Consider the following 72,089-nt stretch of genomic DNA (forward strand, 5'->3'; position numbering starts at 1 on the left):
AAGCCTGTTATCTAAATGGAGAGAAACTGCAGAGCTCTGAGATTCAGGGGGATCTGGGTCTCCTCACCCATGAAAGCAGCAAGCAATTAGGAACGCTGAAAGAATGTTCTCATTTATTATTGTCAGAAGTCACACAACACCTTCATTGAAGGAGCAGTGCTACTAAAGCTTGTGATTTCAAGTGAACCTGTTGGTGTCATCTGACTTCTAACTTTGTCCACCCCAGTCCAACACTGGCACCTCCACATCATCATTTATCATGAGGGGAATTGATGACAAAAGTAAGGAGGTTACACCTTAATCGTATGGGGTGCTGGGAAGAATGCATAAAACATAGAACATACAGCACAGTACAGGCCATTCAGCCCTCTGTTATACTGACCTTTTATCCTAATCTAAGGTCAAACTAATCTAAATACCTTCATTTTACTATCATCCATGTGAGTATCTAAGAGTCATTTAAACGTCCCGAATGTCTCTGACTCTACCACCACCATTGGCAGTGCATTCCATGTCCCCACCACTCTCTGTGTAACGAACCTACCTCTGACATCTCCCCTAAACCTTCCTCCAATCACCTTAAAGTTATGCCGCCTCATTTCCACCATGAGAGAAAGTCTGACTATTCACTCTATGCCTCATCATCTTGTACACATCTATTAAGTTACTTCTTACCTTTCTTCACTCCAATGAGAAAAGCCTTAGCTCCCTCAACCTTTCTACATAAGACATCCCCTCCAGTCCAGGCAGCATCCTGGTAAATCTCCTCGGCACCCTCTCTAAAGCTTCCACATCCTTCCTATAATGAGGTGACCAGAACTGAACACAATATTCCAAGTGCGGTCTAATCAGGGCTCTGTAGAGCTGCAGCATAACCTCACGGCTCTTAAACTCAATCCCCCTTGCTCATGAAAGCCAACACAGCATATGATTTCTTAACAACCCCCTCAACTTGGGTGGCGACTTTGAGGGATCTCTGGATGTGGACCCCAACATCCCAATGTTCCTCCACACTGCCAAGAATCCTGCCTTTAACCCTGTATTCTGTATTCAAATTCAACCTTCTAAAGTGAATCACTTCACGCTTTTCCAGGTTAAACTCCATCTGCCCCTTCTCAGCCCAGCTCTGCATCCTGTCAATGTCTCATTGCAACCTACACCAGCCCCCCACACTATCCACAACTCCACTAAACTTACCATCAGCAAACTTACTAACCCACCCTTCCACTTCCTCATCCAAGTCATTTATAAAACTCACAAAGCGCAGAGGTCCCAGAACAGATCCCTGTGGAACACCATTGTTCACTGAGCTCCAGGCTGAATACTTTCCACCTACCACCACCCTCTGTCTTCTATAGGCCAGCCAATTCTGTATCCAGACAGACAGGTTTCCCTGTATCCCATGCCTCCTTACTTTCTGAATGAGTTTACCATGGGGAACCTTATCAAGCGCCTTGCTAAAATCCATGTACACCACACCCACTGCTCTGCCTTAATCAATGTGTTTAGTCACATCCTCAAAGAATTCAATAAGGTTTGTGAGGCATGACCTGCCCCTCACAAAGCCATGCTGACTGTCTCTAATCAAACTATGGTTTTCTAAGTAATCATAAATCCTGTCTCTCAGAATCCTCTCCAATAAGTTACCCACCACAGATGACTGACTGGTCTGTAATTCCCAGGGTTATCCCTGTTCCCTTTCATGAACAAGGGAATAACACTTGCTGCCCTCCAATCATCTGGCACTGCACCAGTTGATAGTAAGTATCTGGAGTACTGTGCACCAACGTTCCTGCTTTGGGGTATCTCTCTCACACACACACACACACACACACACACACACAGATCTGTGCCGACCCCCCCGCCCCCCAAAATAAGAAAATTAGGTAAAATGTAGCTCTGTACTGTCTTGGTCTCCTTCTTTATGGAAGGACATAAATGCACTAGTGGCAGCAGTTCAGAAAAGGTTTACTTGAACAAAGAACAAAGAACATTACAGCACAGGAACAGTCCTTCGGCTCTCCAAGCCTGCGCAGATCCAGATCCTCTATCTAAATCTGTCGCCTGTTTTCTAAGGGTCTGTATCCCTCTGCTCCCTGCCCATTCATGTATCTGTCTAGATGCATCTGAAATGACGCTATCATTCCTGCCCCTACCACCTCCTCTGACAATGCGTTCCAGGCACCCACCACCCTCTGTGCAAAGAACTTTCCCCATGTATGTACCCTAAACTTTTCCCCTCTCATCTTGAACTCGTGACCCCTAGTAATTGAGTTCCCCACTTGGGGTAAAAGCTTCTTGCTATCCACCCTGTCTATACCTCTCATGATTTTGTAGGCCTCAACCTGGTCCCCCCTCAACCTCCTTCCTTCTAATGAAAATAATCCTAATCTACGCTACCTCTCCTCATAGCTAGTGCCCTCCATACCAGGCAACATCCTGGTGAACCTCCTCTGCACCCTCTCCAAATCATCCACATCCTTTTGGTAATGTGGCGACCAGAACAGTACACAGTATTCCAAATATTGCTGAACCAAAGTCTTATACAACTATAAGATGACCTGCCAACTCTGCTGCTCAATACCCCATCCGATGAAGGAAGGCATGCCATATGCCTCCTTGACCACTCTATGGCCTGCGTTGCCACCTTCAGGGAACAATGGACCTGAACACCCAGATCTCTCTGTACATTAATTTTCCCCAGGGCCTTTCCATTTACTGTATAGTTCACTCTTGAATTGCATCTTCCAAAATGCATCACCTTGCATTTTCCCATATTGAACTCCATCTGCCATTTCTGTGCCCAACTCTCCAATATATCTATATTCTGCTGTATTCTCTGACAGTCCCCTTCACTATCTGCTACTCCACCAATCTCAGTGTCAGCTGCAAACTTGCTAATCAGACCACCTATACTTTCCTCCAGATCATTTATGTTTATCACAACCAACAGTGGTCCCAGCACGGATCCCTGTGGGACACCACTGGTCACAGGTCTCCATTTTGAGAAACTCCCTTCCACTCTCTGTCTCCTGTTGCCCAGCCAGTTCTTTATCCATCTAGCTAGTACACCCTGGACCCCATGCGACTTCACTTTCTCCGTCAGCCTACCATGGGGAACCTTATCAAAGGCCTTACTGAAATCTGTGTACATGACATCTACAACATTTCCCTCAAAAATCAACTTTGTCACTTCCTCAGAGAATTCTATTAAGTTGGTAAGACATGACTTTCCCTGCACAAAACATGACCTTCCCTGCTTATCACTAATAGCCCATTTTCTTCCAAAAGGGAATAGATCCTATCCCTCAGTGTCTTCTTCAGTGGCCTCCCTATCACTGATCTCAGGCTCACCGGTATATAATTATCTGGATTATCCCTGCTACCCTTTTTAAACAAAAGGACAACACTAGAAATTCTCCAGTCGTCCGGGACCTCACCCGTTTTCAAGGATGCTCCAAAGATATTTGTTAAGCCCTCAACTATTTTCTCTCTTGCTTCCCTCAGTAACCTGGGATAGATCCCATCTGGACCTGGTGACTTGTCCACTTTAATGCCTTCTAGAATACCCAACACTTCCTCCCTCCTTATGCTTATCATAACATCTATCCCTAACCTTAACATCCATCATGCCCCTCTCCTCGGTGAATGCCAATGCAAAGTATTCACTAAGAATCTCACTCATTTTCTGTGACTCCATGCATAACTTTCCTCTTTTGTCCTTGAGTGGGCCAACCCTTTCTCTAGTTACCCTCTTGCTCCTTATATTTGAGTAAAAGGCTTTGGGATTTTCCTTAACCCTGTTTGCTAAAGATATCTCATGACCCCTTTTAGCCGTCTTAATTCCTCATTTCAGATTGGTCTGACATTCCCAATATTCCTTCAAAGCTTTGGTTGTTTTCAGTCACCTGGACCTTAAGTATGCTTCCTGTTTTCTCTTAGCTAGTCTCATAATTTCACCTGTCAACCATGGTTCCTTAATCTTGCCATTTCTATCTCTCATTTCACAGGAACATGTCTCTCCTGCACTTGAATCAACCTCTCTTTAAAAGCATCCCACATATCAAATGGGGATTTACCTTCACCAGCTGCTCCCAATCCACATTCCCCAGCTCCTGCTGAATTTTGCTATAGTTGGCCTTCCTCCAATTTAGCTCCCTTCCTTTAGGACCACTCTCGTCTTTGTCCATGAGTATTCTAAAACATACGGAATTGTGATCACTATTCCCAAAGTAATCCCCTACTGAAGCTTCACCTACCTGGCAGGGCTCATTCTCCAATACCAGATCCAGTTTGGCTCTTTCCCGAGTTGGATTATTTACATACTGCCTCCTGAATGCTCCTTACAAATTCTGCTCTATCTGGACCCCTAACACTAAGAGAATCTCAGTCAATGTTGGGAAAATTAAAATCTCCTATCACCATCACCCTGTTGCTCCTATATCTTTCCATTATTTTTACATATTTGTACTTCTATGTCATGCGCGCTGTTGAGAGGCCTCTCGTACAGACCCAGCATTGTTACTGAACCCTTCCTATTTCTGAACTCCGCCCATGTTGCCTCACTGTTCGAGTCCTCCATAGTGCCCTTCTGATTTGATTGATTCCTGGAGTCGGAGGGTTGTCTTCTGAGGAAAGAGTAGACTGGTTGGGCTTTGTATTCCCTAGCATTTAGAAATGGTAACTTGATTGAAACATGGACAATCCTGAGGGGTCTTGACTGGCTGGATGTGGATGGGACATTTACATTTAGTGAAAAAAAATTCTCACAGGATTGTGAGTCCTTGGAATTACTTGTAACGGCGGTGGAAGAATATCTGGTCAGGATTCATACCTTAACATACCAATAAACCGATTACACTAGTCATTAATACCTCTGCAGGTGATGTGCAAGTCAACATGTGTGTACTTTAACCCATGATAGTGACTCCACTCCTCTAACACTGAATTGATTGTAATGAGCTTGGAAAAAAGTAAACAAAAAATTCGATTCTATTCTCTATTACAGAAATCAGAAACAAAAACAGAAATTGCTGGAAAAACTCAGCAGGTCTGGCAGTATCTGGAGAGAAATGAGAGCTAACATTTTTGGTCCAATGACTCTTAGAACATAGAACAGTACAGCTCAGAACAGGCTCTTCAGCCCACGATGTTGTGCCGACCATTGATCCTCATGTAAGGTAAACCTAATGTACGAACCCTCAAATTTCTGTGACCATATGCATGTCCAGTAGTCTCTTAAATATCCCCAATGACCTTGCTTCCACAACTGCTGCTGGCAACACATTCCAAGCTCTCACAACTCTCTGCGTAAAGAACCCGCCTCTGACATCCCCTCTATACTTTCCTCCAAACAGCTTAAAACTATGACCCCTCGTGTTAACAATTTCTGCCCTGGGAAAAAGTTTCTGGCTATCAACTCTATCTATGCCTCTCATTATCTTGTACACCTCAATTAGTTCCCCTCTCTTCCTTTTTTCCAATGAAAAAAGTCCAAGCTCAGTCAACCTCCCTTCGTAAGAAAAGCCCTCCATTCCAGGCAGCATCCTGGTAAACCTCCTCTGAACCCTCTCCAAAGCATCCACATCTTTCCTATAATAGGGCGACCAGAACTGGGCCCAGTATTCCAAGTGCGGTCTAACCAAAGTTTTATAGAGCTGCAGCAAGAATTCACGGCTCTTAAACTCAATCCCCCTGTTAATGAAAGCCAAAACACCATATGCTTTCTTAACAACCCTGTCCACTTGGGTGGCCATTTTAAGGGATCTATGCACCTACCCACCAAGATCCCTCTGTTCCTCCACACTGCCAAGAATCCTGTCTTTAATCCTGTACTCAACTTTCAAATTCGACCTTCCAAAATGCATCACCTCGCATTTATCCAGGTTGAACTCCATCTGCCACCTCTCAGCCCATCTCTGCATCCTGTCAATGTCCCGCTGCAGCCTACAACAGTCCTCTATACTGTCAACGACATCTCCAACCTTTGTGTCGTCTGCAAACTTGCTGACCCAACCTTCAATCTCCTCATCCAAGTCATTAATAAAAATTACAAAGAGTAGAGGCCCAAGAACAGAGCCCCGTGGAACACCACTCACCACTGACTTCCAGACAGAATATTTTCCTTCCACTACCACACTACCTTCTTCAGAATTCAGCACTAATATGCTCAGAGTCATTGAGTCATAGAAACGTAAAGCACGGAAACGGACCCTTTGGTCCAACTCGTCCATGCCAACTAGATATCCTAAATTAATCTAGTCCCATTTGCCAGCACTTGGTCCATGTCCCTCTAATCTTTTCCTATTCATATACTCATCCAGATGCCTCTTAAAGTTTGCAATTGTACCAGTCTCCTCCACTTTCTCTGGCAGCTTACACACATCACCTTCTGTGTGAATAAGTTGCCCCTTAGGTCCCTTTTATATCTTTCCCCTCTCACCCTACAACTATGCTCTCTAGCTCTGGACTCCCTGACCCAAGGCTAAAGACTTTGTTTATTTATCCTATCCATTCCCCTCATGATTTTATAAACCTCTATAAGGTCACTCCTCAGCCTCCGATGCCCCAGGGAAAACAGCCCCAGCCTGTTCAGCCTCTCCCTGTAACTTAAGTTCCCCAACCCTGGCAATATCCTTGTAAATCCCTGCTGAACCCTTTCAAGTTCCACAACATCCTTCCTACAGGAGGGAGACCAGAATTGCACACAATATTCCAAAAATAGTCAATGTCCTGTATAGCCGCAGCATGACATCCCAACTCCTATACTCATTGCTCTGACCAATAAAGGAAAGCATTGGTCCTTCTTCACTATCCCATCTGCCTATGGCTCTGCTTTCTAAATTCTTGGAAGTGCAGGGTCAGATTAGAACAAGTCAGCATGGATTTATTAAGGGGAGGTTGTGCCTGACAAACATATTAGAATTCTTTGAAGAAGTAACAAGTAGGTTAGACCAGGGAAACACAGTGGATGTTATCTACCTAGATTTCCAAAAGGCCTTTGATAAGGTGCCTTACTGGGGGCTGCTGAGTAAGGTGAGGGGCCATGGCATTCAAGGTGAGCTACTGGCATGGATTGAGGTTTGGGTGTCTGACAGAAGGCCGAGAATTGGGATAAAAGATTCATTTTTGGAATGGCAACTAGTGACAAGTGGTGTCCCGCAGGGTTCAGTGTTGGGCTGCAGCTGTTCATTTTATATATAAATGATCTGGATGAGGGGACTGGGGCATTCTGGTGAAGTTCACTGATGATACGAAGTTAGCCAGACAGGTATGTAGTTCTGAGGAGGTGGGGAGGCTGCAGAAAGATTTAGACTGAAAATGTGTTGCTGGAAAAGCGCAGCAGGTCAGGCAGCATCCAGGGAACAGGAGAATCGACGTTTCGGGCATAAGCCCTTCTTCAGAAAGATTTAGACAGTTTAGGAGAGTGGTCCAAGAAATGCTGATGAAATTCAATGTGAACAAATGCGAGGTCTTGCACTTTGAAAAAAGGAATACAGGGTCGGACTATTTTCTACACAGTGAGAAAATTCATAAAGCCAAAGTACAAAGGGATCTGAGAGCGCTAAAACAGGATTCTCTAAAGGTTGACTTGCAGGTTGAGTCTGTGGTTAAGAAAGCAAATGTAATGTTGTCACTTATCTCAAGAGCGTTGGAATGTAAAAGTAGTGATGTGCTACTGGGACTTTATAAAGCTCTGGTTAGACCCCATTTGGAGTACTGTGTCCAGTTTTGGGCCCCACACCTCAGGAAGGACATACTGGCACTGGAGCGTGTCCAGCGGAGATTCACACGGATGATCCCTGGAATGGTAGGTCTAACAAATGATGAATAGCTGAGGATCCTGGGATTGTATTCATTAGAGTTTAGAAGGTTGAGGGGAGATCTAATAGAAACTTACAAGATAATGCATGGCTTAGAAAGGGTGGATGCTGGGAATTTGTTTCCGTTAGGCAGGGAGACTATGACCCGTGGGCACAGCCTTAGAATTAGAGGGGGTCAATTTAGCATAGAAATGAGGAGACATTTCTTCAGAGAGTGGAGGGCCTGTGGAATTCATTGCCACGGAGCGCAGTGGAGGCCGGGACATTAAATGTCTTCAAGGCAGAATTTGATAAATTCTTGATCTTGCAAGGAATTAAGGGCTACAGGGAGAGTTCGGGTAAGTGGCGTTGAAATGCCCATCGACCATGATTGAATGGTGGAGTGGACTTGATGGGCCAAACGGCCTTACTTACACTCCTATGTCTTATAGTCTTACCTTCAAGGAGCTATGAACCTGCATTCCAAGGTCTCTTTGTTCAGCAACACTCCCTAGGATCCTACCATTAAGTGTATAAGTCCTGCTAAAATTTGCTTTCCCAAAATGCAGCACTTCACATTTATCTGAATTAAACTCCATCTGCCACTTCTCAGCCCATTGGCCCATCTGGTCCAGATCCTGTTGGAGGTGTCATCTGCAAACGTACTAACTCTACCTCTTATGCTCACATCCAAATCATTTATATAAATGACGAGAAGTAGTGGACCCAGCACCGATCCTTGTGATCCACTGGTCACAGGCCTCCAGTCTGAAAAACAACCCTCCACCACCACTGTCTGTCTTCTGGGAATTTCAGTAGGCACTATGTAAATGCAAGTCCTCATTTATCATTTTGCCAGCGTGACAACCAGAAATCCTACTCCAACAATTCTTGCCTGTACATGGAGCTTTGAGATGACCCGGGGATATGAACAGCCAAATAGAAGCACTTAATTCACAGCTTGATCGAATGGGGAGCAGGCTGCTGACTGAGTCAGTGGTTATCAAAGCAATGGAGTATCTGTTCCAATAAATAGTGTAGATATGGCAGGTTTCTAATATTCTTTACAACCCGAAAGATATGATGCATTGTATTAAAATGGAATTTAAATGGAGAGGCAAATTAAATGAAATAATTTAGTTTCCATCTCATTTTTCACTGGACACTCATGAGAGCTTTCAGAAGCTTAAAGAAGGAGACTGTGAAGTGTCTCTGATTATTTGGCTCTCAGTCTGTTGCCATTAAAGTTTAACATGGCCTGGAGCAGTCAGTCTATAGATTGACTCCAAAACCAGAAGGCAATGAAGGAAGTGAATTAATAGCCCCACCGTGTGGCACTGAGCAATACCTCAAGGCAGATTGCTGCATAGATTAGCAGTCACATCAGTAAAGCTCAGGTCCAATACAAAGAGCAGAGTAAGTACTGTTCATGGGCTTTCATGCACACTGTGGGTTTTGTAATAATATTTTAATGTTATCCAAATGTAACATACACAATGTACATAGATTCTGTTAACCCAAAGATCAAATATAATGTATATAATGTAACACCTGAAATCATTCCTGTAAACCCACAGTGTACTCTTTCCAAGGCCAGTCTCTCCTTCCGAAGGGGTGGGGCCCAGGTCTGCTCACAGTGCTCCGAGTGAGGTCTAACCAGGTTTCTGTATAACTTCAGCATAACCCCTGTATGCTTGTACTCCAGTCATAGAGTCATGGAGATGTACAGCACAGAAACAGACCCTTCGGTCCAACTCGTCAATGCCGACCAAATATCCTAACCTAATTAAATCCCACCTGCCAGCACCCAGCCCATATCCGTCCAAACCTTTCCTATTCATATACCCATCCAGATGCCTTTTAAATATTGCAATTGTACCAGCCTCCACCACATCCTCTGGCAGCTCATTCCATATACTTACCACCCTCTGTGTGAAAACGTTGCCCCTTAGGTCTCTTTTATATCTTTCCCCTCTCACCCTAAATCTATGCCCTCTAGTTCTGAACTCACCCACCCCAGGGAAAAGACTTTGTCTATTTATCCTATCCATGTCCCTCATGATTTTATAAACTTCTATAAGGTCACCCCTCAGCCTCCGACACTCCAGGGAAAACAGCCCCAGCCTGTTCAGCCTCTCCCTGTAGCTCAGACCCTCCAACCCTGGCAACATCCTTGTAAATCTTTTCTGAACCCTTTCAAGTTTCACAACATGTTTCCTATAGGAGGGAGACCAGAATTGCACAGAACAATCCAAAAGTGCCCTAACCAATGTCCTGTACAGCCGCAACATGACCTCCCAACTCCTGTACTCAATACTCTGACCAATAAAGGAAAGCATACCAAACGCCGCCTTCACTATCCTATCTACCTGCAATTCCACTTTCAAGGAGCTATGAACCTGCACTCCAAGGTCTCTTTGTTCAGCAACACTCCCCAGGACCTTACCATTAAGTGTATAAGTCCTACAAAGATTTGCTTTCCCAAAATGCAGCATCTCGCATTTATCTGAATTAAACTCCATTCTGCCACTCCTCAGCCCATCTGGTCCAGATCCTGTTGTAATCTGAGGTAACCTTCTTCGCTGTCCACTATACCTCCAATTTTGGTGTCATCTGCAAACTTACTAACTGTACCTCTTATGTTCACATCCAAATCATTTACATAAATGATGAAAAGTAGAGGACCCAGCATCGATCCTTGTGGCACTCGACTGGTCACAGGCCTCCAGTCTGAAAAACAACCCTCTACTACCACCCTCTGAATTCCACCTTCGAGCCAGTTCTGTATCCAAATGGCTAGTTCTCCCTGTATTCTGTTTGATCTAACCTTGCTAACCAGTCTCAAATGCCAGCACTCCATTCATTTTCTTGATTATTTTCTGCACCTGTTTGTGACATTTTAATGATCCATGTTCCGAAACCCCAGGTCTCTTTGGATAACCACTGTATTTAACTTCACACCATCTAGGAAGTACCCTGATCTGTCCTTTCTTGGGATTAAAAGCGATTACGAAAGGTAACCTGCCACTTGCTTATGTTGAACTCCATCTGCCACGGTTATGACCATTCATTTAGTCTATTCATATCCCTTGTAATGTTATGCTATCATCTTCACTGTCTGCAAGACTGCCTCATTTTACGTCATCAGCACATTTGGATCTAAGACTTTCTGTGCCATTGTCCTAGTCATTAATAAATATTGTGATTAATTGAGGCCCTACCACAGATCGCTGTGGGTCACCACGGTCACATTCTGTCAATTTGAGTACCCACCCATTATTTCTCCTTTCCATCACCTGCTACCCAACCAATTTCCAGCCATGCCAATAATTTGCCTTCAATTCTGTGGGTTTCTCCCTTCATTAACAGTCTCTTATATGGAAATGTGTGAAATGCTTTCTGGAAGTCCATATAAACCACATCCATAGACATTCTCCTGACCATTACCTTACTCACCTCATCAAAACATTCGACAGTTTTCTCTGGCCTGACCCACCTGTCCTGAATCCATACTGGCTTTCCCTAATTCACTGAACATTTTCAAGATTTTCAGTTGCCCCATCATTGATCATAGACTTCAACAATTTCCCCACCGCAGACATTAGGTTGTAATTTCCTGGTTTTTCTCTTACATCCTTAAAATGCGGAATAACATGTACATTTTTCCCAACCAGAGGATGACCCCTGTATCTCTGGAACTCTGATTATAGTTAGGGCGCCTATGATATGCTCCCCTCTTTCCTGTAACACTCTCGGATGGAAACCATCAGGTCCTGGGGATTTGTCATTCTTTAATTCCATTAAATTCCTAACTTCCAATGTTTTACTGACAGTACATTTATTCATACCCTGTTCCTAATTCACTATTAATTTCCTCGGGGTTTTGAGCAAGCTATCCTCTTTTCTGCTCTAAATACTGAATCAAAGTAATCTTCAACATGTCTGCTACTTTCCCATAGTCATTGACAATATCCCCACGGTCTGTCTTTCGTGGGCGTGACCACCCACTTTCCCTTCATGTAAGTTTAAAATCTCTTCTTATTGACTTTGATGTCCTTGGCAGGTGACCTTTCGTAATCCCTTTTAGTAGCTTTTCTAAGCAGCTTTGTGGCCCTTTGCTGGTCTTTTGTATCTTTTCCATTCAGCAGGATCTCTGATGATTTTTGCATTTTTATAAGCCTTGTTTTTTAAAACGTAATGCTGTCCCTTATCTCTGTAATTGCCCTTGGCTGTTTTTTCTTTAAAGTGGAGCTTTTCCCTCTCAGGGATATAAACTGGTTTTGTATTTGCCAGACTTGCTGAGCTTTTCCAGCGATTTCTATTTTTGTTTTTGTAGTTTGTACTTGGTTGAATGTACACAGCCTCTGCTGATGATGGTAACTGCGTATCCAAAGGTGTCGCCCTGAGATATAGCATGGTGATGTGAAAACCTTCTTTCATTGTCCTAGAGTTAAGGATGAGAGATGTAATAGTGTGAACCATTCACACAGTGAGTCAGTTTGATCTGTAAAAGAATCAGAGAGTGCCTGGTACCTCTTCAATCATGCCAGGCTCCATTCGATAATATATTTCCACAATAACCCCTGCTTCTTTTGGTAAGCATATTAAATCTGTGCCCTCTTATTCTTGTTCCTTTTACGAGTGGGGACAGTTTCTCTCTATCTACTCTGTCAATTCTGCTTATGATTTTGTAAATCTCCATCGACCTCCTCTTGCCTTTCTCCTCTCTCTTCTCTCAATTTCTTTAATCTATCCCCATCCCTGATCTTTCTCATTCCTGGAACCATTTTTGTAAACCGCTTCTGCACTTTCTCCAGTCACTTCACATCCTTCTTATAACGTAGGGCCCTATAATGTACTATACACAATACTCCACTTGAGGTCTAATGAGTGTCTTGTACAAGTTAAACACCATCTCCCTGCTTTGTACTCTATGCCCACATTAATAAAGCTGAGAACAGTGTGTGCTTTATTAACCAAGCTCTCCACCTGTCCTGCCACCTTCAATGATCTGTGTAATCAAAGGTGCCCCTGCTCCTGCACCTCCTTTTGAACTGTACCACCTATTTTATAGTGTATTGCAACCTCGTTCCAACCAAGGTATGTTACCTCACACACCTCTGCAGTGAACTGCATCTGCCAACTATCTGCTCATTCACCAAGCCGTCAAAGTCCTTTTGGACTTCAAAACTGTCCTCCTCACAGTTTCCAAGTTTGGTGTTATCTGCTCGGTTTGAAATTACCTCCTGCACACCAGGATTGAGATCATTAATACATATCGAGAAAGGCAAGAGTCCCAACACCAGCCCCTGGGGAGCTCCACTACAAACCTTTTTTTGCAAAGCACATTAAATCTGTGCCCTCTCATTCCTGTTCCTTTTATGAGTGCGGACAGTTTCTCTCTTCTGTAAAGCCTGCTAATGATTTTGTAAATCTCCATCAGACCTCCTCTTCTCTCAACTACTTTGGCAATGTGGCAGCACGGTGACTCAGTGGTTAGCACTGCTGGGTAAAAATGAGGACTGCAGATGCTAGAAATCTGAGTCTGGATTAGAGTGGTGCTGGAAAAGCACAGCAGGTCAGGCAGCACCTGAGGAGCAGGAAAATCGACATTTCGGGCAAAAGCCCTTCATCAGTTAGTACTGCTGACTCACAGGACCTGGGTTCGATTCCAGCCTCAGGCGACTGTCTGTGTGGAGTTTGCAAATTCTCCCCGTGTCTGCGTGGGTTTCCTTCTACAGTCCAAAGATGTGCAGGTTAGGGTGAATTGGCCATGCTAAATTGCCCATAGTGTTCAGGAATGTGTAGGTTAGTTGCATTAGTTAGGAGTAAATGTAGAGTAGTGGGGTGTGGGGGGTTACTCTTTGGAGGATCGGAGTGGACTTGTAGGGCCGAATGGCCTGTTTTCACATTGTAGGGATTCTATGATGCTTCCTCCATTTCAAAAAATATCCATTGACCAATACTCTCTGTTTCCGATCACTCAGTCAATCCTGTATCCACGCTGTTACTGACTCTTTTATTCCATGCACTATAATTTTCCTCACAGGTCTGTTACATGGTATGTTATCAAACACCTTTTCAAAATCCATGTAAACCACATTAACAGCATTACCCTTATTGGACCTTTCCTCTACCTCTTCAGAAAAATCTAACAATAGCGAAAGATGAACATCCCTTTAGAAATTCCTAATTTGACTCTTCCTAAATCACATATGTCTCTCCATTCAAAATATTTCTGTTGCATTATACTGTAATCTTTTGCTATAAATTCTATGTCTGATGATCCTGCTCCACAACACCTGATGAAGGAGCAGTGCTCCGAAAGCTAGTGCTTCCAAATAAATCTGTTGGACTATAACCTGGTGTTGTGTGATTTTTAACTTTGTCAAGCCCAGTCCAACACTGGCTCCTCCGCATCATAATTCTATCCTGAGTAATTGTCCCAATGGTTTGTGATCGAGATCCACAGTGAATGGAACAGGTAAGAATGGAATCTCACGATATCAAATGCTCAACTCAATGTCCCACGCTCAGGAATAATTGGATTGTGCTTGTGATAGATGTTTGGATCCAATTGTAATTGGTTTGTCATTTGTGATGTGTCCTAGCGCTCTCTGTGAAGTTTTGCCTTCCAACACTGCCTTTTTCCTTGGGTTGTAACACTGCAGAGTGCAAGCTTAGAATCACACTCTTACAGGGCAAATAGAGGCCATTCAGCCACCAGGTCTGCACCAATCCTCCAAACAGCACCCCCCTCCCCCACCCCCGTCCTCCCACATTTCCCGCTGCCAATCCACCTAAGCTGCACGTCTTTGGACTGTGGAAAGAAACTGGAGCACCTGGCAGAAACTGGAAAACATGCAGTAACCGCATAGACAGTAACCCAAGGATGAAATTCAACCCTGATCCCTGGCTCAGTGAGGCAGCAGTGCTAACCACTGTGCCACCCTTTCTACTGACTAAGCTTGATAGCGAGACTTAACCAGACATGTTGGTGGTCACCCTGCCGCACCTACAGCCCATCTTTCTTTCGGTATTCCCCTGAGTGGTGATGCTTTGCTGAAAAAACTTGGGATGTGTGGAGCGAAGAAGCTGAAAAATTCAAGATCTCGATGTAGATCATTTTTCTCTTGTACCACAGGCATTCTTTCAACACTTTCAACTTTGCCTGGCTCAGGACAGATTCCATAACATGCATGTGTAAAGGCAAAACAATTGATCTGATTTACATTGGCCTGGCATTTCTTCCTGTGAGAAACATACTCTTCACAGTGAGCTGCTGTCACCAATGAGTGAAGCTTCTGATCATGCAGTTCTTTGGTTTTATCCATTAATGCAAAATCATTGACAATGTTTGACACATCCAGACCCCCCTTTCGCTATAATTGCTGCTGCGACACATACAGACTGACAGATAAAACCAAACAGCCATGTCTGAAAGCAGTATCTTCCAATTGGTGTTCTGAAGGTAAGGACTTCCTGAGATTCCCTGGCTAAGAGTTCCAGTCAATGTCCATGTTTGGAGAATAACTTAACTCCAACGACAGAATAGAAATTGTTGGAGAAACTCAGAGACCTTCTTCAGCAGAGGCTCATAGGACTCAAAACATTAACTCTGCTTTCTCTCTCCACAGATACTGAGTTTTTCATGCAATTCCTGTTTGAGCTCCTGTGAACTTGGGGATTTAATTTCTCTAGCATTGGAGTCTTGTGTGGACATTCTTTTAGAGAGGGTTTTCGCTGGCTTGGAACTGGATGTACTCTGATTGCATTGTCCGTCCTCAGTACATGTATAATTGAATGACTTGAGCCTGTGTGTTGATCCAAGTGGCAGATGATTCCATTACATTTCATATCACCAGGTCAAACTGACAATTTCCTTGTGGCACTTTCTGGGAGGTTTGGTTGATGGAATTGTACCTTCTCTGAGGTGCAAATTAGCATCACCTTTTACCCTTCCTATGGAGTCAAGCCTGTCTAGACACAAAGTTAAACATCACACAACACCAGGTTATAGTCCAACAGGTTTAATTGGAAGCACGCTAGCTCTCGGAGTGACGCTCCTTCATCAGGTGATCGGACTATAACCTGGTGTTGTGTGATTTTTGAGGAGAAAGTGAGGTCTGCAGATGCTGGAGATCAGAGCATAAGCCCTACTTCAGGAATGAGGAAAGTTTGTCCAGCAGGCTAAGATAAAAGGTAGGGAGGAGGGACTTGGGGGAGGGGCGTCGGAAATGTGATAGGTGGAGGGAGGTCAAGGTGAGGGTGATAGGTCAAACTGGGGTGGGGGCGGAGAGGTCAGGAAGAAGATTGCAGGTTAGGAAGATGGTGCTGAATTCGGTGGATTTGACTGAGACAAGGTGGGGGGAGGGGAAATGAGGAAACTGGTGAAACTGGTGAAATCCGAGTTCATCCCTTGTGGTTCATCCCTTGTGGTTGGAGGGTTCCTAGGCGGAAGATGAGGCGCTCTTCCTCCAACCGTCGTTTTGTTGTGGTCTGGCGATGGAGGAGTCCAAAGACCTGCATATCCTTGGTGGAGTGGGAGGGGGAGTTGAAATGTTGAGCCACAGGGTGGTTGAGTTGGTTGGTCCGGGTGTCCCAGAGGTGTTCTCTGAAACGCTCCGCAAGTAGCCGGCCTGTCTCCCCAATATAGAGGAGGCCACATCGGGTGCAGTGGATGCAATAGATGATGTGTGTGGAGGTGCAGGTGAATCTGTGGCGGATATGGAAGTTTCCTTTGGGGCCTTGGAGGGAGGTGAGGGGGGAGGTGTGGGCGCAAGTCTTGCACCTCCTGCGGTTGCAGGGGAAGGTGCCGGGAGTGGAGGTTGGGTTGGTGGGGGGTGTGGATCTGACGAGGGAGTCACGGAGGGAGTGGTCTTTACGGAATGCTGATAGGGGAGGGGAGGAAAATATATCCTTGGTGGTGGGGTCCGTTTGGAGGTGGCGGAAATGACGGCGGATGATGCGCTGTACATGGAGATTGGTGGGGTGGTAGGTGAGGACCAGTGGGGTTCTGTCCTGGTGGCGATTGGAGGGGCGGCGCTCAAGGGCGGAGGAGCGGGAAGTGGAAGAGATCGGTGGAGGGCATCGTCGACCACGTCGGGGGGGAAATTGTGGTCCTTGAAGAAGGAGGCCATCTGGGTTGTGCGTTTTTGGAACCACAAGGGATGAACTCGGATTTCACCAGTTTCCTCATTTCCCCTCCCCCCACCTTGTCTCAGTCAAATCCATCGAATTCAGCACCGTCTTCCTAACCTGCAATCTTCTTCCTGACCTCTCCGCCCCCACCCCAGTTTGACCTATCACCCTCACCTTGACCTCTCTCCACCTATCACATTTCCGACGCCCCTCCCCCAAGTCCCTCCTCCCTACCTTTTATCTTAGCCTGCTGGACAAACTTTCCTCATTCCTGAAGAAGGGCTTATGCCCGAAACGTCGATTCTCCTGTTCCCTGGATGCTGCCTGACCTGCTGCGCTTTTCCAGCAACACATTTTCAGCTTGTGTGATTTTTAACTTTGTACACCCCAGTCCAACACCGGCATCTCCGAATCCTGTCTAGACACAATCACCATAAATCCCAGACTGACTTGATATGAGTACTGCTGCTGTCTTCTGCTCCCATGACATTTTGGTAATCTCATAGATTATTGCAATGTTGAGACCCACACACACTGGTCGTCGTGCCACTGCTGTGACATTTGTGTCTCTAAGCAACATAATTCTGGTTTCCATGCAGCATTGAATTGTTACTGGACCAGATCTAAAGAACCGGAGACCCATTGTATGCAGTTAACTTTGTGATTGTTGATTGTACTATTGAGTTCCAACAATAGTGGTACATGTCCTTCAGAAATCAGATTGATAAGATCGTTGCACTGGTTCATCTATCAGCCTCTGTTACGAGTGTGTGGTTGCTAGTTATCTTTGGGCAAATGATATTGATGGTGCTGTAGCTTCTTGTTGGCTGGTTTCATCCACACACTGTCTGACATTCACCATGCTTATCCTCTGGTTAGAAGGTGTTCCACTCTGAATCTCAACTCAGCTCTGCCTTGCTGTGAAATTTGTGTATCAGCTGAAGTTTACATGGGGTTGTTTGAAGGGGAGGTGATAGCCTATGGGTGTTATGGATATTTTATTGATCCAGAGAGCCCGGAATTGTTCTGGGGCATGGGTTTGTATTTCACCATAACAGATGGTGGAACTTTAATTCAACAGAGGTCTGAAAAGAATCTAATAAGATATGAAACGATTGTCAGGAGGAAGAACTCATCGGGTTTACTAATGTCCTTAAGGGAAGGAAATCTGTTGCCCTTACTTGGTCTGGTCGATATGTGAATTCAGACCCAAAGTGGTTAACTCTGAAATGGCCAAGCAAGGCATTGAGTTGTATCAACTGTTCTGGAGAAATTAGGGATGATCAACATAGTGCTGACCCAGCCAGTGATTCGCACGTCCCACAAGTGAATAATAAAAAAGGCACATTTCTTGCTGATCTTGCTATACCACCGTACCTATCTTCTGTTTAATGTGGCCTTGCTATAACATGTGGCTGCAGCTATGAGCCAGATTTCTTTCGTAGGACAGTCCAGTCTTTTTGTATCACACATCTTCCACCTGAGGAAGGAGCAGCTCTCCGAAAGCTAGTGATTTCAAATAGATCTGTTGGATTATAACCTGGTGTCATGTGACTTCTGACTTTGTCCACCTGAATTCAACACCAGCACCGCGACACCTTGCAGAGATCGTGAATAACAGGCAGACTCACAGTGGGCTTGACAGATTATACACACAACACATCCTGCTTGCTTTTCATGTCCTCGTTACAATACCCATACTCTTTGCTGCAGGTATGGCCCTCCAGCTAAAATATCTTGGTATTTAGGTAGACAAGATAGTGAAGAAGGCGTTTGGTATACTTTCTTTTATTGGTCAGAGTATTGAGTACAGGAGTTGGGAGGTCATGTTGCGGCTGTACAGGACATTAGTTAGGCCACTTTTGGATTATTCTGTGCAACTCTGGTCTCCTTGTTATAGGAAAGATGTTGTGAACCTTGAAAGGGTTCAGAAAAGATTTTCAAAGATGTTGCCAGGGTTGGAGGGTTTGAGCTACAGGGAGAGGCTGAACAGGCTGGGGCTGTTTTCCCTGGAGCGTCGGAGGCTAAGGGGTGACCTTATAGAGGTTTACAAAATCACGAACATGGATAGGGTGAATAGACAAAGTCTTTTCCCTGGGGTGAGGGAGTCCAGAACTAGAGGGCATAGGTTTAGGTTGAGAGGGGAAAGATTTAAAAGGGACCTAAGGGGCAACGTTTTCACACAGAGGGTGGTGCGTGTATGGAATGAGCTGCCAGAGGAAGTGGTGGAGGCTGGTACAATGACAGCATTGGATGGGTATATGAATAGGAAGGGTTTGGAGGGATATGGGCCAAGTGCTGACAAATGGGACTAGATTAGGTTGGGATATCTGGTCGGCATGGACAAGTTGGACTGAAGGGTCTGTTTCCGTGCTGTACATCTCTATAATTCTAAGACTGTATAACTCTAGTGATGAATCAATGTTGTGGTCTTTCATTGTTCCCAAGAGATCTTTATCAAATATTTCAGTAGATGCTGAGGCAGTTATAAACTCAATTCTCTGCTGTGACACTTACAGAATCATTGAGTAATTAAGCATGGAAATAGGCCCTTCAGCCCAAACTGGTCCATGCTAATCATTGTGCCCACTCAGCTAGTTCCAATTGTCCACATTTGGTCCATATCCCTCTAAACCCTTCCCATCCATATACCTATCCAAATGGTTCTATAGCTTCTGAAAAGTCACATCCCCTGCTGTTGTTCCATTGATGATTTACACAATGATCAATTGACTCCTGTGGCTTTTGCCTACAAGGCATCATTTTTAATAATTAACTCTAAGCTTCATTCTCATGTGCTGTTGTTCTTCTAACATTCTCCATTTTTTTTCATTCACTCATGGACCATGGACATCTCTGACTGGGCCCAACATTTATTGCCCGTCCCTAGTTGCCCCTTGAGAAGGTGGGGGTGAGCTGCCTTCTTGAACTGCTGCAGTCCATGTGCTGTAGGTAGACCCACAATGCCCTTAGGGAGGGAGTTTCAGGATTCTGACCCAGCGACACTGAGGATCTTTGGTGAATTCTGCAGAGCATCTTGTGGATAGACACATTGCTGTTACTGAGCGTCGGTGGTGGAGGCAGTGGGTGTTTGTGGATGTGGTGGCAATCAAGCAGGTGTTGCTTAGTCCTGGATAGTGTCGAGCTTCTTGAGTGTTGTTGGAGCTGCTCCCATCCAGGCAAGTGGGGAGTACTCCATCACACTCCTGACTTGTGCTTTGTAGATGGTGGACAGGCTTTGGGGGGTCAGGAGGGGAGTTACTACCTGTCAGTCTCCCAGCATTGACCTGCTCTTGTATCTGTGATGGATCTTTCTGGCCTCTTCACATGATCTGAGCATTTCCAGCCATTTCTGTTTTTGTGTCTGATTTCCAGCATCTGCAATACTTTGTTTTTCATTTGCCTTTATCTTTTTGTTTGCTTTGACTTCCCTTTGCATTTGAACTTCTAAGGCTGTTTTTTCTCTTCCTTTCACTGAAAGAGAAACACCTCAGTTGTGATTGGATTAATTACAATTCTTGAACTGAGTTCCATAGCATCCATTTACTTGAACTTCTCTGGTTGTGCTCTTTCCAGTTAAGTTAGCGCAAAGAGAAAGAGTAATTTCCAGACACGGCCTGTGCCTTAAGTGTTACAGTGCAGACAGCCTGTGATAAGTACTTAGACTATTTTCATAATGAGCTCCAAAGGGATCTCAACTGCGAATATGAATGCATGAATAATCTGCCCTGATTTGCATGGTTAATTGGCATTGGGACAGGTTGTGGATCCTGGGCCAATAGGTGTGCACCAACTAGCATCACTACAAACGTATTATTAATTGAGGGAAAATGACGACAGCGGATACTGGAGATCAGAGTTGAGAGTGTGGTGCATCCGAAGAGCAGGAGAATCGACGTTTTGGGAATAAGCCTTTAATCGGGAATTGAGACCAGGTGATGATTCCAGGCAGAAGACAAGTTTAGCACACTGGAATCTGAAAGGGTCAACCAGGGCTGAAAGGGCTTATTCTGACAACTGACCTTGTATTCCCTTGTGTATTTGACTATAAAAGAGAAAGTGTTCACATTGAGGTGTTTAAAATGATGAATGAGTTTGAAAAAGGTGAGGGTGAGAAATTGTTTCCTGTGATGAGGGCAGTTCAGAATAGAGCGATAGAACCTTAAAATTAGAGCTCAGCTGTTTCATAGTGATTTCCAGAGGAACTCCTGTCCTAAGGATTGTGGATATTTGGAACTCTCTCCCAACATCCTACTGAGGCTGGGGAGGGCTGGTGCGAGTCAATTAGAAAGCTCAAAACAGAGTTAGATGTTTGCTGAGTGAGGTGATTAAGGGCATATAACTAATGCAGGTTGAAGATCAGATTGGCCACCATGAAATTGAACAACACAACAGACTTGAGGGGCTGAATGGCCTCTTCCTGTTGCTATATTCCTGAAATGCTGCATGCTTTGTTTCGAACGGGGATTGTTTGGCAGATTCGTGATCTGCTCTCTCACCACACGAGTGTGCTGTGAATCTGCAATGGTCTCGGTGCCTTTCTGCGGCTCTGGCCTTGCTGACAGCACTGGGTGAGTTTACACTTCTGTGCTCCTGCTGCAGAATGTTGCACAGCAGTACCATCGATCAGGAGCTGGGGCCTGACAATCAGCTGGGCACACCATAGCCAACGGAGACTAAGACAAAGCTGGTTAATTGATAGTGCTGGATTCAAAGGTAGTACTCTGAGTCAGCAAGTCATGGGTTCAAGTCTTACTGCAGCAAACTAAATATCTAGACTGATGCGGTTTTAGAAGGTGTTGGTTCTGAAGGGGTTAATATTCATGCTCCATTAGCTCCACCCATTTCTCCTGATGTCACACATGGTCTATGGGTGAAGACAAAGAAATCTGCTCTCTCTTTGGGGGATGGATCTGTACCACCACCCTCAGGCCCTCATTACTATACCTGACCAAATATAGTTATACTTACTGCTATCATTGGATCAGGCCATTCAGCCTCTCATGCCTACTCCTCGATTCAGTAACATCATGGTTGGTCTGACTCAACAAAGAAAATGAGTTGGACTGAAGGGTCTGTTTCCCCGCTGTTTGATTCTATGAGTCTTACAAAGAACAGTTCAGCACAGGAACAGGCCCTTCGCCCCACCAAGCCTCTGCCTATACACAATGCCTTTCTAAACAAAAAAACCTTTCGCCTCCAGGTATTTCTCTGTTAGCTGCCTATTCACGTATCTGACCAGGTGCTTCTTAAATGCTGCTGTTGTATCTGCCTCCACCACCTCCTCTCACAGCATATTCCATGCAATTACCACACTCTGTGTGAAAACACACTCCCGCTCTATCTACCAAGTAAACTACACCAACAAAAGGTAATTACTTTATTTTTGTCAGATACAACTCACTCAGTCTGCAAATCTGGTTACTCAGCAGCCAAGCATCAGACATTACATCCAGAGCTCTGTCCCTCAATTCACCTCCAGGGTCACTCTGACTGACTCCCCCCCTCTCCAGGTATTTATCCTACTGTTCACCTCCAGGGTCACTCTGACTGACCCCCCCCCTCAGGTATTTATCCTGCTGTTCACCCCCAGGGTCACTCTGACTGACACCCCCTCCTCAGGTATTTATCCTGCTGTTCACCCCCAGGGTCACTCTGACTGACCCCCCCTCCTCAGATATTTATCCTGCTGTTCACCCCCAGGGTCACTCTGACTGACCCCCCCCTCCTCAGGTATTTATCTTGCTGTTCACCCCCAGGGTCACTCTGACTGACCCCCCCTCCTCCATTGTAATCTCTAATCTGTATTTCTGCTTATTCCTGATGTTCTTGATTCCCTTCCTATGCAATAATCTATTCACTTCAGATTAAGTTATTCAAGAACCCTGCTTCCACCAGCTTTTCAGGAAGTGAGTTCCAAAAGTTCATTGTCCGCTCCAAGAATTAAAAATTCCCCGTTCTGTTTCAAATCATACAATGAACCCTCTTGTTATCTCAGAGCAGTGTGTCCTCTGTCGACACTCTACCTTGAGGTATCCTCCCTCACTCATCACAAGGTAGGACCAAGATAAAGGGGGGGGGGGGGGGGGGGCTGCTAGCAGTCAGTTACCTCGAAAACCCCTTACCCAGGAGAGGTGGCAAATGCCACAAGGTGCCAGGAGTGGTCATCCAGGATAATACCACCGACATATCCTGTGCACAGAGCGTGGTATTGTTGGTGATGCTGTTGGTTTCTGCAAAATGTGAAAGTGAAGCCTTGTCTGCAAGTACACAAAAGGGGCAGATGGGAAATAGGGGCAGGCCATTCATCCCATCGATCTCCTCCACTCTTCACTATGATATGGCTGATCTTTTCCTCAACTCCATGTTCCCAATGGCTCCCCTTTGTCATCTGATTTGAAATTCCCTTCCTAAGGGCATCGTGGGTCTACCCACAGCACATGGACTGCAACAGTTTGAGAAGGCAGCTCACCCCCACCACCTTCTCAAAGGGCAACTAGGGATGGGCAGTAAATGGTGGATAGCCAGTGACACCCACGTCCTGGGAATGAATAAAACAGTGTTGAAGATTCCAGGTTAACTCTGGCGGATTGTTCACCCAGCTCTGACATTTTCAGTCAATCAGATGACCTCAAGCTGCCATTTTGGGATGCTAATGAGTTAGGTTACTGGGCCAGATTGACATGGAAATCCCAGGAAATAATAATTAACATCTAAAGTCCCCAACAGGAGTCTGTTTAGCAAAATCAAAACAGATGGGATAGGAGGTAATGTACATGGTGGCTCAGTGGTTAGCACTGCTGCCTTACAGAACCAGGGACCCAGGTTCGATTCCACCCTCAGGCGACTGGCTGTGTGGAGTTTGCACATTCTCCCTGTCTGCGTAAATTTCCTTCAGGTACTCTGGTTTCCTCCCACAGCTCAAAGATGTACAGGTTAGAGTGGATTGGCCATGTTAAATCGCCCTGTAGTATCCAGGGATGTGCAGGCTGGGGGGAGCAAGCTGTGGGAAATGCGGGAATGGCACAGATCTGGTGGGATGCTCTTCCGAAGGTTGGTGTGGATTCAATGGGCTGAATCGCCTGCTTTCACACTGTAAAGATCCTATGATATCTATGAAATGGGATTCTATGATGGTATGGTTATATGATTGGCTAACAGACAGAAAGCAGAGACCAGGAATAAATGAGTAATTCTGATGTTGGCTGGATGTTACAGCAAGGATCCAGTCTTAGGCCTCAGCTGTTCACAGCCTTAAAGGTTTGGAGGTCGGTTCCAAACATAAAATCGAAAAATTTGTGGAAGATACATAGCTAAGGGGAGCGTGTGTTTGTCAGGAAGATATAGAACATAGAACATAGAACAGTACAGCACAGAACAGGCCCTTCAGCCCACGATGTTGTGCCGACCATTGATCCTCATGTATGCACCCTCAAATTTCTGTGACCATATGCATGTCTCTTAAATATCCCCAATGACCTCGCTTCCACAACAGCTGCTGGCAACGCATTCCATGCTCTCACAACTCTCTGTGTAAAGAACCCGCCTCTGACATCTCCTCTATACTTTCCTCCAACCAGCTTAAAACTACGACCCCTCGTGTTAGCCATTTCTGCCCTGGGAAATAGTCTCAGGCTATCAACTCTATCTATGCCTCTCATTATCTTGTACACCTCAATTAGGTCCCCTCTCCTCCTCCTTTTCTCCAATGAAAAAAGTCCAAGCTCAGTCAACCTCTCTTCATAAGATAAGTCCTCCAGTCCAGGCAGCATCCTGGTAAACCTCCTCTGAACCCTCTCCAAACCATCCACATCTTTCCTATAATAGGGCGACCAGAACTGGACGCAATATTCCAAGTGCGGTCTAACCAAAGTTTTATAGAGCTGCAACAAGATCTCACGACTCTTAAACTCAATCCCCCAGTTAATGAAAGCCAAAACACCATACGCTTTCTTAACGACCCTGTCCACTTGGGTGACCACTTTAAGAGATCTATGTACCTGCACACCAAGATCCCTCTGTTCCTCCACACTGCCAAGAATCCTGTCTTTAATCCTGTACTCAACTTTCAAATTCGACCTTCCAAAATGCATCACCTCGCATTTATCCAGGTTGAACTCCATCTGCCACCTCTCAGCCCATCTCTGCATCCTGTCAATGTCCCGCTGCAGCCTACAACAGTCCTCTATACTGTCAACGACACCTCCAACCTTTGTGTCGTCTGCAAACTTGCTAATCCATCCTTCAATCCCCTCATCCAAGTCATTAATAGAAATTACAAACAGTAGAGGCCCAAAGATAGAGTCCTGTGGAACACCACTCACCACTGACTTCCAGGCAGAATATTTTCCTTCTACTACCACTCTCTATCTTCTGTTGGCCAGCCAATTCTGTATCCAGACAGCTAAGTTCCCCTGTATCCCATTCCTCCTGACCTTCTGAATGAGCCTACCATGGAGAACCTGATCAAATGCCTTGCTGAAGTCCATATACACCACATCCACAGCTCAACCCTCATCAACCTTTCTAGTCACATCCTCAAAGAACTCGATAAGGTTTGTGAGGCATGACCTGCCCCTCACAAAGCCGTGTTGACTTCATTTAATCAAGCCATGCTCTTCCAGATGGTCATAAATCCTATCCCTCGGAATCCTTTCTAACATCTTGCAGACGACAGATGTGAGACTGACTAGTCTGTAATTGCCGGGGATTTCCCGATTTCCTTTCTTGGAGAGAGGAATTACATTTGCCTCTCTCCAGTCCTCAGGTACGGCTCCAGTGGAGAGCGAGGATGCAAAGATCTTCGCAAGTGGCAAAGCAATCGCATTTCTCGTTCCCAAAGCAGCCGAGGACAAATCTGGTCCGGGCCTGGCGACTTATCAATCTTAATGTTAAAATTGATAAAGTAGTTTCAGGAGGATTAGAACAGGCTCAGTGTATGGGCAGATAGAAATGAGAGATTATCCATGTTGGTTGGACAGAGAGATGAGCAGAGTGTTCTTTGACTGGTACGGGATTGGAAAGTGTAGATGTACAAAGGGACCGAGGTGTCCTTGTCGATAATTCACCGAGGGCTAATGTACAGGTGCAGCAGAAAGGCCAGTGGGATGTTAGCCTTTATCGTGAGGGGATTTGAGGACAGGAGCAGTGAAGGCTTGCTCTAATTGTAAAGGAGCATTGGTTAGACTGCTCCTGGAGTATTGTGAGAACTCAGGAAGGATATCACTGTCAGAGAGGGAGTTTACCGAAGGTTCATCAGACTTGTACCCAGGATGGTGGGACTGTCCTGTGAGGAGGGATTGGACAAACTGGGCCGGGATTCACTCGAGTTACAAAGAATGAGAGGTGACCTGGTTGAAACTTACAAAATACTAAAAGTGAGAGACAGGGAAGATGCAGGTGGAGATGTTTCCCCTGACTGGGGAATATAGAACCAGGGGCACAGTTTTAACATAATAGGATGGAGTTTATTTATTTATTTATCATTTATTGACATATGTAATTTTACAAGAAAGATACAATGAAAAGTGTTCTAAGTTGTCCTAACATGGCACCCATATTAATGATGTGGAGGAGCCAGTGCTGGACTGAGCTGGACAAAGTTAAAAACCACACAACACCAGGTTATAGTCCAACAGGTTTATTTGGAAGCACTAGCTTTCAGAGCGACGCTCCTTTACCTGATGAAAGTGCAGTGCTCCAAAAGCTTGTACTCCCAAATAATCCTGTTGGACTATAACCTGGTGTCGTGTGATTTTTAACTTATATTAATGACAGAGGTCATGGTAAAATCGTAAGTTACAAAATGTAAAAATAAGACAAGGTTCATCAAAACCCATTTGAAGACTCCTGGCCTGAAAGAAAGCTGATGAAGAGATGGTGGATACGGGTAAAATGAGAACAACACCCACAACCAGAGAACATGACGGGATGGAACCCGAAACGCCGGGACGCCACTCCACTGGGCCGAAAGCCTCTGAACAGAAACCGCTGCCAAGACCGCCCCACCCCACCCCACCCACCCATGGCTAAAACAACACACTGCTCTGGAAGCACTCGACGAAGATTCGGAAAGGTTTGGACCGCCAGTGCGATCACAAACTGGGACAAATTGATCGATCAGAGACCACTGTCTGAAGGTGGAGACCAACACACCAGGAAAGACCGCTCTTCGGACCACCGGAAACAACCGCCACTCAGGAGGTGCTCACGGATGGAGCTGTTAAATAAAGGTAAGATCAATTCAATATTATCTATTCTACCTATACTAATCAATGCATTCAAAACAGAAAAGCAAGAAGAGATTGGGAGAACACTTTTCTTAGAACTTAAAACAGTGCAGCACAGGCCCCCAATGTTGTGCTGACCTTTTATCCTGCTCTAAGATCAAACTAACCTACATACCCTTCATTTTATTGTCATCCATGGGCCAAAGAAGAGTCACTTAAATGTCCCTAATGTATCTGACTGTACTACCACCTCTGGCAGTGATTCCATTACCCACCATGCTCTGTGTAAAGAATCAACCTCTGACATCGCTCCTAAACATTCCCCCAGTCCACCTTAAAATTACGCCACCTCGTGATAGCCATTTCCACCCTGGGAAAAAGTCTCTGGCTATCTACTCTCTCTGTGCCTCTCATCGTCTTGTACACCTCTATCAAGTCACAAGGATTTTACTCAGAAGGTTTTGGACCGTTGGAATTCTTTCCCACAGAGGGCTGTGGAAGCTAAGGCTTTGTGTCTGTTTAAGGTTGAGGTTGATTGATTTCTGTTTCTCAGTGGTATACAGGGTGATGGGGGTGGACTAAGTCAGCAATCGCCTCTTTTTTTAGCCACTGGGGAAGAAAGAATCCAAACCAGTATTAGTGCCACATGGAAATAAAGTGGTGATGTTATTTGCATTTCAAATAGAATGCAATGCAATTTGTCCCCATCAGTACCTGATTTATTTTTCAATAAATACTCTGTTTATCATGTATTAGGCGGATGGAAATATTCATGTACAGTGATGCACTTGGCAAAGATTAACACTGCATTAGTTTTGATGCTAATGTGAATTCAAGATTGCTGAGTTGTTGTTAATATTTATGCTGCATTTTATTGCAAAGTTAAAAGAATTTATCATGGAAAATTTAAGACAGTACAAATCGTTATCGGGATAAACACAGCAAAATATGTCGTTGGAGCAATAACAGCCTCCTATTACATAAATTTAAAGATACCTACTGGCAATGATAGCTCAGAGACATGCCAGGAAGAAATGGCTTTGCTGCTTTATTTTTCAAGTCACTGAACGTGGAAACGCTACACAGAAAATATGTTACTTGCTGAACGCTGTCAGGTAGAGACAGACCAACTGTGAAAACCTGCTGTTATAGATAGAGAGAGAGATGGTGCAGGTTCCAAATGGAGGGAAGAGTTTCAGGAGGGGGACACATGGGGGAATGTGGAGCATAGTCAGTGAGGGAGATGTAACGTTTATCAAAGAAATTATGGGGATAGGGGCCTCTGTTTCCCTTTCCATCTCCCCCTGTGCACCCATCTCTGCCCCTGGTGGTTGTTCATGCCATCTATGCTTTAACTTTAGTGAGTTCAGTTTGCAAGTGACAACAATAACTTGTACAGTGGTCTGATTTACACACGTTCCACTTACAAACCCTCGTACTATACTGGGGTGTAATACTAACCCCTGACATATGAATGTTTCCTGTACTGATAACAGTTGCTTTCCATTCTCCCGCACTGTGTTTCGACTTGTGTACGAATTGACTTACAAACAGACTTCAGAACAGAACCCATTCGCAACCCAGAGACAGCCTATACTCAGGACACAATGGGCCAAATGGCCTCCTTCTGAGCTATAAATAGTTATGTGTTTCCATATACCACTTCTCATGCAGTACAAAGTCTTAAGCTAGTTCACACGAGTGAGTGCTGAGCAAGTCAGCAATAAGGGAAATGATAATCTGTGTGGGGCAGGAAGGGACAGAGTTTGTAAACTTCATAGTGTGCTAGCAGACAAGGTAAGAGCTTGTAAAACAAATAAAAGGACAGAATTAAAGGCACTGTGTCTGTATGTACATGGCACTCAAGAAGCACGACACCATCCAGAACAAGGCAACTAATTTGATTGGTACCACACCGACAAGCATCCCCTCCCTCCACCACCGATGCTCAGTAACAGCAGTCCGGACTATCCACAGGATGCACTGCAGAAATTCATCAAAGATCCTCAGACAGCACCATCCAAACCCACGACCACTTCCATCTAGAAGGACAAGGACAGCAGATACATGGGAACACCACCCCCTGCAAGTTCCCCTCCAAGCCCCTCACCATCCTGACTTGGAAATATATCACAGTATTTGAGGAGAAAAAACAGAGTTAATGTCTTGAATCTGATATGACTTTTCAATATCAGACATGAAATATCAACTCTGTGTCTCCCTCCACTGATACAGCCAGACCTGCTGAGTTTCTCCAGTAATTTCTGATTTTATTATAATGTTGATAGATGCCACTATGGTTTTAATGATGCATTGGGATTCATTGCAAATCAGGATCATCGGAGGTAAATGTGACAAAGTACTTGTGACAATAATCATGGGCCACTTTTATCGACATATAGATCCCTAAAAATTCCTGGAAAATATATGAAATAGTTTTCTAATTGAGAAACTAGAAACTGAGCTATTTTAGGTCCAGTGTTGCATAATGATAAAGAGCTAGTTGATAATTCCATTCTAAAGGTTCCTGTGAAGAAGAGGCTCCATAATATAATCAAATCTTATAATAAATTTGAGTGTGACGTGGTCCAATCTGCAATTATGCTCTTAAATCTAAACAAAGGAAATGCAAATGGAATGGTAGGGGCTGGGCAAATTGATTATTGTAGATTGGGAAACTATATTAAAAGAAACAAAGGTACAATTATTATTTGAAGAATTAAGATATGGCTCACAGTAAATTCACATTCTTTTGAGGCACTGAAATGCAGTGGAAAGTTGATCCAGCTTTGGATAGCAAGTGAGGTTATAGATATTATGATAACAGAGGAAGAGGCTAATAAACTTGCCAAAAATAAGTAGCAAGCCTGAGGATCGGGAGCAACGTAGAATTCAACAAAGGAGGATTATGAAATTGTTAAAGAAAAGGAAAATAGAAAACAGTCGTACACTAGTGAGAAACATAGTAATGGACTGGGAAAACGTAAAAATGGCAATGGGGTGCCTTGCAAGCAAAGAGAGGGGAATATATAATGAGGTAATGAGAAATGGCAGAAAAAAACCAAATACCATGCATCTGTTTTCATGGAGGAAGATACAAAAAGAAACTCTCAGAAATACTAGAGAGAAGGGATGGGCAAGAAAGAGGAACTGAAGGAATGAATATTAGTGAAAAAGTAGAATTGGTGAAATTAATGGGACTGAAAGATGAGAAATTGCTTGGTCTTGATGATTTACGCTTCAGCGTGTTGGAAGAGATGATGAGGCATTTCTGATCATCTTCCAAAATTAAACAGATTTTGGAACGGTTCCTGCAGATGGGCGTGAGATGTGTAGGACTTTCTCACTCAGTGAATCTGTGGAAATCTCACCTAAGAGGGATGTGGAAACACAATCGTTGAGTATGTCCATAAAGAGATTGATAGATTTCTAGATATTAAAGATATCAAGGAATATTGGGTGAGTGTGAGAATATGGTGTTGAGACAGGAAGATCAGCCATTAACTAATTAAATGGAAGAGCACAAACCAGACATCCCACTCAGACCCATCGTATCACTACCAGGGACACCATCACACAAACTGGCTAAAGACCTACAGCAGAAACTGAAACACCTGATCAGCGGATCCAGACACTCTATACAGTCAACACAGGAATTCTTAGACATCATCAGAAATATACACATAGACAAGGAAGAAACCATGGTCTCATTCGATGTAATGGCACTGTTCACCTCTATCGACAAAACCCTAGCCAGAGAAACAATAGCCAACCTGCTGGACATACAGAACAGACAACAGGACGTTGAACCTATGAACAAAGACGGCATACTCAAACTACTGGACCTGTGCCTCACAACACACTTCACATTCAACAACCAGATATATGAACAAATCAACAGCACACCCATGGGCTCACTCATCTCTGGACTCATAGCAGAAGCGGTAATGCAGAGGATAGAAGAAACAGTCTTACCACAAATTCAACCCAAACTCTGGGTCAGATATGTAGATGACACCTTTGTAATCATTAAAAACACAGAAATAGAGAACACACACCGGATCATCAACGCCACACTCACAGGAATCCAATTCACGAGAGAGGAAGAAAAGGACAACCAACTCCCATTCCTAGACGTGATGGTACAGAGAACACCGAACGGAGAATTCACCACAAAGGTATACAGGAAAGCTACACACACAGACCAAGTCCTGAACTACGAAAGCAACCACCCCAACACACACAAAAGAAGTTGCATCAAGACACTATTCAAAAGGGCCACAACACACTGCAGTACACCAGAACTGCAAAAAGAGGAAGAAGAACACCTATACAATGTATTCGCCAAAAACGGATACCCCCGCAATTTCATTAACGGATGCCTAAGGGAAAGACAACGGAACGAGGACATGCCGCAACCCAAAGGACTAGCCACACTACCATACATCAAGAACATTTCTGAACTGACAGCCAGACTACTGCGATCACTAGGACTTATAACAGCACACAAACCAACAGCCACCCTCAGACAACAACTCACCAGGACAAAGGACCCGATACCCAGCATGAGCAAAACCAATGTAGTGTACAAAATCCCATGCAAGGACTGCACAAAACACTACATAGGACAAACAGGAAGACAGCTAACAATCCGCATCCATGAACACCAACTAGCCACGAAACGACACGACCAGCTATCCCTAGTAGCCACACACGCAGATGACATGCAACATGGGTCTGACTGGGACAACACTACTATTATAGGACAAGCCAAACAGAGAACAGCCAGGGAATTCCTAGAGGCATGGCACTCATCCACAGATTCTATCAACAAACACATCGACCTGGACCTAATATACTGACCACTGCAGCGGACAGCTGGAACTGACAACCGGAAGTGGCAGATTCAAACCACTACAAATGCCACAGGAAACATCACAGAAGCGCTTCACAGGAGGCTCCCAAGCACTGAGGATGTCACCTAGACAGGGGACGAAACGTCTGCAACACAAATTCCCAGCTCGGCGAACAGAACCACAACAAATGAAAGAGCAGTTTTGATGGGCCAAATGGCCTCGTCTTGCTTCCATTTTCTATGTTCCTATTACCCAACAAAAACTTGTTGCAGAAAACATGAAGCAATAATAGAGCTTGGCCAAAGAGATAGATTGAAAGCAATATCTTAAAGATAGAAAGAGAAGTAGAGAGACTGAGCTGTTTAGGAAGGGAATCCTGGAGCTAAGGGTCAAGGGAAATGAGGGGACGGCCACCAATGGATCAAAAATTGGAGATGAGAGATAGGCAGGAGGCCTGAATAGGTGGAATGAAATTACATAGAGAAAGAGATGGAGAGATTTAAAAGCAAGGCTGATCATTTTAAAAATATAGTTGTGAAAGCCGATTACAGTGATTGAAGATCAACACTTCTTTGTCAGAAACAATAACTGATTTCTTGTGCCTTAACCCTTGAACCCTTTTCCATTCCTGGCTGCTTCCTCAGGTTAACCTGAGGATAAAGTTATGACCTGTCCTGTTTTGATTCTAAACAGACTTTCAAGACCCACCACTGCATAATGTTCACTTCTACTTCCAAAATATTGACTTCTTGTGAAACCCTCATCAATGCCTTTGTTACCTCTCACCAGAGTTTCCAATTGCTCCTGAAGTTTTACCTGCACCTTCCCCTGCCTCACGTCCCTGAGAAAGAAGGTTCTAGAATGGGAGATACAAGCTTCCTGTGACCTCCTGTCCTGCAGCCACACAGTCTCTTGCTCATAAGCTTCCACTCAGATTTGAGATGCATCCTGCTTTAGCCATGCTTTAGCCAGAATGATTGCCTGTGTGTTTGGAATAAATGAGACACTGGTTCCTAGCAACAGCTGGATGTAAAATGTAGCCTGTGCTGATCAGTAAAGGCCTGGGACTATCTGTCTTAATGTATTTTTCTCCCCCACAGGAATTGTCTTAAAGGGCATGGGATTTTAAACCTTATAAATTACACAGACTCCCTTGGGTTGTCTGTGTGTGTGATATGAATCATATAATTTAGTGAGATATACGTTATAACTCATTCTGTCAACTGTTAATAAAATAATGTCATAATTATTATAAATGTTTCAGTCTAATTAGCTGTCTATTGAATTATTTAGTAAATCTGCATTCTGTTGCCAGTGATATTTATATATATTTTATCATGAACAAATTTCTATTTATCACATGGTTGCGATTTTTCAAAGAGCTTCACAGCCAATTGTTTCAAGTGTAATCATTTCAACTTCTTTGCGGTCACTAACGGTGGTCACATTGTGTCCAGCAAGATATCACAAACAGCACTCAAGCAACAACCACATCCTCCATTTGAGTAGTGTCCTCAGCCTACCCAATCATCCCAAACCGCATCTCATCATCATTATTATTGGACAAATATTTCATTCTCAGTCACAAAAGGTAGGACAGCCCCCTGAAAATTTTGGATTTTAACAAGAGATTTAAAAGAGGAATTTTGGAGCGCACATCCATAGCTCCCTGAAAGTGGCAACGCAACTATATACGGTGGCAAGTGTTTGGTTCAGAGGTAATGGTCTGTCTTAAGGATTGTTGCCTCCACTATGTCCAACCTTAAGTTCTGTATGACCCATCTCTGACCTTGAATGTGCTAGAAAGCATTAAATCTTTTTCAATGTTTGTCAATGTGTTCACTAATCTTATTAATGTAAAGCTTTTTAAATAAGTATCATTGCAACCTTGATTGTAATCGGATTACAAGCAAACCTATCTCAGGACATTGTGGGTCCACCCACAGCACACGGACTGCAGCAGTTCAAGAAGGCAGCTCACCCCCACCTTCACAAGGGGGCAACTAGGGACAGACAATAAATACTGACCCAGCCACTAATGCTCACGTCCAATGAGTGAATTTAAAAAAAGTAATGTTGGTTAGCACATTAGAGACGTTTGGAATTGATGAGTCCTTGCCAGCGTGGATTAGAAACTGGCTAAAGAACTGGAAACAGAGGGTGGGTATAGATGGGCATTTTTCTGATTGGAGATGAGTTGAAAGTGGTATTTCCACTGATTGGATATAGGATTCTTTCTTCTTCTGATTTTTATAAGTGATTTGGAGATGGGGAGATAGGGGAGATAGGGGCAGAGGGCAAAATCGCTAAATTTGCAGATGTTACTAAACTGGGGAGAATAGTGAATTGTTTGATGATGCTGAGCAACTACGGAGAGACATGGGCCAAACGGGGGCAGACACCTGGCAGATGAGTTTCAATGCAGAGGAATATGATGTAATGGATTTTGCCAGAAGAAACATGGAGAGATATGACAGGCTCAACGGTACAACATCAAGGGGAGTACAAGAGCAGACAGACCTCAGGGTTCAAGTACAGAATTCTCTGAAAGTGTCCAGGCAAGTTCCAACAGTTGTTAGGAAGGCTTATAGGATCTTTGGGTTTATAACTAGAGGCGTGACGTATAAAACTAAGGAAGTGAAGACGCACCTCTACAAATCTTTAGTCAGACCACATTTAGGGTATTGTGTTCGTTCTGGGCACCTTATTTAAGGAAGGATGTTAAAGCCCTGGAGAGAGTGCAAGTGAGATTTACTAGAATGATACCGAGAATGAGGGGTTATAGATATGAGGAGAGATTTGAGAAATTGGATTTATTCTCCTTGGAGTAGAGAAGATGAAGAAGTGACCTTAATGAGGTGTTTAATATTGCGAACACTTTTGACAGGGTAAAGAAGAATATTCTGTTTCCACCGGTTGATACAGGTTGTTCCTCTATAACATGCTTCATTAAAGTGGATTTGCTGTAACACGATTGATGAATTGGGGACACTGTTTCTAAAACACAAACTTGTAAAATGTGTGTTGGCTGTAACACGATTATATCGCCAACACTCTAAGCGCTGTTTCTAAAGCATGATTTTTCTATAATTCAGGGTTGTACAAGAACACAACCATCACATTATAGAAGAACTGTCTGTATGTCAGTAACTTGAAGTCACAATTTCAAGATTTTCAGGTAAGAGATGAAGAGAAACTTCTTTTCTTAAAGAGTTGTTAGAATGTATTGCCCGGGAGAGTAGTGGAGGTGAATTCTATAGGAGGTTTCAAAACAGAGCTGGATATATATCTGAAAGAGATGAATTTACAGGGCAAAGCAGATAAGACTGGAGAGTGGGACAAGCTGACAGCTCTTTCAGGAGCTGTTACAGACCTGTTGGATTCCTTCTGTACTATCAAATTCAATGATTCTATCAGTTTGTGTTCTTATATTCGTGATTGTTGTTTTAAACTAAATTAATACTGCACTTGTCAGAATCTATCCAGAATTTCCTTTACTTTCCAGTCTTTTTGAAATTCCGTATTACTGAATGTCTCTACTAACTTCTTCAACAAAGCTTTAAATTCTATTACTGGCTGTGTTGTGGTGATTACCTGCTTTCAAGCTTTTTAAATCTGTTGCTTTGTAATACTGTGGGTTTTCCCACCCTGTTCCAAGGGCTCCTGCCTTTTTTTACAATCAAACCTACCTTCTTTAGGATTTTCCCACCCTCTGCTGCTTGATTGAAGCTTTCCTGCTTCTTCCCAGATAAAACAGATGTTTTCCAAACTTTCACAGCACTTCATTTTACACTATGTTTTAAATAAGGCTGCAGCCTTTATAAACGTTATAAATCATGAGTTAATTGCTGAATCCTAGTCCTTTCAAATCTTTAATTTTTGGTGACATTTCCTCTTTTGATCATTTTTCAGTGGATTTCTTTCAATTTTGCTCATGTTCAGGTTAAGTAAGGACTGAGGTTTGACCAGTTCTCTCGCCTGATCTCTGTTTTATTCCCAGTCGTTTTGTTGTTCCTTGTAGCTGAGCTTTGTTAAGATGGATGTTGATGTGGTGATCATTGTGAAAAGTGAGAATTCTCTTTTACATAACCTTGCTTTCCACTGTTTTTCATAAAGTTATTCCTTTTTCCCTTAGAGATCTCAAACTTCTCACTGATTCTCACAAAGGGCTCTGTGTTTCTAAATCTGACTGATTTTTCCTTTCTTTTCTCATTCCAAACTTCTGCCCAAGTTCTTCTGAATGAAGATTTGTCTTTGGAGAGGTCAGTGTGCCTTTTCTGTTGCTGTTTTTCTTTATTGATAATCACGTATAAAATCATGAGGGACATGGATAGGGTAAATTGACCAAGGTCTTTTCCCTGGGGTGGGGGGAGCGCAGAACTAGAGAGCATAGGTTGAGGGTGAGAGGGGAAAGATACAAAAGGGACCTAAGTGGCAACTTTTTCACACAGAGGGTGGTATGTGTATGGAATGAGCCGGCAGTGGAGATGGTGGCCCAGTTTCTCTGTGATTATTTAATTAGGGGCTGGCCATGTCAAAACAAGGCCCACCCCACCCTGAATTAAGTCCTTGGTGGATAGCCCATGGTCTAAAATCCTGCCCTGTCACTGATTGAGGCCTTGAGGTGACCAATTAATGACCACTTGAGGGTTTTGTTCCAACACTGCAAGTGCTAGGTGGTGGAATTAACAGTGTTTACCCTGCAGGCTGCTGGGGAATGGGAGCAGGCACAGATCAAAAGCAAGCAGTCAGGTGCCTGACTGAGGCACTGGACACTGTGTACAGTTGTCTGCACTATGAGCCATTGTTTCCGACCCCATTTGCCCCTCAGCCCAGGACTGCTGTCCCATGAAACCCTCTCCCAAATCCCAGCCCTGGTCCTAAGTGATGCTAAGACTTCAAAGGTGCTCTCCCACCAGCCTCCACAGGAGCTGCCCATTTCTGATGCCTGCACTGGGCAGGAGACCTGCCACAGAGTCTCAATTCTTGGCTAAGTCTGAGTTGGCACCCCCTCCACTGCCTGTTGGGCGGGTGGTTCAGGAGGCCTCAGGAATAAGGTCTGTCCCCAGCTCTCCAGTAAGGGACCAAAGTCCCAATACCTCCTGAGGATTCCACCTCAGCTCTCTATAGTCAGGTGTTCAACACAGGAGCTATACACTCAGAGGCAAGTGGGCACCCCCAGAGACAGGCCTGTAACTATTGCCTTCTCACAATTAGCTTTCTGAAGCACTGTTTAAACTTTGTTGTGTGTTTCAATGCAGATTGTCTCAATAATCCAGTTAAGATGTTGTGGTTCTGTTCGCCGAGCTGGAAGTTTTTGTTGCAAACGTTTTGTCCACTACTATCATAGGGCAAGCCAGACAGAGAACAGCCAGGGAATTCCTAGAGGCATGGCATTCATCCACAAACTCCATCAACAAACACGTCGACCTGGACCCAATATACCAACCACTACAGCGGACAGCTGAAACTGACAACCGGAAGCGGCAGGGACAGACCACTATAAACACCGGAGGAAACATCAAAGAAGCGCTTCGCAGGAGGCTCCCAAGCACTGATGATGTCGCCTAGTCAGGGGACGAAACGTTTGCAACAAAAACTTCCAGCTCGGCGAACAGAACCACAACAACGAGCACCAGAGCTACAAATCTTCGCACAAACTTTGAATCCAGTTAAGAAGACTCAATTTCCACACAGAGAGTCATAGAGTCTGACAGCACAGAAACAGTCCCTTCGGTCCAACCAGTCCATGCCAAATGTAATCCTAAAATTAAACTAGTCCCACCTGCCTGCTCTAGGCCCAAAACATTTCTTATTCATGTACTTATCCAAATGTCTTTTAAACATTGTATCTGTAACCACATCCATCACTTCCTTAGGAAGATCATTCCACGCATCAATCATTCTCTGTGTAAGAAATATTGCCCGTCATGTCTTTTTAAAAATCTTTCTGCTCTCACCCTAAAAATATGCACCTAGAAATCCCCCACCTGCCATTCACTTTATCCACACCCCTCATTATTTTATAAGGTCACCTCTCAACTTCCAATACTCCAGTGAAAAAAATCCCAGCCTATGGAGTTGTGGACAGTGAGGAGGGCTGTTGTCGGCTGCAGAGGGACTTAGATATGATGCAGAGCTGGGCTGAGGAGTGGCAGATGGAGTTCAACCCTGCCAAGTGTGAGGTTGTCCATTTTGGAAGAACAAATAAGAATGCGGAATACAGGGTTAATGGTAGGGTTCTTAGTCAGGTGGAGGAACAGAGGGATCTTGGGGTCTATGTACATAGATCTTTGAAGGTTGCCACTCAGGTGGATAGAGTTTGTAAGAAGGCCTATGGAGTATTATCGTTCATTAGCAGAGGGATTGAATTCAAGAGTCGTGAAGTGATGTTGCAGCTGTACAGGACTTTGGTTAGGCCACAGTTGGAGTACTGTGTGCAGTTCTGGTCGCCTCACTATAGGAAAGATGTGGAAGCTTTGGAGAGGGTGCAGAGAAGATTTATCAGGATGTTGCCTGGAATGGAGAGGAAGTCGTACGAGGATAGGTTGAGAGTTCTCGGCCTTTTCTCGTTGGAACGGCGAAGGATGAGGGGTGACTTGATAGAGGTTTATAAGATGATCAGAGGAATAGATAGAGTAGACAGTCAGAAGCTTTTTCCCCAGGTACAACAGAGTGTTACAAGGGGACATAAATTTAAGTTGAAGGGTGGAAGGTATAGGGGAGATGTCAGGGGTGGGTTCTTTACCCAGAGAGTGGTGGGGGCATGGAATGCGCTGCCCGTGGGAGTGGTGGAGTCGGAATCATTGGCGACCTTTAAGCGGCATTTGGATAGGTACATGGATGGGTACTTAATCTAGGTTAGAAGTTCGGCACAACATCGTGGGCCGAAGGGCCTGTTCTGTGCTGTATTGTTCTATGTTCTATGTTCTATGTTCTATGTTCTATGTTCTATGTTCTATCCAGCCTCTCCTTATAACCCAGACCTTCCATTCCTGGCAACATCCTGGTAAATATTTTCTGAATCTTCTCCAGCCTAATAATATCCTTCCTGTAACAGGGAGATAGTATTCCACACTCTGCAGAATGTTACATCGGAGAGCTTTGTTGGTTTCAAAAAATTTAAGTGACCAGGAGAAGTTAGATGCAGCCTTTTGGGGCTAAAGGAACCCAAAGTGTTAAGGGGGGTGGGGGGAAACAGGAATGGGGGCTGGAGCTGGATGATCAGGTATGACCATATTGAATGGTGGAGTAGGCTCATATTTCCCATGGTTCTAAAATCTACACTAACTGAATTTGGGTCAGAAGACAGTGCACAAACTCACACAAGTCCTGTCACAGCGAATTAAAATAATCCCCTTTCCTCAAAAATGCCAATCAATTAATTTGCACTTATACCTTGAACCCGGTAACCGGAATGACAGATAGCGGCAGAAAAATCAATTTATATTCCTGACAGGAAGTCGATACCTTTGAATTCTTTTCTGAAACAGCAAGTCAAGCTGCTAACAAGGCACAAAGAGATTCCATACCTTGGGCTTGGCAGAAACCTCCTCTGCTACGGAAAAATGTGAAATACCGCCAATAATGAAACAAAACAGAAAAGAACATGGAGGAAAGGGGCCTGCCATTGTGAGACCCTTTTGGAAGGAAAGAACATTACAGACAGACCCATGCACTGTAGGTCCAAGGTCCTCAAAGGATAAACCACTGTAGACTCTGAATGAGAAGAAGCACTTGTCAAAATTACAAGATGCAATTTATTGCATAATGGCAATAAGTAAGCGTTGGATGGTTAAAGTGAAAGGTAACGTGGCTATATTCCCAGAGCATTGTAGGGATGCTCTCTCATTAGAAAGACAGAGAGAGAGAGAGACGGTTGGTTTAACCTGAGGGTCACTATGCCTCAGGTGAGGGGATAGGTTGAGAAGGAGAGTTCCTACCAGTATCCTCAACAAGGACCTACATACAGAGGCTATCAGTCACTAGAGACAACATGTCTGTCTCCACTGGGACCTTCCGCTAGACTGGCTCTTCTCTGCTTCACCCCCAAAGGCTGACCTGGGTGGAGCTTCATGCAGCTTTAACATTAACTCTTTCAGAACCATTACCTTCTTCAACAGTGGACTCCTCAGGAAGTCTGTAAGAATTCTCCCATAAAATCCCTGTGCATCTTCAATCTGAAAGATTGCTTCATTATTGATCAGTGAGGGGGCCCTGTAAAGGATATGGGCTACAACTGGCTGAAAAGGTATCTGTGAGCAGTGTTTTACCTTGTATGATGCTGGATAGTTGATTATGAAATAAATATGAGAGGTTACATCAGAGTATCACCCTCATTATTCCCAGGATAGTGCTGGACAGGAGCTACCCTGCATCACACTCAGCATTTAGTGTGTCTTTATATTTCATGATGGGGAGGTTGCCGGTGTTGGACTGGGGTGGACAAGGTCAGAAGTCACATGACACCACGTTATAGTCCAATGGGTTTACTTGAAATCACAAGCTTTCGGAGGTTCTTTTAATGAAGGAGCTGTGCTCCGAAAGTTTGTGGTTTCAAATAAACTATAACCTGGTGTCATGTGACTTCTGACCCTTTTATTTTATCTTTCAGTTGCTCACTGAATGTTTGGAATTGAATAATCTGCTCAGTTATGAATAGAACTATCTACACACTGTTTCCCAGATGAATACGACCTCAGATTATCACTCTGATACCACAAAGGCACCAGGAAATAAAGAACTTACATTTCTTTTCATTCCTTACCGACTGTGGGTGACTGAAATGCTATGCAATTGATGAGCTATTTCAGAGTGTGATCACTGTTGCTGATTTGATGAAATGTTAAGCCGAGAGCCCACTTACCCTGTTAGGGGAATATGGTATTGGGTAGGCAAGGGAGATCTGTCCCGTGGTCTGAAAACAGTACTCTTTCAACCATCGCTGAAAAACAAATTGCCTGATCCTGTTCACCTTGCTGAGTGTACATTGGACACTGCACCCTCCACTGTCTAAGTGACTACATTTCAATAAAGTCCTTAATTTGCTGAAGACCACTTTGGGGTGTCCTTAGGTTCAGAAAGGTGCCATTTTAACGCAGATCTTCCTTTCTTTTCAGTGTAAGAAAATTTCGACAGATCAAGATTCACTGCAAAATTCATTGTGGTTGGTTGACTACTAAACGTTGGTCAGAACTTGGGAGAGAGCTGTCCTGCATTTCTTTGGAGTGTTGCCATGGTATCTAGTGCATTCTGGGAAAGTGGACGGGCACCTTGATTTACCTGAAGTTGGCAGTTCTACCAGGGCAGGTGGTACTGGACAAACAGGAAGAGGAATGGAGAGCTCCGCCCCAGCACAGACTGTACCGACATTAGGGGAGGTTTAGATTAGATTACTTACAGTATGGAAACCTTCAGCCCAACCAGTCCACACTGACCCTCCGAAGAGTAACCCACCCAGACCCATTTCCCTCTGACTAATGCACCTAACACTATGGGTAATTAAGCATGGCCAATTCACCTGACCAGCACATCTTTGGACTGTGGGAGGAAACTGGAGCACCCGGAGGAAACCCACGCAGACACAGGGAGAATGTGCAAACTCCGCACAGACAGTCACCCGAAGCTGGAATTGAACCTGGGTCCCTGGTGCTGTGAGGCAGCAGTGCTAACCACTGAGCCACCGTGCTGTCACATCACTAGTGAACACACTGGAGTGCTCTTTGAGTGGCACCATTATCGCTACCAGTGAGCTTAGCATCACCACTACTTTCTTCATTAAGTGAAATAATCAGAAAATAAAGGAAGGTTTTTTTTGATATGGGATGGTGCACCTCAGTGAATGAGCCTTGTAGAAGGTGGACAGGTTTTGGGGAGACAGGAAGTGAGTTACTGAACAATGTGTCTTCATGAGCCAGCATAAATAGACTGGATTACCCTCATTCTTAATCCCTAGTTGCCCTTCAGGAAGTGGGGGTGAGCTGCTTTCTTGAACCACTGCAGTCCATGTGCTGAAGGTAAACCCATAATGCAATTAGGGAGGGAACTCCAGGATTTTGACCCAAACCCCTCACTGATGCCTGTACATATCCTTAAATATGTTAGTCCTACTCCAGAAGGAACAGCGATATTGTTCCAAGTCAGGATGGTGAGTGGCTTGGAGGGGAACTTGCTGGGGGTGGTGTTCTCATGTATCTGCTGTCCTTGACATTCTAGATGGAAGTGGTCATGGATTTGGCAGGTGTTGTCTGAGGATCTTTGGTGAGTTTCTGCAGTGCATCTTGTAGATAGTACACACTGCTGTTACTGAGCATCAATGGTGGAGGGAGTGGATGTTTGTGGAGGTGGAGTCGATCAAGTGGGCTGCTTTGTCCTGGACAGTGTTGAGCTTCCTGAGTGTTGTTGGGGCTGCCCCCATCCAGGCAAATGGGGAGTATTCCCTCACACTCCTGACTTGTGCCTTGGAGATGGTGGACAGGCTTTGAGGAGGGAAGAGGTGAGTTACTGAATGACTTGGATTCATGGGGTGGCGTGAAATGACTGGCCCAGAGTTAACAAATGAGTTAGGACACACCATGATAATTTTACTGGAATAATAGAACATAGAACATAGGACATAGAACATAGAACATAGAACATAGAATATAGAAGAATACAGCGCAGTACAGGCCCTTCAGCCCTCGATGTTGGGCCGATCCAAGTCCACCTAACCTACACTAGCCCACTATCCTCCATATGCCTATCCAATGCCCGCTTAAATGCCCATAATGAGGGAGAGTCCACCACTGCTACTGGCAGGGCATTCCATGAACTCACGACTCGCTGAGTAAAGAACCTACCCCTAACATCTGTCCTATACCTACCCCCCCTTAATTTAAAGCTATGCCCCCTTGTAATAGCTGACTCCATACGTGGAAAAATATTCTCACTGTCGACCCTATCTAAACCCCTAATCATCTTGTACACCTCTATCAAGTCACCCCTAAACCTTCTTTTCTCCAGTGAAAACAACCCCAAGTGCCTCAGCCTTTCCTCATACGATCTTTCTACCATACCAGGCAACATCCTGGTAAACCTCCTCTGCACCCGTTCCAGTGCCTCCACATCCTTCCAATAGTATGGCGACCAAAACTGCACACAATACTCCAGATGCGGCCGCACCAGAGTCTTATACAACTGCAACATGACCTCAGGACTCCGGAACTCAATTCCTCTACCAATAAAAGCCAGTATGCCATATGCCTTCTTCACCGCACTATTTACCTGGGTGGCAACTTTCAAAGATCTGTGTACATGGACACCAAGATCCCTCTGCTCATCCACACTACCAAGTATCCGACCATTAGCCCAGTACCCCATCTTTTTGTTACTCTTACCAAAGTGAATCACCTCACACTTAGCTACATTGAACTCCATTTGCTACTTTTCTGCCCAGTTCTGCAGCTTATCTATATTCCGCTGTAACCTGCCACATCCTTCCTCACTGTCTACAACTCCTCCGACTTTCGTATCATCCGCAAACTTGCTCACCCAACCTTCTAACCCCTCCTCCAGGTCATTTATAAAAATGACAAACAGCAATGGTCCCAAAACAGATCCTTGCGGAACACCGCTAGTGACGGCACTCCAAGATGAACCTTTGCCATCAACTACTATCCTCTGTCTTCTTCCAGCCAGCCAACTCCTAATCCAAACCTCCAACTCACCCTCAATGCCATACCTCCGTATTTTTTGCAGTAGTCTACCATGGGGAACCTTATCAAACGCCTTACTAAAATCCAAATACACCACATCTACCGCTTTCCCCTCATCCACCTCCTTAGTCACCTTCTCAAAGAATTCAATAAGGTTTGTGAGGCACGACCTGCCCTTCACAAAACCATGCTGACTATCCTTGATCACATTATTCCTATCCAGATGTTCATAAATCCTATCCCTTACAATTCTCTCTAAGATTTTGCCCACAACAGAAGTGAGACTCACCGGCCTATAGTTACTAGGGTTATCCCTACTCCCCTTCTTGAACAAGGGAACCACATTTGCTAGCCTCCAGTCTTCTGGCACTACTCCTGTAGACAACGAGGACATAAAAATCAAGGCCAATGGCTCTGCAATCTCCTCCCTTGCTTCCCAGAGAATCCTAGGATAAATGCCATCAGGCCCAGGGGACTTATCTATTTTCACCCTTTCCAGAATTTCCAACACCTCTTCTCTACATACCTCAAAGCCATCCATTCTACTTAATTGTGACTCAGTATTCACATTGACAACAATGTCCTGTTCCTGATTGAATACTGACGAAAGTATTCATTCAGTGTCTCCCCAATCTCTTCAGCCTCCACACGCAAATTCCCACTACTATCCTTGACTGGACCTATTCCTACCCTAGTCATTCTTTTATTCCTGACATACCTACAGAAAGCCTTAGGGTTTTCCCTAATCCTACCAACTAAGGACCTTTCATGTCCCCTCCTTGCTGCTCTTAGCTCTCTCTTCAGGTCCTTCCTGGCTACCTTATAACTCTCAATCGCCCCAATTGAACCTTCACGCCTCATCTTTACATAGGCCGCCCTCTTCCATTTAACAAGGGATTCCAATTCCTTATTAAACCACGGCTCCCTCGCACGACCCTTTCCTCCCTGCCTGACAGGTACATACTTATCAAGGACACTCAATAGTTGCTCCTTGACCAAGCTCCACATATCAATTACGCCCTTGCCTTGAAGCTTACTTTTCCAAGCCACACATCCTAAGTCATGCCTCACCGCATCATAATTTCCCTGCCCCCAGCTATAACTCTTGCCCTGTGGTGCACACTTATCCCTCTCCATCACTAGAGTAAAAGTCACCGAATTGTGGTCACTGTCCCCAAAGTGCTCACCTACCTCTAATTCTAACACCTGGTTTGGTTCATTACCCAGAACCAAATCCAGTATGGCCTCACCTCTTGTTGGCCTATCTACATATTGTGTCAGGAAACCCTCCTGCACACATTGGACAAACACTGACCCATCTAACGAACTTGAGCTATAGCTTTCCCAATCAATATCAGGAAAGTTAAAGTCCCCCATAACAACCACCCTATTACTTTCACTCTTCTCTTGAATCATCCTCGCAATCCTTTCTTCTATGTTTCTAGAACTATTAGGAGGCCTGTAAAAAACTCCTAACAGGGTGAGCTCACCTTTCCTATTCCTAACCTCAGCCCAAACAACCTCAGATGGCGAGTCTTCATCCATCGTCCTTTCCACAGCTGTAATACTATCTTTGACAAGCAATGCCACACCTCCCCCTCTTTTACCCCCACCTCTGACCCTTCTAAAACATTTAAACCCTGGGACCTGCAACAGCCAATCCTGTCCCTGTTCTACCCATGTCTCCGTAATAGCCACAACATCGAAGTCCCAGGTACCAACCCACGCTGCAAGTTCACCTACCTTATTTCGTATACTTCTTGCATTGAAGTATACACACTTCAAGCCACTTTCCTGTTTACAGGCACCCTCCTTTGAAATTGATGCCATGTTCCTAACCTCCCTACACTTCAGGTCCTGCACCCTAAAGCTGCAGTCTGGGTTCCCATGCCCCTGCAGAGTTAGTTTAAACCCCCATCAATGATCCAGAGACATGGTTCAAGTCTCACCATGTTGGTGAATCTAAAGTTCAGGTAATGAAATAATGATGTGAAACTACTGGGTTCACATAAAAACCAATGTGGGTCACTAATGTCCTTTAGGGAGGGAAATTGGCCATCCTTACCTGCTCTGGCCTACATGTAACTCCAGACCCAATGTTGTTCACTCTTATCTATCCTCAGGAATGGTCTGGTCAGCCGACTGAGGAAGGGTAACAGATTCTGGCCTAACCAGCATCTCCCACGCCCTGTGAAAATGTAAAGGAGAAAGAAAAAAACATTCTGATGTGGTGTCAGTGCTCGAATGTAGGCTGTGCTCACTTCTTCACTCCTCGTGGTCCTGTACATTTCACTCTGAGTGGTCATAGAAGCCTCTGATCTTCAACTCTAAGGAGCAGTATGATGAGGGAAAACAATACATAATGTGGTTTTCCTTTGCCTTCATTGTACGTGCTCGAAAGAAACTCCACCTGAAGCAGCCTCTGTCTTACACAGCCGTTGTCTCTTCAGGATGTGACTCCCTTCCTTGACCTGTGATTAATTCACAGGGGCAGCACAGTAGCTTACTGGTTAGTGCTGCAACCTCACAACACCAGGGATCTGGGTTCGATTCCAGCCTCGGGCGACTGTCTATGTGAAGTTTGTACATTCTCCCCGTGTCTGTGTGGGTTTCCTCTAGGTGCTCCGGTTTCCTCTCGTGGTCCAAAGATGTTTAAGTTAGGGTGGATTGACCGTGGGAAATTCAGGGTTACCGGGATAGAACAGGTGGCATGAGTTTGGGTGCGTGGCTGTCCGAAGGGTTAGTGTGGACTTGATGGGCTGAATGGCCTGCTTCCACACTGTAGGATTTGATGATTCTGCCATTGACCATGGCTTGAAGCCTTCAGGATGGAGCCCTTCTCTGGGTCTGGGGCAACTCAGAGACCCTAAATGTAGCAAATAGCAATGCTGTCTTACTTTACACAGCAAAATCACAGGCAGAAATGTGATATTGTCCAGACACTGCTTTGTGATATGATTGAGGGATACATCTTGGTGGTAGACACTGAGGAGAGAACCTTTCCTTGAAATAATAATCTGTGATCCTTTATTGGAAAGGCTACTGTAACAATTTACCAGGATGTTACTGGGACTGGAGAGTTTGAATTATAAGGATAGGCTAGACCCCTTTTCCCTGGAGCGTAGACGTTTATGAAATCATGAAGTGCATGGATAGGGTGAATAGCCAAGAACTTTTCCCCAGGGTGGGGGAGTTCAAAACTAGAGGGCATAGGTTTCGGGTGCGAGGGGAAAGGTATAAAAGGGACCCGAGGGGCAACATTTTCACACAGAGGGTGGTACGTGTATGGAATGAGCTGCCAGAGGAAGTGGTGGAGGCTGGTACAATTACAACATTTAAAAAACATTTGCACTGGTACATAAGTAGGAAGAATTTAGAGGGATATAGACCAAATGCAAGCAAATGGGACTAGTTTAATTTGGGAAACCTGGTCGGCATAGACCAGTTGGGCCGAAGGGCCTATTTTTGTGCTGTATTATTCTATAACTGCGAGAGCAGAGGGGGTTTTATATTGAACCAGCCTCTGAAAATGTCAGGGAAAGCAGATGCCTTCCACGCCAGTAGAGTTACAATGCCCTAACACTGGTGTATATAAGGCACCGCGACTGGGTGCTGTGGAAGGTGTTTGCTCATTCTTAAACAGAGCATGAAACAGTATTGTTAAGATTCTGTCTGTGCTCCACCTCATCCATTTCTTAAACCTGACTCCCTGCAACCTTCAAAGCAAAACATTCATAAACTTATGCTTTCCTGGTGCACATAATCAATAGAAACAGCATCAAAAATGTGGAGCGAGACTGCTTTTCCTTGTTAAAAAGATTAAAGCACAGACATTTTAATGGATGGAGCAATCAGAATTTCATACTGTGCAAGCAATGGATTACCCATAAAATAATTGCCAAGGTATCAATGTCAGAATTGTATAATTCATCAATGCGCTTCACAGATTCTACTGCAGCACTTGTGAAAGAACGTGATAGCAGAAACAGGCCATTTGGTCCATCAAGTCTCTCTATTTGTTTAGCCAGAGAGAGACCTTTCAGTTGGTGACATCTATGTGGAAATAAGTTTGCAAATTAATGGTTTGAGAAGGATGGGAGGGGATCTGATTGAAATGGATAAAATTCTAAAAGGGTTAGACAGACTAGATGCAAGGAAGATGTTTCCCCTGGTCGGGGAGTCTGGAACTAGGAGACAAAGTCTTAGGGTACAGGGTAGGCCATATAGGACTGAGAGAGTAGCAAACGTGTGGATTTCTATATCAGAGAAGGTTTGGAGGTCAAGTCACTGAATACATTCAAGAAAGAGCAAGATCAAATTTTAGATTTTAAAGAAACCTAGGGTGTGGGGAGGGATCTGGAAAAGAAGAGGGGTGCTGGATTAGATGGTTCACAGTCCACAGTGACTTCAACAGTGTAGGTTCGATTACTGCATGGGGCAAAGTTACCATGGCGATCCTGCCTTTCATGGAATCCCTAGTGAGGAAGCTGGCCATTCAGCCCATTGAATCCACACCAATCCTCCAAAGACCATCCCACCCAGAACCACCCCACCCCTGTAACCCTGCATTTCTTGTGGCTAACCCACCTAGCCTGCACATCCCTAGACACTACGGGGCATCTTAGCATGGCCAATCTACCTAACCTGCATATCTTTGGATTGCAGGAGGAAACTGGAGCTCCCGGAGGAAACCCACACAGACATGCAAACTCTACACAGTCGCCTGGGGCTGGAATCGAACCTGGGTCCCTGGAGCTATGAGGCAGCAGTGCTAACCGCTGAGCCACGTGCCACTCTCTCCCCTTCTCTGAATTGCGCTGAGGCTCAGGGTAACCTCACTACCAGTTCTCTCTCTCTAACAAGAGAGTGGGGCTTTACAATAGGGAGAGGCAGTGGTCTCATGGTATTATTGCTAGACTATGATTTTGAAGATCTCAGCTGGGGACATGGGTTCGAATTCCATCATGAATTAAGAATTTATTGAATGACCATGAAACTATTATTGATCATCAAGGTTCCTAATGAAACAGGAATGGTGTAAGTACATTAAACACCCATGTGTTCATCAGCGTTGTTCTCTGGTTATCTTGTATCCTCCTCCAGGCTGCCCTGTAGTGTTCGGTAACTCTGTAAGGTATGGGAGATTAGAATGGGGTACATTATGCATTATGGCCCCAGCCTGTTGATAAAGACATACTGTCCTCAGCCTTTCTTGTGACCTACTTATGTTCATACTTACATTGCGTTGATAGCATTATACTGGTAAGTTTTATTCCAGTGTCTAATAACATGCAATTTTCTATGCCAACCCAGTGTGATTGAAAGAAGTTTGATTTTTGCATACTTTGCTTTTTTTGTGTCCCAGTAATATCTCTCTAATGTAATCATGAAAGATAGCAAGAGTTCAGACAGCCTATTATCCAAATTTTATTGATGTTTTCTTAACCAAGCGCAATCTATGTCACACATGGACAGATGTAATTAAGTTCTCTGTCTTTGTGATCTGACTCAGATCTCTGCCCTGTGGGGGTCTAGGCCTTTCCTGTTTGAAGTTGTCGATGAGAGGATCCAAGTTGGATGGGGTGCAGCTTTGTTCAGCGAGTCAGGAACCTTTGGAACAGACGCCCAGTTCATGTATCCTGCACCAATTCATTGAATTCCTTCACAAGTGATTAGAACCTGTTTTTGTCTGGGACCAAGATCACTTTGTGAAAAAGAGGGATTCCACAGGACATTAGCAGGATCAGAGTGATCTTGTTTGTTTGAGTTATTTGCCTGGAATAGTTCAGAATTTCACAGACCTTTCAGCCTCATTTGGCCAGGGGTTTTATTTCTTTAGAGACAAACACAACTGATGCTGGAATCCAAGTTAGACAAGCAGGAAGCTGGAAGAGCACAGGAAGGCAGATAGCAGTCCTGGAGAAGGGTTACGCCTGAGACGTTGACTTCTCCACCTCCTGATGCCTTGCTGTGTTCTTCCAGCTTCCTGCTTGTCTATGTTTTATTTCTTTGGCTTGCTACAGCGCTTCAGGAAAGCTCAGCACAAGCTGGAAGAACAGCACCTCAAGTTCTGCTTTGGACCCTGCAGTCTTGAGAATGCAAGATTCAAATTCAAAAAGTTGAAGGCTTGAGCATTTTCTCCCATGTCCTTACCCTGATCTCCTACCCCTGTCACACTCCAGCCCTGCTGGGGTGCTTTCATCACAGCCAATTCATTTTCACCAATTTATAAACCCATTCCCAGCTTCTCTTCCTCCCTGGCTCACTATCAAACCACCCCAATGTCTGTCTAACTTTCCTTCTCACTGTCTGGGCTCCATGTCTGCTTATCCAATCAATCCTTTTCTCCCACATTCCCTGTCTTCAGCATATATACCACCTTCTTGTAGCTGTGATGAATAGACACTGAACATGAAACATTAACTCTGTCACATATCTCTCTCCATAGATGCTGAGTTTCTCCAGCAATTTCTGTTTTTGTTTCAGTTTTCTAGCAGCAGCGGCTCTGTTTTATTTTGATTTTATAAGTTTATTTGTCAGTTGGTTTTGGGCAATAAAATGTGTATATATATTCTAAAACACAAGAATGTAATTGCATGGGGCATGCTGAATAGATCAGAGGGTCTTTCCTTTTACAACATTGTACTTGTGCTCTTAGGGTTCAGCTGTGACATTAAAAGTCCAATCAATTTATAAAATGCCAGTCACAGCGACAAAGTGATTTAAGTGAATAAATGCTTGTGGCTATTATATCAAATTAAAATGATTAAGTCAATGGTAAATTAAATATACTAGTCTGAAGGTTAGCCTACAGTATTTTTATTTGAACAGGGATGTGGCAATGAGTCCTATCTTTCCAAACCAGCTCCAGTATAAAATTCAAAAACACCTTCATTTAAAAATGATTTGGACTGGTGTGTTCAAAGTTAAAAGTCAGGTGGTTGTCCTGATGAAGGAGCGGTGCTGCGAAAGCTAGTGTGCTTCCAGTTAAACCTGTTGGATTATATCCTGGTGTTGCGTGATTTTTAACTTTCATTTAAAAAGGTAAGGAGACAGGAAACAGGGAACAGTAGACACGTTAGCTTAATATCTGTTATTGGGAAAATGTTAGAATCTCAAATAAAAGAAGTAATGGCAGTGATCAGCACAGTCAGTCTGACTTCATAAAGGGGAAATTGTGCCTGACAAATTTACTAGAGTTTTTTGAGGAGGTAACAAGCAGGATCGATAAAGGGGAAGCAGTGGATGTAATATATTTGGATTTTCAGAAGGCATTTGATAAGGTACCACATGTTAGGCTACTTAATAAGATAAGAGCCTTTGATGTTAAAGGTAGTATACTTGCATGTAAAGAGGATTGTCTAACTAATTGAAGACAGAGAATTGGGAGGATTGGGACGTTTTCAGGATGGTAACCTGGAATATCACAAGGATCCATGCAGGGGCCACAATTACAGAGGAACTTCAATTATCCGAAGCACATGAGTGGGGAGTATTTTGTTCATTTAATCAAATTTTGGATAATTGAATGCTGGATAGTTGAGGTTCCTCTGTATTTACAATATATATTAGTGACTTGGATGAGGAAAGGGAATGTACTGGAGCCAGGTTTATGGATGACATAGAAAACAGTGGGAAAGCAAGTGGTGAGGATGACTCAAAGAGCCTGCAGAGTGGCAGAGACAGGTTAAATGAGTGGGAGAAAAAGCTTGGCAGACGGAATATAATTTTGGAAAATGTGAGATTATGCACTTTGTCAGAAAGTGGAAATTATTTAAATGGAGAAGGACTGGAGACAGCTGCAGCACAGAACAATGTGAGAGACCCCACCCATAGATCACAAAAAGCTAGCATTCAAATTCAGCGGGTAATAGGGAAGGCAAATGTAATGTTGGACTTTATTTCAAAGGGAGTAAAACATAAAAGTAGGGAAGTTTTTTCTAAAATTATACAGGGCACTAGTCAGACTAAACTGGAATACTGTGAAAAGTTTGATCCCGTTATCCAATGAAACAGGCAGCCCAGAGAATGTTCACTCAGCTGATCCTGGGTGTGGAGGGACTCTTGTATAAGGAGAGATTGTGTAGGTTGGGCCTGTACTCATTGAAGTTTAGAAAAATGAGATGTTACCTTATTGAAACACAAAAGATTCTTAGGGTGCTTGAGAGGGTAAATGTGCCTGGATTTATTTTAGACTCTTTTAACAAAGAGCAATCACTGTGATCAAGGTCAGTCATGATCTTGTTGAACAGCAGAGGATGTTGAGGGGCCAAATGGCCAATTTTTGATTCTCTCTGTCTTATCACTAATTAGTGGTAAATGTGATGTAAGTGTGGCTTTTTCATATCTTAGCTAAAATTCAAAGAACAAGTTCACAATCACATAGCAACTATCCAAAGTGATTCATAAACAATGAAGGATTTAATGGCATTACAGGCAGTTCTCAAGAAGTTCACTCAACTGACGCCTACTATAGAGGAGGCATCTCATTGGGAAATGCTGGACAGGTTGTCTATAGTCAGTGGATTCTGGATCAGTGGTGCTGGAAGAGCACAGCAATTCAGGCAGCATCCAAGGAGCTTCGAAATCGACGTTTCGGGCAAAAGCCCTTCATCAGGAATAAAGGCAGAGAGCCTGAAGCGTGGAGAGATAAGCTAGAGGAGGGTGGGGGTGGGGATAGAGTAGCATAGAGTACAATAGGTCAGTGGGGGAGGAGATGAAGGTGATAGGTCAGGGAGGAGAGGGTGGAGTGGATAGGTGGAAAAGGAGCTGGGCAGGTCGAACAAGTCCGGACAATGCCATCCCGTATTCCCAATTCCTCCGCCTCCGCCGTATCTGCTCCCAAGAGGAGCAGTTCCACCATAGAACATACCAGATGGCCTCCTTCTTTAGAGACCGCAATTTCCCTTCCCACGTGGTTAAAAATGCCCTCCAACACATCTCGCCCACATCCCGCACCTCCGCCCTCAGACCCAACCCCTCCAACTGCAACAAGGGCAGAACGCCCCTGGTGCTCACCTTCCACCCTACCAACCTTCGCATAAACCAAATCATCCGCCGACATTTCTGCCACCTCCAAACAGACCCCACCACCAGGGATATATTTCACTCCCCACCCCTCTCCGCCTTCCGCAAAGACCGTTCCCTCCGTGACTACCTGGTCAGGTCCACGCCCCCCTACGACCCACCCTCCCATCCTGGCACTTTCCCCTGCCACCGCAGGAACTGTAAAACCTGTGCCCACACCTCCTCCCTCACCTCCATCCAAGGCCCTAAAGGAGCCTTCCACATCCATCAAAGTTTTACCTGCACATCCACTAATATCATTTATTGTATCCGTTGGTCCCGATGCGGTCTCCTCTACATTGGGGAGACTGGGCGCCTCCTAGCAGAGCACTTTAGGGAACATCTCCGAGGCACCTGCACCAATCAACCAAACCGCCCCGTGGCTCAACATTTCAACTCCCCTCCCACTCTGCCGAGGATATGGAGGTGCTGGGCCTCCTCCACCGCCGCTCCCTCACCACCAGACACCTGGAGGAAGAACGCCTCATCTTCCGCCTCGGAACACTTCAACCCCAGGGCATCAATGTGGACTTCAACAGCTTCCTCATTTCCTCTTCCCCCACCTCATCCTAGTTTCTAACCTCCAGCAAAACTGTCCCCTTGACTTGTCCGGACTTGTCCGACCTGCCCAGCTCCTTTTCCACCTATCCACTCCACCCTCTCCTCCCTGACCTATCACCTTCATCTCCTCCCCCACTGACCTATTGTACTCTATGCTACTCTATCCCCACCCCCACCCTCCTCTAGCTTATCTCTCCACGCTTCAGGCTCACTGCCTTTATTCCTGATGAAGGGCTTTTGCCCGAAACGTCGATTTCGAAGCTCCTCGGATGCTGCCTGAACTGCTGTGCTCTTCCAGCACCACTAATCCAGAATCTGGTTTCCAGCATCTGCAGTCATTGTTTTTACCTTATAGTCAGTGGAGTTTAGGAGAATGAGAGGTGATCTTACTGCAAGGCAGAAGATCCTGATGAAACTGAGAAGGTGGATTTGGGAGGATGATTCCTATTGTGAGAGAGACGAGAGTGGGACTTATGCTTAACAAGGGGGTCAAAGGGTTTTTAGAGGTATTGAGGCCACAATTAGATTAGTCATGATCATATTTAATGCAGCATCAAGGGGCTGACTAGTTGACTCCAGTTCCTGGTCTAGGCTTTTGTGTATATATTTAAAATGCTCGTCATCTTGTATTGCATGCAGATAAGCAATCTGGACATTACAAGTCTCCGTTCATAGTAGATTAAAAGACCAAGCAATAAATCCGGTTTTGTTGATAGTAGTTAAGCAATGAACATTGACAGAGCAATTTTTCTTCAGATAACACCATGGGATCTTTAACCTCATCCAGCAGGATGGACTTTTGGACACTTCAAATGGCAGAGGCACATCTGTCAGTTCAGCCTGACTTAGCAGACCTCAACAGCATCACCCTAGATTGTACCTGGAGTGAGACACAGGCCAACCACATCCTGATCTTGAGGTCCCTTCTCTGAGTAAGCAAGCAACTATGAGGTTAATGAATTTCAAGCATTGAAGACCTCAGAAGCAGTTTGTGGTTATCTACAAAACTGTATGGGCAATAGTTTTGACATCTTTGTAAGTTTTTTCTTCCAAATCTTATTCCGCAGAGTGGCAAAACATATTAAATGGATCAGTTTCCCAAAATTGGCAAGCTCTTTTAAATTCTGTCAAGTGTAATGAATGTCAAATGAGAACTGGTGATGTGAAAGGGTGCAGTATAAAGTTGTGCATAAACTAAAAACTTAAAATATTACCCACAGTGGGAAGAAAATGAAATATATGTATACTTATGATTACATCTTTTTGCTAAAGCATGCACTTTGATTCTCTCATCCACTTCACTTTCTCCGTTCTATCCAAAGTAACAAATAAACCTCAATCAACCAAAACACCACAACTCTCCGAAACATTTGCTAATGGCATTTCCTCTTTCTCTAATGAGGATCCATATCTTCACTCTGACCTTCCCAATAAAAGCAGACAATTATGATGAGCAACCAGTTCCCTTGGTGTCTTGGTTATTTTGGTATGATAATGGTGTGTCCAGCAATTGCAAACGTCTGAGATGTGGATCGTGGGTTTGAGGTAAATTAGGAAACCTGCTTTTGTCTTGTTTGTCCTCTTACATAGCCCCCAATTGGATTGTTTCCCCATGGACTCCATTGCAAGAGAAAACTATTTTACCCTCCCCTCCCCAGTGAGCCCCTTGATTGTCCTAAGCACATTGCCATCTTCCAGACCACGTGCTGTCCACTGGAGTCCTATACAGTTGTTGGCTTTTGTCCCATGGACTGAAGTCAATTATAGATAAGTAATCTATCTCACTTGTGCTTGTTGGGACTGTTCTACAGAGAGATACCATCATTGGAATTTGAGAAAGACCCCAGACTCTAAGCAGAAATATTTGAGTGCAGAGCTCAGTCATGAATCAGCAACCAGCTGTTGTTGCACTATTAACGCTGTGTCAGCACCTTTATTTTGGACGCTCTGCCTGCTGTGCACTGGATGTTTAGAGTCAGTGATTTACATTCTCGAAACACACAGGCCTTGAAAATACATGGTTCGAATAAACCTATTTGGAAACAAATTTAAAGGCAATGGCCTGGCAATATCACCAGATGCTACCAGACAGAAATAGTTATTTTCCTCTAAATTGCTTTTCATTTGTTTGCAAAGCAGTGAGCACTTTGCCAGTTCAATTACCACGTATATTACGAATTCAAAACCCAAGTGTTATCAGGAATTCTGGGCTTGCAAGCTGGAAATCCTGTTGACAAATACTATACATAAAAGCCCTCATTACCTGTCTGGGACCTGACTGCTCATAGACAGTAAACATTTGTGATCAGTTTTATTCTCTGAAAAACTTAAATATTATGATTCATGTTTATGTGAAGTTTATTCAAGTTGATGTTTTATTTGCTGCTGGTTTGTTCGGTCTGTACCCAGTGTTTCTGCCCTAAGCAAGTTTTACATCTAAGAGAATGCACTCAGCTGACAAATAGGAATATTTCTCTTACTGGTAAGGAATTGTCGATGATGTGAACTTTTGACAGGAAATTATATTGGCCTTCACCAACGCTAGCTGATGTTAATCAACATCCATTTTACACTGTATGCAATCTGACAAAGGAACACTAGATTGATGAGATGAGTAAAAGGGTCAAAGGCAGGGAGACAGGGAATAGGAAGAGACCGTATAGCCTTCTGAGCTTCTCCCAAATTCAATTAGAACAGTGCGGAAATAAGCCATCTGGCCCAACAAGTCCACACCGACCCTCTGAAGAGTCTCCCACTCAGGCCCATTATCCTAACCTATCACTCTACATTTCCCCCTGACTAAGGTAACCTATCCCTGAACATAACAGGCAATCTAGCACGGCCAATTCACCTAACCTGCACATCTTTAGACTGTGGGAGGAAACCCACACAGACACAGGAAAAATGTGCAGACTCCACACAGACAGTCACCTGAGGCTAGAATCGTGGTCCCTGGCACCATGAGGCAGCAGTGTTAATCACTGAGCCACTGTACTGGTGATTCATCCATATCTAAATTCCGCTCTGTTTTATTTGCCTTCATTCACATGATTAGGGCATCACTGGCCAAAGCAGCATTTATTGCCCATCCCGAAGCCTGGAGTTAAATATAGGCCACACAATCTCCTTCCCTAAAATGAACAAGATGGGTCTCTCCTGAAAACCATTTCACAGTCATCATTAAACTCCTAATTCCAAAATTGAATTCAAATTCCACGATCTACTATGGCAGGATTAAAACCCAAGTGCCCTGAACTTTACCTGGATCTCAGGATGAACAATTTTGCAATAATACCACAGGGCCATCTGAGGGAGAGGTCTGAGTCTGGCTGTGGGGGACAATCTGATTCTTGGCATGTTTTGGTCTTGGTTATGTAGGCAGTGAATGGCCACGTGATGGGGTGTATTGGGGGATGGGTGCTGTTAAATGGGTTGTCCTCACATTGGCAAGTAGGAAGGAGCTAGTATGCTGGATTGGAAAGGTGGGAAGTACAGTTACCTCTCCCTTGGATATATCCCTCACCTCCCTTTAGCTGCCCATCTTCCTGAAACCCAGCTGACTACTGTCAAAACTGTCAAAGCAGAGGCTGGACAACCCATTATCAAACCGAAATGACCAAGACACCCAGTGCAAGGGAATTGGTTGCTCATCATAATGGTACCCTCTAACTGTTAATGGAAGCTGATGGTTTTGAGTTGGTTGTTTTTCAGATTTTAGCAAATGTTTTCGCATCTCAACTCAACCAAACCTCCCCCCCCACCCCCCATTTCCATGGGGTTGAAGATATAATGATCTGCTGTTGACTCTGTGGACACATAACAAGCCCCTCTAAGACACAGCTCACTGACTCCAAAACCCTACCTCACTCTGTTTCAGATTAATAACAATGCAAGCAGCCACCAGACTGCAGTAACCGTGGGGACTCAGTACAGCGTGTTGTGTTATAATGTGAGATTCTTTAACATGGATTCGCTGCAACATGATTGACAAACTGGGGACACTTTCTAAAGCATAAACTTCTAAAACTTGTGTTGGCTGTAACGCAATTATATCACTAACACTTTAAGTGCTGCTTCTGAAGAACAATTTTTCTATAATGTCAGGTTAGACAAGAACTCAACCATCACGTTATAGAAGAACTATTTGTAATCAGTAACATGGGGTGCATCTTCTCCCTGATGTTGGGGAATGGACATCAGCACCATCTCAGAGTTTAATGAAGAAGATTGGCTTCATTGTTTGGGACAGGTAATAGGCAAATAAACTGGATACACTCCACAAACTCTGAAGTTCAGCATAACTTGGCCGACAGAATATACTTTGCCTTCAGCTCGTATACTGTTTTCAGTCACATACCAGAACTCTCTCTGAAGTTATGATGGATGAGACCAAACTACATCTCGTGCCTTATTTTCTGTTCCTGAAAACTTAGGACACAAACCTGTGCAAAGTTTCAATAATCGTCATTTGTTTAGGCAATGGTCTATTGCCCCGGAACTCTCCGGGAAGAATCAATATTTGGATTGATTCTCTAGGAGTGAGGAGTAATTGGACTGATTCAATGGTTCTCTGATGCAGCATGTTTGTGGGTTCAAACCCCATCTCAGATACTGGAGCATATAATCGATACTAACACTGCAGTGTAATGCTGCAGGAATGCTGCACTGCCTACATACTGCTGTTCAAAGAGAGGTTAAACTGACATCTCCTTTCTCGCTCTCACATGGAATTGCCAGATTCCATCACTGTTTCACAACAATCTCCCTCTGATGTACTGACTAATATTTATCTGGTAATTTATCTCATTGCTGTTTGTGAGCCTTTACTGGGGGTGCATTGATCACTGCACATCCCGAGGTAGTTAATGTGACTGCAATTCTAAAGCATTCTATTTGCTGTAAAACACTCGAGAGTGTTCTGAGACTATGAAAAGGCGCTATAGAAACGTATGCTTGTATTTCTTTACTTCTGCTTTCGGGAGATGTCAGTTTGTAAATACATAAATCTTCAAAGGAAGATTGACAAGTTGAGTAAGTGCTATCAGTTCTGCTATAATGCAGGTTTCTTCAATGCAAATTGGCTATAATGAGATGGAAAAATTGAGAGCATTTTTGGTAGAACACAAACTTGCCTTACTTGTATTGGCTATAAGATAGTTCAGCTCCCACGGCTTTAAATGGTACTGCTATTAGGTGATTTTCTTGGGAAGGTGTTGGAACGAGAGGACGGTGGAGAGAGGATTACCAAGAATGGTGTAAAGGTTGAGGGTCTTCAGCCAGCAAGGGCTATCAGAGAAATCAGATTGAAAACACATGGCCAATCAACAGAGACGTAGAAGAAAAACCCACCAATCAACTAGCTGGTTGCTGTGATGGCACACACGTTACAAACAGGTTAAATACTGAAAGAAGTGCTGGAAGTCAAAAACAAAAGCAGAAATTGCTAGAAAACCTCAGTAAGTATGGTGGCATCTGTGGAGAGAAAGCAGAGTCAACGTTTCGGGTCAAGGGAGCATTCCTGAAAATGGAAATCCTGAGAGTTCGGGGGAAGGGTCACCGGACCCGAAACATTAACACGGATATCTCTTCACAGATGCTGCCAGACCTGCTGAGCTTTCCCCGCAATTTCTGCTTTTGTTGCAGAAATAGGTTGATGGGTCATTTTCATGGGTCTGTTTCAGAGTGATACTGCCTCACTGCACACTCCTCCCAGTCAGTTACACAGCGATACTGACTCATTGCACACTCCTCCCAGTCAGTTACACAGCGATACTGACTCATTGCACACTCCTCCCAGTCTGTTACATAGTGATACTGACTCATTGCGCACTCCTCCCAGTCAGTTACACAGCGATACTGTCACACTGCAGACTCCTCCCAGTCAGTTACACAGCGATACTGTCACACTGCACACTCTCTGTAATACACTGCTACTGACTCACTGCACACTCCTCCCAGTCAGTTACACAGCAATACTGATACACTGCACACTCCTCCCAGTCTGTTTCACAGTGATAGTGACGCACTGCACACTCCCCCACTCTGTCACACAGTGATGCTGACTCACTGCACACTCCTCCCAGTCTGTAACACAGCGATACTGACTCACTGCACACTCCTCCCACTCTGTTACACAGTGATACTGACTCACTGCACACTCCTCCCTGTCTGTTACACAGTGATACTGACTCACTGCACACTCCTCCCAGTCTGTTACACAGTGATACTGACTCACTGCACACTCCCCCCAGTCTGTTACATAGTGATACTGACACACTGCACACTCCTCCCACTCTGTTACACAGTGATACTGCCTCACTGCACTCTCCTCCCAGTCTGTTACACAGTGATACTGACTCACTGCACACTCCTCCCAGTCTGTTACATAGTGATACTGACACACTGCACACTCCTCCCACTCTGTTACACAGTGATACTGACTCACTGCACTCTCCTCCCAGTCTGTTACACAGTGATACTGCCTCACTGCACACTCCTCCCAATCTGTTACACAGTGATACTGACTCACCGCACACTCCTGCCAGCCTGTTACACAACGATACTGACTGACTGCACACTCCTCCCAGTCTGTTACACACTGATACTGACACACTGCACACTCCTCCCTATCTGTTACACACTGATACTGATACACTGCACACTCCTCCCAGTCTGTTTCACAGTGATAGTGACGCACTGCACACTCCCCCACTCTGTCACACAGTGATGCTGACTCACTGCACACTCCTCCCAGTCTGTTACACAGCGATACTGACTCACTGCACACTCCTCCCAGTCTGTTACACAGTGATACTGACTCACTGCACACTCCTCCCAGTCTGTTACACAGTGATACTGACTCAGTGCACACTCCTCCCAGACTGTTACACAGCGATACTGATTCACTGCACACTCCTCCCAGTCTGTTACACAGTGATACTGACTCACTGCACACTCCTCCCAGTCTGTTACACAGCGATACTGATTCACTGCACACTCCTCCCAGTCTGTTACACAGTGATACTGACTCACTGCAAACTCCTCCCAGTGTGTCACACAGCGATACTGACTCACTGCACACTCCTCCCAGGCTGTTACACAGTGATACTGACTCACTGCACACTCCTCTTAGTCTGTTACACAGCGATACTGACTCACTGCACACTCCTCCCAGTCTGTTACACAGTGATACTGACTCACTGCACACTCCTCCCAGTCTGTTACACAGTGATACTGATTCGCTGCACACTCCTCCCAGGCTGTTACACAGTGATACTGATTCACTGCACACTCCTCCCAGGCTGTAATACACTGATATTGACTCACTGCACACTCCTCCCAGTCTGTTACAGTGATACTGATTCACTGCACACTCCTCCCAGGCTGTAATACACTGATATTGACTCACTGCACACTCCTCCCAGTCTGTTACAGTGATACTGACTCACTGCACACTCCTCCCAGTCTGTTACACAGTGATACTGACTCACTGCACACTCCTCCCAGTGTGTCACACAGCGATACTGACTCACTGCACACTCCTCCCAGTCTGTTACACAGTGATACTGACTCACTGCACACTCCTCCCAGTCTGTTACACAGTGATACTGACTCACTGCACACTCCTCCCAGTGTGTCACACAGCGATACTGACTCACTGCACTCTCCTCCCAGTCTGTTACACACTGATACTGACACACTGCACACTCCCCCCAGTCTGTTACACACGGATACTGCCTCACTGCACACTTCACCCAGTCTGTTACACAGTGATACAGACTCACTGCACTCTCCTCCCAGTCTGTTACACAGTGTTACTGACACACTGCACACTCCTCCCAGTCTGTAACACAGTGATACTGACTCACTGCACATTCCCCCCAGTCTGTTACACAGTGATACTGACTCACTGCACACTCCTCCCCAGTCTGTTACACAGTGATACTGACTCACTGCACACTTCACCCAGTCTGTTACACAGTGATACTGACTCACTGCACACTCCTCCCAGTCTGTTACACAGTGATACTGAATCACTGCGCACTCCTCCCAGTCTGTCACACAGCGATACTGACTCACTGCACACTCCTCCCAGTCTGTTTCACAGCGATACTGACTCACTGCGCACTCTTCCAGGTCTGTTACACAGTGATACTGACTCACCGCGCACTCCTCCCAGTCTGTTACACAGCGATACTGATTCACTGAACACTCCACCCAGGCTGTTACCCACTGATACTGACTCACTGCACACTCCTCCCAGTCTGTTACCCACTGATACTGACTCACTGCACACTCCTCCCAGGCTGTTACACACTGATACTGACTCACTGCACACTCCTCCCAGTCTGTTACACACTGATACTGACACACTGCACACTCCCCCCAGTCTGTTACACACGGATACTGCCTCACTGCACACTCCTCCTAGTCTGTTACTCAGCGATACTGACTCACCGCACACTCCTCCCAGTCTGTTTCACAGCAATACTGACTCACTGCACACACCTCCCAGTCTGTTACACACTGATACTGACTCAATGCACACTCCTCCCAGTCTGTTACACAGCAATACTGCCTCACTGCACACTCCTCCTAGTCTGTTACACAGCGATACTGATTCACTGCACACTCCTCCCAGTCTGTTACACAGTGATACTGACTCACCGCACACTCCTCCCAGTCTGTTTCACAGCAATACTGACTCACTGCACACACCTCCCAGTCTGTTACACACTGATACTGACACACTGCACACTCCTCCCAGTCTGTTACACAGCAATACTGCCTCACTGCACACTCCTCCTAGTCTGTTACACAGCGATACTGATTCACTGCACACTCCTCCCAGTCTGTTACACAGCAATACTGACTCACCTCACACTCCTCCCAGTCTGTTACACAGCAATACTGACTCACTGCACACTCCTCTTAGTCTGTTACACAGCGAAACTGACTAACCGCACACTCCTGCCAGTCTGTTACACAGTGATACTGACTCACTGCACACTCCTCCCAGGCTGTTACACAGTGATACTGATTCACTGCACACTCCTCCCAGGCTGTAATACACTGATATTGACTCACTGCACACTCCTCCCAGTCTGTTACACAGTGATACTGACTCACTGCACACTCCTCCCAGTCTGTTACACAGTGTTACTGACACACTGCACACTCCTCCCAGTCTGTAACACAGAGATACTGACTCACTGCACACTCCTCCCAGTCTGTTACACAGTGATACTGACTCACTGCACACTCCTTCCAGTCTGTTACACAGTGATACTGACTCACTGCACACTCCTCCCTGTCTGTTACACAGTGATACTGAATCACTGCGCACTCCTCCCAGTCTGTCACACAGCGATACTGACTCACTGCACACTCCTCCCAGTCTGTTTCACAGCGATACTGACTCACTGCGCACTCTTCCAGGTCTGTTACACAGTGATACTGACTCACCGCGCACTCCTCCCAGTCTGTTACACAGCGATACTGATTCACTGAACACTCCTCCCAGGCTGTTACCCACTGATACTGACTCACTGCACACTCCTCCCAGGCTGTTACACAGCGATACTGATTCACTGAACACTCCTCCCAGGCTGTTACCCACTGATATTGACTCACTGCACACTCCTCCCAGGCTGTTACACACTGATACTGACTCACTGCACACTCCTCCCAGTCTGTTACACACTGATACTGACACACTGCACACTCCCCCCAGTCTGTTACACACGGATACTGCCTCACTGCACACTCCTCCTAGTCTGTTACACAGCGATACTGATTCACTGCACACTCCTCCCAGTCTGTTACACAGTGTTACTGACACACTGCACTCTCCTCCCAGTCTGTTACACAGTGATACTGACTCACTGCACACTCCTCCCAGTCTGTTACACACTGATACTGACACACTGCACTCTCCTCCCAGTCTGTTACACAGTGATACTGACTCACTGCACACTCCTCCCAGTCTGTTACACAGTGATACTGACTCACTGCACACTCCTCCCAGTCTGTTACACAGTGATACTGATTCACTGCACACTCCTCCCAGGCTGTTACACAGTGATACTGATTCACTGCACACTCCTCCCAGGCTATAATACACTGATACTGACTCACTGCACACTCCTCCCAGTCTGTTACACAGTGATACTGACTCACTGCACTCTCCTCCCAGTCTGTTACACAGTGTTACTGACACACTGCACTCTCCTCCCAGTCTGTTACACAGTGATACTGACTCACTGCACACTCCTCCCAGTCTGTTACACAGTGTTACTGACACACTGCACTCTCCTCCCAGTCTGTTACACAGTGATACTGACTCACTGCACACTCCTCCCAGTCTGTTACACAGTGATACTGACTCACTGCACACTCCACCCAGTCTGTTACACAGCGATACTGACTCACTGCACACTCCTCCCAGTCTGTTACACAGTGTTACTGACACACTGCACTCTCCTCCCAGTCTGTTACACAGTGATACTGACTCACTGCACACTCCTCCCAGTCTGTTACACACTGATACTGACACACTGCACTCTCCTCCCAGTCTGTTACACAGTGATACTGACTCACTGCACACTCCTCCCAGTCTGTTACACAGTGATACTGACTCACTGCACACTCCTCCCAGTCTGTTACACAGTGATACTGACTCACTGCACACTCCTCCCAGTCTGTTACACAGTGATACTGACTCACTGCACACTCCTCCCAGTCTGTTACACAGTGATACTGACTCACTGCACACTCCTCCCAGTCTGTTACACAGTGATACTGACTCACTGCACACTCCTCCCAGTCTGTTACACAGTGATACTGACTCACTGCACACTCCACCCAGTCTGTTACACACTGATACTGACACACTGCACACTCCTCCCAGTCTGTTACACAGTGATACTGACTCACTGCACACTCCTCCCAGGCTGTTACACACTGATACTGACTCACTGCACTCTCCTCCCAGTCTGTTACACAGTGATACTGACTCACTGCACACTCCACCCAGTCTGTTACACACTGATACTGACACACTGTACACTCCTCCCAGTCTGTTACACAGTGATACTGACTCACTGCACACTCCTCCCAGTCTGTTACACAGTGATACTGACTCACTGCACACTCCTCCCAGTCTGTTACACAGTGATACTGACTCACTGCACACTCCTCCCAGTCTGTTACACAGTGATACTGACTCACTGCACACTCCACCCAGTCTGTTACACACTGATACTGACACACTGCACACTCCTCCCAGTCTGTTACACAGTGATACTGACTCACTGCACACTCCTCCCAGGCTGTTACACACTGATACTGACTCACTGCACTCTCCTCCCAGTCTGTTACACAGTGATACTGACTCACTGCACACTCCACCCAGTCTGTTACACACTGATACTGACACACTGTACACTCCTCCCAGTCTGTTACACAGTGTTACTGACACACTGCACACTCCTCCCAGACTGTTACACAGTGATACTGACTCACTGCACACTCCTCCCAGTCTGTTACACAGTGATACTGACTCACTGCACACTCCTCCCAGTCTGTTACACAGTGATACTGACTCACTGCACACTCCTCCCAGTCTGTTACACAGTGATACTGACTCACTGCACACTCCTCCCAGTCTGTTACACAGTGATACTGATTCACTGCACACTCCTCCCAGGCTGTTACACAGTGATACTGATTCACTGCACACTCCTCCCAGGCTGTAATACACTGATATTGACTCACTGCACACTCCTCCCACTCTGTTACACAGTGATACTGACTCACTGTACACTCCTCCCAGTCTGTTACACAGTGATACTGACTCACTGCACACTCCTCCCAGTCTGTTACACAGTGATACTGACTCACTGCACACTCCTCCCAGGCTGTTACCCACTGATACTGACTCACTGCACACTCCTCCCAGGCTGTTACCCACTGATACTGACTCACTGCACACTCCTCCCAGGCTGTTACACAGTGATACTGACTCACTGCACACTCCTCCCAGGCTGTTACCCACTGATACTGACTCACTGCACACTCCTCCCAGGCTGTTACCCACTGATACTGACTCACTGCACACTCCTCCCAGGCTGTTACACACTGATACTGACTCACTGCACACTCCCCCCAGTCTGTTACACACGGATACTGCCTCACTGCACACTCCTCCTAGTCTGTTACACAGCGATACTGATTCACTGCACACTCCTCCCAGTCTGTTACACAGCAATACTGACTCACCGCACACTCCTCCCAGTCTGTTTCACAGCAATACTGACTCACTGCACACACCTCCCAGTCTGTTACACACTGATACTGACACACTGCACACTCCTCCCAGTCTGTTACACAGCGATACTGATTCACTGCACACTCCTCCCAGTCTGTTACACAGCAATACTGACTCACCTCACACTCCTCCCAGTCTGTTACACAGCAATACTGACTCACTGCACACTCCTCTTAGTCTGTTACACAGCGAAACTGACTAACCGCACACTCCTGCCAGTCTGTTACACAGTGATACTGACTCACTGCACACTCCTCCCAGTCTGTTACACAGTGATACTGATTCACTGCACACTCCTCCCAGGCTGTTACACAGTGTTACTGACTCACTGCACACTCCTCCCAGTCTGTTACACAGTGATACTGATTCACTGCACACTCCTCCCAGGCTGTAATACACTGATATTGACTCACTGCACACTCCTCCCAGTCTGTTACAGTGATACTGACTCACTGCACACTCCTCCCAGTCTGTTACACAGTGATACTGACTCACTGCACACTCCTCCCAGTGTGTCACACAGCGATACTGACTCACTGCACTCTCCTCCCAGTCTGTTACACACTGATACTGACACACTGCACACTCCCCCCAGTCTGTTACACACGGATACTGCCTCACTGCACACTTCACCCAGTCTGTTACACAGCGATACTGACTCACTGCACTCTCCTCCCAGTCTGTTACACAGTGATACTGACTCACTGCACACTCCTCCCAGTCTGTTACACAGTGATACTGACTCACTGCACACTCCTCCCAGTCTGTTACACAGTGATACTGACTCACTGCACTCTCCTCCCAGTCTGTTACACAGTGTTACTGACACACTGCACACTCCTCCCAGTCTGTTACACAGTGATACTGACTCACTGCACACTCCTTCCAGTCTGTTACACAGTGATACTGACTCACTGCACACTCCTCCCAGTCTGTTACACAGTGATACTGAATCACTGCGCACTCCTCCCAGTCTGTCACACAGCGATACTGACTCACTGCACACTCCTCCCAGTCTGTTTCACAGCGATACTGACTCACTGCGCACTCTTCCAGGTCTGTTACACAGTGATACTGACTCACCGCGCACTCCTCCCAGTCTGTTACACAGCGATACTGATTCACTGAACACTCCTCCCAGGCTGTTACCCACTGATACTGACTCACTGCACACTCCTCCCAGGCTGTTACCCACTGATACTGACTCACTGCACACTCCTCCCAGGCTGTTACACAGCAATACTGACACACTGCACACTCCCCCCAGTCTGTTACACACGGATACTGCCTCACTGCACACTCCTCCTAGTCTGTTACACAGCGATACTGATTCACTGCACACTCCTCCCAGTCTGTTACACAGCAATACTGACTCACTGCACACACCTCCCAGTCTGTTACACACTGATACTGACACACTGCACACTCCTCCCAGTCTGTTACGCAGCAATACTGACTCACTGCACTCTCCTCCCAGTCTGTTACACAGTGTTACTGACACACTGCATCCTCCTCCCAGTCTGTAACACAGAGATCCTGACTCACTGCACACTTCACCCAGTCTGTTACACAGTGTTACTGACTCACTGCACACTCCTCCCAGTCTGTTACACAGTGATACTGACTCACTGCACACTCCTCCCAGTCTGTTACACAGTGATACTGACTCACTGCGCACTCCTCCCAGTCTGTTACACAGTGTTACTGACACACTGCACTCTCCTCCCAGTCTGTTACACAGTGATACTGACTCACTGCACACTCCTCCCAGTCTGTTACACAGTGATACTGACTCACTGCACACTCCTCCCAGTCTGTTACACAGTGATACTGACTCACTGCACACTCCTCCCAGTCTGTTACACAGTGATACTGACTCACTGCACACTCCACCCAGTCTGTTACACACTGATACTGACACACTGCACACTCCTCCCAGTCTGTTACACAGCAATACTGACTCACCGCGCACTCCTGCCAGTCTGTTACACAGCGATACTGACTCACTGCACACTCCTCCCAGTCTGTTACTCAGCGATACTGATTCACTGCACACTCCTCCCAGTCTGTTACACAGTGATACTGACTCACCGCGCACTCCTGCCAGTCTGTTACACAGTGTTACTGACTCACTGCACACTCCTCCCTGTCTGTTACACAGTGATACTGACTCACTGCACACTCCTCCCAGTGTGTCACACAGCGATACTGACTCACTGCACACTCCTCCCAGTCTGTTACACAGTGATACTGACTCACTGCACACTCCTCCCAGTCTGTTACACAGTGATACTGATTCACTGCACACTCCTCCCAGGCTGTTACACAGTGATACTGATTCACTGCACACTCCTCCCAGGCTGTAATACACTGATATTGACTCACTGCACACTCCTCCCAGTCTGTTACAGTGATACTGACTCACTGCACACTCCTCCCAGTCTGTTACACAGTGATACTGACTCACTGCACACTCCTCCTAGTGTGTCACACAGTGATACTGACTCACTGCACACTCCTCCCAGTGTGTCACACAGCGATACTGACTCACTGCACTCTCCTCCCAGTCTGTTACACAATGTTACTGACACACTGCACACTCCTCCCAGTGTGCAACACAGAGATCCTGACTCACTGCACACTCCTCCCTGTCTGGGTTGGGGGTTGTGAGTATGAGAAAGTGTGTGTTTGTGTAGTGAATGCAGAGTGTCTTAAGTCTGTGAAGGAGTGCATGAGTGAGTGTGGGAGTGTGTGTATCTATAAGGGTGTGTGTGGGTGTCTGTGTGGGCATCTGTGTGTACCTGTGTCCGTGTGTATGTGAGAGTGTGTGTGTGTGTAGGAATATCTGTGTTTGTGTGTAGTGCAATGGTGATCACCTGTGTTTGTGTGTAGTGCAATGTGACATGAACCCAAGGTCCCGGTTGAGGCCCTCCCTATGGGTACCGAACTTAGCTATCAGCCTCTGCTCGGCCACTTTCCTCTGCTGCCTGTCCCGAAGTCCACCTTGGAGGATGGTCACCCGAAGGTACGAGGCTGAATGTCCTTGACCACTGAAGTGTTCCCCAACTGGGAGGGAGCCCTCCTGTCTGTTGATTGTTGTGCGATGCCCATTCATCCGTTGTCGTAGTCTTTGCTCGGTTTCCCCAATGTACCATGCCTCAGGGCATCCCTGCCTGCAACGTATGAGATAGACAACATTGGCTGAGTCACATGAGTACCTGCCATGTACAAGATGGGAGGTGTCCCCATGCGTAATAGTGGTATCTACGTCCACAATCTGACACGTCTTGCAGCGTCCACAGTGACAGGGCTGTATGGAGTTATCCTGAGAGCCGGGCAGTTTGCTACGAACAACGATCTGTTTGAGGTTTGTCGGTTGTTTAAAGGCAAGTAGTGAAGGTGTGGGGAAGGTCTTGGTGAGGTGCTCATCCTCATTGATAATATTGAACAACAAAGGGTACCCTGTCAGTTGCAGCACTTCGTTGTTCAGTACTTCCCAGGGGCTGAAAAATTACGCCATGTTCTTCGTGACCTGCAACACATTATCAATGCGGATGAGCACCTCACCAAGACCTTCCCCACACCTCCACTACTTGCCTTTAAAGAACCGCCAAACCTCAAACTGGTCCAGGACCTTCAGTCTGTTACACAGTGACACTGACTCACTGAACACTCCTCCCAGTCTGTTACACAGTGATACTGACTCACCGCACACTCTTCCCAGTCTGTTACACAGTGATACTGACTCACTGAACACTCCTCCCAGTCTGTTACACACTGATCCTGACTCACTGCACACTCCTCCCAGTGTGTCACACAGTGATACTGACTCACTGCACACTCCTCCCAGTCCAGTTTTTATGCTACTGCATTTTCTTACTTAAGAGCTCTGAAGAATAATATGTACTCCCAAAAAGCAAAATCTTGATATTTGCTGTATCACGTACTTGAAGAGTTGGTGAGTAAATAAAGGAAGCCCTGAAACCAACAGGTAGGCTCCAAAGATAATAAAAGAGCTCTTCAGAAAATCTCAGGAGAACCGTCCATAAGAAAAACAATTTGTGCCCCTGATGCTCATCACTTTCCCAGAATCGGTATAATGTGTCAAATGACTTTCTTTTGTGGTGTAAGATTTCACATGGGTCCTTTTGTAATTTAAGAGAAAGTGGAATCTGATTGAAGCAATGTCTACCTATCTCAAAAAACGTAGTTAGCCAAGGGACAGGGCCAAAGACTGCAATAAAACCAGGTAGTGACAGATAAGGTCAACACTTGATATTAGAATTGTGCCTTAACTCCAATATTATTGATTTACTTACTTTAAGTGTGATCTCCATTACACACTCATGACAACAGTGAGGCACTGATCTTGATCAGCTTTTGTTTCCAACTCATTTCATTGGAAGAAGAATATACAGGATTTAACTGCAGGCTTCAGTGTATTTTGATTGAATGATTTATGATTCTATATTCACTCAAATCATCAGTATTCCAACAATCAGATTTCATGGGTGAAAGCATTATAAATTTAGATTTGATTAAACTTCTAAACTCTGCCTAAGAAACTTAAGTCGCAGACCAGTTGGCTGATCATGTTTGCCATTTCCACTTTCCTGCCTGCTGCCCAATCTCTTAATTCCCCGACACACCAAACATCTGACTATCTCACTCTTACAAAGCTATGTGTAGTTGGTTAGTTCATATGGCTGGATGGCTGGTTTCTAATGCAGCGTGATCCCAACAGCGTGGGTTCATGTCTTGTACCAAACAATATGATCATGAAGGTCCTTACTTCTCAACCTCACCCCCTCGCCTGAGATGTGCTGACCCTCAGGTCATACCCACTATCAGTTGCCTCTCATTAATGAAAGGACAGCCGATGATATGTGGGGCAATGATAACTCTCACTATACTATGAAACCAGAAGGCAATAATATATAGGAGCAGCATGAGGCCATTCGGCCTTTTGGATCTGCTACACCATTCAATCATGGCTGATATGTTTTTCAACCCATTTCCCTGTCTTCTCTCTGTAACTGTTGATCCCCTTACTAGGAAGAACCTGTCTATCTCTGCCTTATACACACTCAATGACCTGCCCTCCACAGCACTCTGCAACAATAAGTCCCACATATTCCCCACCCTCTGGCTGAAGAAATTCCTCCTCATCTCAGTTCTAAAGGGTCATCCCTTCATCCTGAGGCTGTGCCCTCGGGTCCTCGTCTCTCCACTGGTGGGAACATTTTCTCCACATCCACTCTACTCAGACCTTTCAGTATTCTGTAAGCTTCAATCAGATCCCTCTCATCCTTCTAAACTCCATCGAGTACAGACTCAGAGTCTTCAACTGCTTCTCATATGACAAACCCTTCATCCCTGGGATCTAGATGTAAATCTATGCGTTCAGCATTCACCAGCTGAGCTAGAGAATTCCAAAGATCCATAGTCATTGGAGTGAAAACCTACTGCTTATGCCAAGGCTAAATGATCATCCCCTGATCCTGACAGTGGGCCCTTAGGGTTTCAGGTTTCACAGCCAAGAGAACACCAACCTCAGGGTCTACCTGTGAACTCCCTTCAGTAACTCAGAGGTTTCAGTCAGACCAACTATCTTGTTTTGAAATGCTGAAGAATGTAGGTCAACCTTACTCAGATTGTAAATCCAGGATAGCCGATGGATATAGAGATGGTAGTGATAATCCACACAATGAGGCTAATAACCTGGATGGCATGTCAAAGCAAATTGCACCATGCAGCTTAAAAATAGTCTTGTAACTAATGTCATCTAGACAATCACTTAAGTAGGACAAAGTGTTCATTTTGTTGAAAGCCTTTCATTTTGCACTTAGCAGGACAAATGCAAGAATATAAACAATTCCAAACAATTGCAACAATTTGTATAATCGGTGCAAAAGGTTTGCAAGATGTTAGATTGACCAAAGCATTGTCATGGAGAAAACAACAGGGAACTGTAGGCTTGTCAAGTTCCTGGATAAGTGTCAAAAAGTGTGGCGCTGGAAAAGCGCAGCAGGTTAGGCAGCATCCGGGGAGCAGGAGAGTGGATGTTTCCGACATAAGCCCTTCATCAGGCACTCCTGAAATGTTGATTCTCCTGCTCCTCGGACGCTTCTGACCTGCTGCACTTTTCCAGCGCCACACTTTTTGACTTTGATCTTCAGCATCTGCAGTCCTCAGCTCCTCCAAACTCCTGGAAACTCAATAAAGATGAAAGGTTTCAACAGGTTCTTTTTGTTGAAAAGAGAATACTTTCTTGTGTATGAATGAATGCCTACTTCTTGCAAGTGTAAGCATGATTACCTGAAATTGATTGCTGGTGTAGCTATTAGCATGCTGAGGATTGTTGATGTGGAAGAACTGTGTTGGACTGGGATGGCCAGAGTTAAAAATCACAC

At 45.1% G+C, this 72,089-nt stretch overlaps 1 long non-coding RNA gene across 1 annotated transcript; it reads left to right on the forward strand.

Annotated features, from left to right (window-relative positions):
* The first annotated feature begins 35,118 nt into the window (after window positions 1-35,118).
* LOC148145351 (uncharacterized) lies at window positions 35,119-54,353 on the forward strand. Its single transcript, XR_015761294.1, has 3 exons — window positions 35,119-35,206; window positions 36,260-36,290; window positions 54,105-54,353. It is a non-coding gene; the product is annotated as an uncharacterized LOC148145351 (long non-coding RNA).
* Window positions 54,354-72,089: the final 17,736 nt, after the last annotated feature.

This window comes from Chiloscyllium plagiosum, unplaced genomic scaffold, assembly GCF_037043375.1.
Source record: "Chiloscyllium plagiosum isolate Xiang-an unplaced genomic scaffold, Cpla_swu_hap1 HiC_scaffold_24, whole genome shotgun sequence".
Lineage (NCBI taxonomy): Eukaryota > Metazoa > Chordata > Chondrichthyes > Orectolobiformes > Hemiscylliidae > Chiloscyllium > Chiloscyllium plagiosum.